Consider the following 72,089-nt stretch of genomic DNA (forward strand, 5'->3'; position numbering starts at 1 on the left):
TCAATGAGGATCAAGTCACCCTAATTAGGTGAGAATTTAGAGAGGGGGGTAGAAGAGATGAGATGAAAAGAAGAAATGTGGGCTCTAGATTGAATTAATTGATCCAATTGGATGGATCAAAGAATTCAATTAGAGAGGTTGGAAGAAATTTTTGATTTAAGTTTTGGTTGGTTTTGAGAATTTGCTAAATCAGAAATAAAAAGGGAAATCTTAATCTCTAAGAATTAAAACTAATTTTTTAGAGTTTTCTTTGGAATGCAATTGAATGCCAAGGTAAATCCCTCAATTTCTCCTCTCAATCCTAATCAGGGCTTGTACATGCCGCTCAAGCCAAGCGATTTAGAAGTTCAGATCAGAATAGAGATGAAGAAACAAACAACTTAACCTAATTGATTCAAAATGCATAAAAGTTCAAATACAATCAAGGAAAAGAAGTACCAGATAACTTGATCCAAGCTAGAGCTCCTCCCTGTCTTGCAGCTGTGATAGAGCACCATCCAGAATGAGCTCCCCCTCTCGAAATTTAGCTTTTATACTTAGGTTATAGGGTAAAAATCACCATTTTACCCCCGTTTAGTACTTAATATTTATCTATCAATGTAGGCTAGATCTGAATGATCTAACTGTACAGATAGAAAGAGGGGATCAAGACGAACAAATCCATAAAAAAATCATCTCAATCGGACTTCAGGATCAAAAGTTATTAATAAATCAATTTTAAACCAATTTAATCCATTGGATTTAAAATTGATTTATTTATTAGTTTCGTTTTTAAACACGCAATGACGTGTCGCTCTCTCATTGGCTGGCGCATTTTGAATCCTCCTTTTTGCAGAAAAGTCCTTAAAAAGCCTGGAATTGCTTTTGGACGCCGCCCAAAAGTAATTGCGCATATGCCCCTTGGCGCACTCTCTCTCCTCCGATTTCTCCTAAAACATTAAAAATATATATTAAAAATTGCAATAAAACCCTGAATGATTTTAAATAGGATCTATACGCCTGCCGTGGCGACCGAGAGCTGTTTTCAGGGTCTTTTTGCAACTAAACGCTGCAAAAGGCCCCAAAAAGTCTAGACATTGCATAAATACATTTTTTTCTCTTATAAATATGCCCTTTTTTCATAGAATAAATGCATTTCTTCTTGAAATAAATCCCAGAAAATTCCTAAAAATTCGTAAAAAATTCTAGAAAATTCTAGAAAATTCCCTGATTAATTCCCATGTTGATAAATGTCGAAATAAACTTTTGAATGTGCCATTTTCATCCAAAAATAATTATTTCGAGCTTCAATAAATCCTTAAAAATTCATATAATTAACAGAAAATTAGGGAAAAATCAGAAATTACTTGGAAGCATTATTTTTGTGTAAATATATGATAACAACCCAAATTTAAGCCTTTTAAATGCATAAATCATGCTAATAACATGTAATAAAGACCGAAATTAGGGTGTTATCAGGGTGCCACTTGGACAGGGCGTCGTGCATGGGTAGAGCACGAGTGCACTGGTTGGGGTGCAAGCGTAGGATACGGGACTAAGAAGGTAGCAGCGAGGGCTGCACAATGGTGGTGATGACGTGGAGGGTGACAACGGCGGGCAGCGACGGCAGCGGGATCGACCGCAATCCTTCGAGATATGGCCAGATGGGTCAAGTATTGAGATTCTTGGACGAAGTAACCAATCCAGAACACCCAAATCTTGAAAAGATGTCAAGGAAACTGAGCGTGGGGAAGACTAGTCGGTGGCAAAAATGATCCACGGGGTGATCTCGACGTGGGAGGCGTAGACCTCGATGAGGGTTCAAGATCTCCCCTCTCTATATATCTAACATATATCTACTCTCTCTAGAAGACAACAATAAGTAAAATTCAACTTTCAATTTTCAGTTTTCGAATCCTGCCTACACTTGGGCATGCCATCCCCTTATATAGAGAGGATGGGCGCCAAGTGAATGACCCTAGGAAAAGAAACCGTCGCGAGATGAAATTCTTCCCCTAGACAACCGTTACACCCAACAAAGGAAATAACATTGACGAGGACCAAACATAATGGCCTGGTCCGTTGTTTTAACAAAATTAAAATACAACAAAAATAACGTCCGAACTACACGAACCATTCAAACTGGATACTTGAAATTAGGGTTGCGAGAGTTGGCATGAGCGACTCGGTGCAGCTGGACACGTCTCGTGTCGGGGTTGTCGCAATGGTCCCCCATCATGTTCTTGGTACACTCATGGATTCTCTCTTGACATTATGTTATATCTTTTAGTGCCTCTAAACATTTTCACCAATGCCGGGAAAATATTAGTGATCGATAGGATTCACGTCACTAGGAATAGGTTTCTATTGTTACGATATTGGTTGGTGCATTGAACAGTGTACTCACGAGCTGCAGTAGTCATACTCGCACCGTCTGCCCTCAACCTCTCGTCCTAGTTATCAAGAGCCTAGTGGCATTCCCAGGTCACACGTATTGTAGCCTATTGGTCATTGGAGTATGTTGAGGCTGGATTTATACTTCTTATCGACACTAACGTCACGTTCTCATTAACAGTACATCCACATTGTTCGTCTCCACTACATGACATGACTGCCACACATTCCATGTGGTGTAACACGAGCTGTTCAATCCCGGCGTTTGGCACCCGTCGTATGATGGGCCACAACCTTGCATGCCCATGGGCTCTCAAAAGCCTTAGAAACAAAGAAGGTAAACATTACGAGGGGTAGCTCTCAACTAGTGGATCTAAAGAGGCAAAATGGCAAGAAAAGATAATAGGAAACTCCAACAGGGGTATTTATTAATTCTTAAAATGTATCAATAATTTTTTCTCCCTCATTTTCCCTCATTCCAAATGTGCTCTAGCAATGGTCTGGCCAGCAGGAAAAGGTATATTTCGGAATCCAGGTTGTTCAAACTGCTCTATATAAGTCTGTTTAAGTACTGATTTCATCTTGTCTCTTGTTTGATTTAAACAATGTCCGATCCTTGAAAAATATGAGGATCTAGACGTGTGAGGAAGAAATGAGAGCCCGCCAGACTTGCATTGAGGTTTTCAGAATCTGGATTTATATTTTCCCCATCATTGTATATCTATTTATCCTTTAATCAATCACGAGCTCACTCTAAACACTCATTCTCCTTGCTTTATCTCTATAGAATCATCTCTTTATCTCTCGGAACCTTCATCCATATCCCTAGTTCATTCCCTCCAATTTTCATAAAAAATATCCTTTGTTTACACCTTAAAATTCCACCTCAAACTTCCTCTACACAATTTATTTATTTACTCTATCTCCCCATTTTGACCTGTTTCTATCTCCCATTTGTTCCTATCTCTCCCTAGATCCTCAATTTTTGTTTATAGTTCCCAATAAAATTGTGTTTGAATTCCATCTTTTGGGACTAAAAATTCAAGATTGTTTTCTCATGTCGTAGTCGCCATGGGTGTTGACCTACGATCTCGTGCGGCATATGGGTGGCAGAAGCTCTAATATGCCCGTCTGTCAAGACACGGGCAGCATGCGCACCCTCCAGAAAAAATAGCACACAGCCTAGGACTTAGGCAAATCTGTTAGTCCTGATGTAGTTGGGCCACGCCCCATTGGAACGACCCATTAGCCCATTTAGCGGTCGTATCTGGAGGTGGAATAACAAAAGATATAAAATAAGAGTAGAAGAAGAGGGCAAGAAGACACAGATGTAGATCAAGATTGTTGTATTAGGCCGCAATAATTTACTATCACACTGGTTATATATTTATATAATTAGTATAGTTTAAAATATTTATTTCCGTTTATTTCTGTTGTAACAGTATACAACGGATATATAGATTTGAAGTATGGTTTTAATCTTGATTGTTATAATGTTTTGGGTGCACTGGTCAAAGCTGTTATTTGGTGCCATAGAGCCATCAGATATAACAGGTATATCCGGACTTAATCCTGACCATTATAACTACCTATTGTTTGATCCTGATCGTCTATATTTAATCGTATCTATATTTAATCCAATTCTATCTATATTTAATCCTGACCATCAATATCCACAGTGTGCACCGGTGTGCTCATGTGGATCGCACGGTCTGGGGGGACTCGCCTTGGCGAGTGCGGTCCGTGAGGGCTCCGTAGGTGACTGTGATGGGCTGCCTACGGGCGCCACGGGTCGGTGTTATGAGAGGACCATTGTGTGGCCTCTCTCGTTGAGCAACGGGTCAACTTGTTACGGGGAGGTAGAATCTCTGTGCTGAGCCATCCTGCTTGATCAGGTCTCGATGGCCAAGTGCCTAGGGTACCTAGATGGTTCTCGAAAAGACGATGCAATAAACAAATGAAGGCGATGTTGGAGACGTGCTGTGAGCATCCACAACCTGGCTCTAATACCAATTTAATGTCGAACATCGTCGAGGACGTCATCCGATAGGCACCGTGTATGATTGCTTGGTACCAAAAAGTGATGATGGTATCAAACGTGGACGGTGTTATCATCCGATGGATGCAACCCTAACGGGTTATATAACTACGACGTGATGGATAGGTGTCCTACATGTCATACGTACAGGCTCCAACACGAAGGAGTTGTCGAGCTCCGAGCTTGGATGGGGTCGCCAGTTGACGGCGACGGTGGCCTCACGAAACTCGTCGGAGTGACGTAGGCATCTACGGCCAAACAGAATTTTTCCATTGGGCTCGCACGTAATGGACGTACTCATCCATATTGGTTAGACACTCAAATGTCATAGTTTCGTTTCAAACCTCTCTGACCTACCTAGACAGAGCGCAATGGAGTCAGGACAAAAATAACTGCAAGGAGTAATATAACAAGCGGTGGAGAGAGGGCATTACCCTATCATTAGGCGGCTCGTCGTGCAGGTGATTCGTCAAAACAATGACTGTAGTGGTGCAGTGTAGAGGAGCTAGAGGATGTCAGCGGCTTGACTAGTGAACTGGCCCATGAGCACTAGAGGAAGCTGAGGGAAGGAGGGGGCGACAAGTAGAGGTCACGTTGTAGTGTCACAATCACCTGCGGTGTGGTGACTAGGCGGGTAGAGGATCAACCGGTTACTAGGCCATCCGCGGCCAAGGGCAGTCGGTGCTAAGTTTGAGGTTGCAGCAGCTCACAATGCGTGCGGATCACAAGTTGCCGATGGTGGGTTCATGGCACGCTCGCACAGCGTGTGTTCGCACGGTCAATTGGCGCCACAGTGGATCAGCTATTGATCTGAAGCAACAACTTCTCCTAATCTTAGATGGTGAGGGCAGGCCCGACCAAGAGTGACAGGAGGTTGATTCCCTCAACCGCCGACCTCTCTAGTCGAACGGCCACTTGCGTTGTCAGTCCCCTCCCGTAGAGTCGGGCTTCACCTGCCAGGACGTGGTCCAAGCGTCGGGAGATTGACCAAAAGGGGATCACACCCGTAGGCTCTAGCAGATTGCCTGCCGGTGGAGAGTCAATGGGAAATGGCCCGCTGGTGAAGCCGTCCAGGTAGGAGCAGAAATCTCCAATGTTAGTGGCCCAACGATTCCTGGTGAGGGAATTCGGGCACGGTGCAGAAGTCGCGAGATCTCGTGCAGGCTGAAGGTTTGGTGATGGCTGGGTGGAGAATTGACGAAGGTAGATCTGTCGGGTCCATGTTCGTTTGATCAGTGCAGACAACAAAGATGGAATGAAATGGGCAGGGGCACAGATACTCAGCTGTGGGGGAATCTTCCACCGGCCACTTAAGCGTTCTTCCTGTCTGAATTTCCGTCGGTATCCTCATCGATCGGCAGAGCAGAAGATTTGGGAATTCGTGCATTTGTGTGGTAGAGAAAATGCTTGGTGGAGAGGTGCTTCTGCATGCCACTCGAGCGTCACTCATGCCCAAACTTCGAGTCCAATTCTTCTTCAACACCTCAGATTCTCCAAACGTTGCGCTGCCTTCTGTCCCCCTCCTTGTCCGCCCCTTCGTCCTCTCTGAACAGGAGGTGAGACCAAGACAGAGTAAAAAAAACACGATTACTACCTCTTCCTGGGCTAAGCTATTGAGGTGTCCCCCCTCTTCCCTTTATAACATGGGGAAGAGGTCAAACGCCCCCATTGTGGTTGAGGCGTTCCCCCTCTGATCTTATAACGTGGGGAAGAGGTCAAACACCCCCATAGTGGGTCACCAAGAGGGGGAAAGAAGGGTCCATTAAGGGGGCCCTTATATAATGGGCCCCCTCATTACAAAATAATGAAGGGAAATCAAACTAAAAAGAAACTATAAGGAAACAATGGAGCACAAGGGGGGGGGGGTTACGAAATGGCTAAGGACCCCTTCCCAAAGATGACAAAACACGGATACAAGATCGTCACCGTGCGACAAAAACAGTATGAATGCAAAGAAAACACGAGCCACAACTAGGAAAATGACAAAAAAATGAAACGTGATAGTCGAGCATTTTTCACCCGACCTTTGATAACGGTGGCAGGTGGCATGGATGACGACGTCGACGATCCTTGATGGCGTGCACCATCACCATATAGAATAGAAAGCACTTGAAGCCATCTAGGGTTACGTATCTTTGTCAAGTTCTGTAAAGTAAGGAATGAGCCGTCCTTGTTGCGGAGTGTCACTATATGTATTCTATCCTATGAATGTGGGTATAATTGATGATCCAAATCTGAGATGTTTTATTTGTATCTAACACCTACAAGTTGTTAAGCCTAGGCATGAATCATCCCTGTCATTGGTATGAAAATGGCCTTCACGTGCACAATTGAAAATATCAATCCACATAGTCCCAGATCGGTATTGCATGGCTTCTGGACGACATGCCATCCTAACCCCTCTCGTCCTTAGCCTACTCTTTGTGATTGTGGTATGTCGTAGAGAGGGCCCGGATGATTCACTCTCCGAGCCCGACAGGAGAGGTGATGATGACTCTTTTGTGAGAAGTAAAGGATGAAAGAATAGTAGCGGAAGAGAGAGAGTAAGAAGATAAAGGAATAGGGATGGGAGAAGAAAATCCCATATCCCATAAATAGAGTAAAGAAATGTTTAGTTATTTATTGGCGCTTGGAGGCAGTCATGCACGTAATGAATGCATTAACCACTCTCGGTCGCCATGGTATCGGGCATGATGACTGATACTAGTAGCCATGTCGGGCTTTGGCCGTAGGTGGGCATTGCCTTAGGACAACATGACATTAGGCTTAGAGCCCTGTGTATGTGTTAGGTAGAGGCGCTCATTTGAGGACAATGGCGGCATCAATATTAGATTCCAGAAGCTTCACTGACACTTCGTTCCTCGATCAGTACGAAAGGCATACTCCTATAGACGATTCATCATTGTCGAGTGGCGGTGTATTGCCACATGACAGGTCTCTGATAGGCCCCCGTAAAACCAGGGTAGATCCCACATTGAGTTTTGAGCGGACCCATTGACAGCGTTTCTTGCTCAAGGGTTTTGTAAGTAGATCTGCTAGCTGGTCATTAGTGGAGATAAAGGAAATACAAATACCTCCTGTCGAAACTCGTTCGTAGACAATATGAAAAGCAATTTCAATATGTTTGGTGAGAGAGTGAAAGATTGGATTTTTTGTGTGATAAGTAGCACCAAGGCTATCACATCAACGTGTAGGAGGAGTACCTAGGTGAAGTCCTAGTTCGCTGAGGAGGGATTCAACCCAAATGATTTTGCCGCTGGCATTAACAATGGATTTATACTCAGCTTTAGCACTAGAAAGTTATATAGTGGATTGCTTTTTGGGAGACGCAACTAACTGACATTCAACACAAGGGTACCTTATTTTTCCTGGTTCCAATCTAATCATCTGGTCAATCTGAATTACTATATACATTAAGTTGCATATAGGATTTACGGTAGTATGTCGGCGAAAAATCTGCAGTGCCTTTTAGGTATCTTAGTAAGTATTTTAGGTATCTTAGTGTTCAGCATCATGATCATGCATATGTTGGCATGTCTTGTTTGCGGCATACCCAATGTCCGGCCGAGTAAGAGTTAAATATTGGAGACTCCCAACAATGTTGCGGTAGAATGTGGGGTCGGGCAGATCTGAGGTTTTAGTTGGCGTGTTCAAAGAGACGATGCATGACGTATTAGTATGTTTGGAGTCACCCATATTGGCAGTTTGAAGTATTTGTGCCAAATATTTAGGTTGAGAAAGGGCAATACCTTTGGAGGTTTGTACAATTTCAATTCCCATAAAATACTTGGCCGTGCCAAGGTTACGAACCAGGAATGTGCTTTGAAGCGAGGAAATGGTTCCTGAAACAGTAAAGGAATGAGATAAAATGATGAGTGTGTTGTCTACATAGAGAACGAGGAATAACTTGGAGTTTGATACATTTTCTAAATTATAGATGTATATGCTTTAGAGCTACAAAATCCTTAAAGAGTTATGAAGTCAGATAACCTTTTATGCAACATACGTGGGCCCTGTTTGAGGCCATACAGTGACTTTTTAAGTAAACACACATGGTTAGCACAAGTGGTATTAATAAATCTAGGTGGTTGTTTCATATAGATAGTTTCATAAAGATCACTATGTAAAACTGCATTAGAAATATCAAGTTGTCTAATTTCCCAGTTGTTACACAAGGCAACAGAGGGTAAGTGATGGGGGACCATCTCGCCATTGAGACAGAAAGACGCCAACAGACTCATCGAGCCGCACGAGCCGATGTCCTTGACCCATCATTCAATTATTCTGCATGAATTCAAGCCGCTTCAGTCCTTGTTTATTTTTCTTTTATTATTGTTGTAATTTCCCGTTGTATCGTGGATTGGGCCCGTCATGTTTTAACCTCGTCCATTTTGAATGAATTTTTTTTTGTCCTTTTGAGAGAACCATTTGTCCTGAGACAGTTCCCTCGAGTTACGCCCAATTGGGCATGCCGAGGGACACATATAAAGACGGTATGCCCAAGAGGACAGACAGACTGAATTTGAGAATCAAGTGTAATTGTTCTTCTTTTCTTTTCCTTTGTTTCCTTTAGCCATGGTTAGTTTCGGTATAGCTTTCTGATCGCCAGTTTAGATCGTGGAGACGTGGTTTTTTCCCACGTCCAGGTTCGTGGTTCCTCTTCTTGCATTATCGGTGTTAATTTGAAGATTACTGCGCCATCGAGGATCACCTGTTCTTGAAGTGTCATCGCCGCCAGGAATCATTCAAAAATCTCCTTGAAACTTTAGAGTCGTTGATCGGCCTCGCCCTTTATTGCGGTCGTGGGTTGCCGAACTCCATTGCTGTTGTCCACCCTTGCTGCCCATTTGCTACACTTGACACACTCCACTACTCACCCAAGAAAGCCTGTGCTCTGTTTCTTGGATTTTCTTGCACCTCAGCATTCAAGACTCTCTCCCTTGGTGACACTTGCCATAACGAAAGCCCAAGGAGTGGATTCTTGGAATCTCAGTTTGTGCTGTGGTGCCCCCCACATGAGCACCCACTGTTACTGTCACTCACACGCACGCTGTCCACGCGCACGGAAGTCCGTCAATGGGCGGCCCTGTCCATCAGCGGGCGTGCCCTCAACTGCCTTGTGCGCGTGTATGCTACTGCGCTCGGCGCGTCGACTGTCGCCACTATGCGCTCTCACTACTCCATCGCGCCATTTTGGCGCCTCCATGCGTGCTGGCACGACTTCTCCACGCCCAACCGAGCACAGTCCTCAGCACGCCTCAGCACACGGCCAACTCTTCTATCCCTCCCAATCTAGAGATTGTTGTGTATCTCAGGCCAATGAGGTGCTATCATCGTATTGAATGTCATCTTGGTCCTACAATGTCTACTATGGGTACCTACCCAAAGGTTCTGCTGTTTCCTCTCACCAACATAGTACTTTACTTTCCTTATAGTATTCGTTGATATATTATTCTGCGCCTCGAGAGATAGGTTCCTATTACGCCAATTGAACCAGTTTACCCTTAGCAAGCGTTAGTGATTTTCTCTTTGGTGGTACTACATGAATTGTTTACCTAAACTTGGTCGCCGACGGGTAATACGATTACCTCTCATCTTACGCGTCTAGTAGGTCTGAAGGGACGTTGAGGAGTCGATTATGTCCAATCAAACTTTGACAATTTAGCTAATCCTAGAACTCTGTCAGATAATTTATTCTTACTTCTTGTTAAATTTTCTAAAGTTTACATCATTGCGTCATGATACTTCGTTACATTAGTCATCATGTGTGGTGTAATATGTGTCGATTGATCCCGGCCGGTAGCGTGTTACATGATATTGGTATCAGAGCCGACCGTTTTAGCTATTGCTTAACACGGTTGGTTGGATAATCCCTTTAAATTCTTAGCAACGCGTTCATTTCATTATTTTGAAACTCATACATGATTTTGAAACATAGTATGGGAACCCTGACCATAGAATGATTCAAATGAGGGCTCATGCCCATAGTATAGTGGATGACGAGTACGTTGGGATGGATCCAATATATGATCTCCGACATCGTGGTCCTTCCATCTGAAGTCCCACATCCTGATCATTACTAGGACGTAAGTCCTGTGGGCGTGGAGGATGAATTACCTACACCGGTAGTTAATGATAGCGTACCACGGATCCCTACCCCTCCTAGTGGGTCACCTCAACCCATAGTATCGGCACGGTCTGAAGACCATGTTTCATCCGCCACGGCACCTATGACGGCTGCCAACTAGCAAGAATGCAGTTGTCTCGCCGACTGGGCAAAGCTCGAATGAGGAGCAGCCCCGCGCCACCGCCAACTAAGGGAGTTGCACCACATCAAGCTGTACGACCAAATGGACTACCAGCGCGTCATTATCACCAACAACGCCATCAGCATTGGGAGAGTCAAAACCGATGATCGCCACCACCAGACCGGTATCAACCCACTCAATACCACGGCGACCAGAGTTACCTCGTAAACGGAAATTCCTGCCGAGCGGAAATCTACTATCTAGAGCCATCTAGCAGTCCTGTATATCCAGATTATCCTAGGAGCGACGTTCCCTCGTACCCTATGGTGCTGCCCCACCACAAGGTATATGGGCCAACCCATATGCTGCGCCCGCAGTGCAAGGCTACTCAACAGGTCCAAACAGACCTATGTATTAGAACGGAACCTCCGTCATGCACAGACCATATGATCTGACGCCGAATATAGCCCAAAACCAAGGGCCTTGTGTCACCCCAGCACCACAACCATACGCTGCGCCACCGGTAAACCCACCACATGTTCCTCCACATGCACCCGTGCCCACTTATGCACCTCGTGTCGTGTATCACGCATCAAGACCCCATCTAATGCTGCATACGGCATATCCTGTGGAGTCCACTATGAGACCTCCACCTCAGGCTACCTACATGCCACCACCCACTTACGGGCCAAGTGCCCCGGTGGCCAACCAAGCGGTTCCCCACAATTACTTACAAACCGCACAACATGGATATGGTGATTACGTCCCATCGGCAACCCCTTATATGGCCCCTTTACATGACCATACTGACTACCAAGGGCCACAAGATGTGGGACGTCAGCCCCCCCATTGACTTCAACATGAAGACGACGAAAAAGACTGTCGTCGGGAAGCCCACAGGGCAATGATACATAAAAGTGTTAGAATGTAGGTTCCACTATACGACGGTTCAAGGAACCCTAAAGACTATACGAACTGGGAGTCTGATTTGGAAAGCTACTTCCAGTGGTATGACATGGACGATGACCTATGTGTGTCATACGCGGAAGCAAGACTTGACGAACAAGCCAAGATCTTTTAGGAAAACGAGAAGGAAGTGGCATGACACCGAGGAGAGCCTTCTCTGACTTGGGAACAAATGTCTAGGAAGCTGAAGGATAAATACGTTCCCAAGCTTCACATGACCTGCTTACTCCTAAAGTGGATGGACCTTGAACAGGGTAAGCGTAACGTTAGTGAGTATATAGAGGCGTTCGAAGAATTTTGAATGCGATGTAAATTTGTGGAAAGCCCGCAAGTCCAAATCGCATTCTTCATTCATGACTTGCGTAGCAACTTAGGAGTTAGAGTGCTAGAGCAAAATCCAGCTACAATCGACCAAGCCAATAGCTTGGTCGAGAGTAATGAGTACTAGATCGAGGACGTTACTCCTACACCCGTGGTTGCCACACGAGCGACAACCGCTAATAACAACAGCGCAGCCACAGTTGCTAAAATGACGAGTAACTATGGATGGACTAGAGGGACCCCACCACCTCTAGAGTTACTCCACCGCTGGCCACAACGGTGACTACAACACAGACTGCATCATCTGTTATATCCACGGCCCGAACCCCGGCCGCCGCCCGAGAGCCCATGCAGTGCTTCAAGTGCAAGGGCTTCAGACACTATAGGACCAAATGTCCATTCCTCCTACATATGGACATTCATGGAAATCCAGTAAAAAACACACCAGAGGATGAGTTAGAAATAGATGAATTTCCGAGAGAACTTCCCGAGGAAGAGGGATACAAAGAACCCCTAGGATATATTCAGATTACCTCTATCACATTCGCACCGGAACCCCTAGTAGTAAATTTGTGGATTCAGCGTAGCAGCACAAAGGCCAGCAACTTCAGCTCTTCCTGGCCCGCCCCTAGACTAGCCTCATTTCATAGCCCCACGGTGGCTTTGGTGACCCCTCAGACCAGGTCAATTCTGACAAGACTACTGACCAACCCTACTAGGGCAAAACAAGGTCAACCAACTCGTAACCCCGCGGTCATCTTGCCAGCCTTGATGAATCTGATTGGATCATCGCACGTTGACTCAGCTCATCGTACGTCTATCTTTTATTTGTACATCAAATTGGAGGACGTACATTTAAATTGATAGTTGACAGTGGTAGCTGCATCAATGCAGTTTCGGAGGAAACCGCAACTAAATTGAGATTAACTCTCATACCACATCCCAGTCCCTATAATGTCTCATGGATAGACGCATCGACCTTACCGGTCAGAAAATAGTGTTACGTCCCAGTAAAGATGAGCACTTACGACAAGAAAGTGCTGTGTGATGTACTACCAAGGAAAATTGGTAGCATTATCTTAGGACGCCCATGGCTATTCGACCATGACGTCCAAATCCCCGGGTGAGTGAATACTTGCACTTTCATCTTTGGTGGTCGACGACTAATATGGTATCTGTCGATCGAGCCGATGAACCAATCTGTGCAGCCCACTCCAGCTTCTATCCGGCCACTATGAAATACACTTATTATGAATGGATGCATATTTTGCCGTCACCTGGAGGAAGACAGCGCATACGCCTGTCTGTTTAGCACTTAAACTAGCCGTTCCCTCTAAGGAATCAAAACCGGATGTCACGACCATGGAGGTCGCTCAGCTTGCAGACGAGTTCAAGGAGGTATTCCCTGAGGAACTACCCGACGAATCCTCTATTGTGAGACATACAACACGCAATTGACTTAGTACTGGGAGCATCCCTCCCAAATTTGCTGCACTATCAAATGGATCTAGTGAAGTACTAAGAGCTTCACTGACAGGTCAAAGAGTTTCTCTCTAAAGGACTAATCCAAGAAAGTCTTAGCCCATGTGCCGTACCAGCACTTCTTGCGCCAAATAAAGATAGAACTTGGCGAATGTGCTGTGACTCGAGAGCAATCAATAGGATCACCGTGAAATACCGGTTCTCGATCCTTCAAGTTCAAGCCCTCTTTGACGAGATAGCAGGAACTACGATTTTCTCAAATATTAACCTGAAAAGTGGTTATCACCAAGTAAGGGTCCATCCTAGCGATGGATGGAAGACCGCTTTTAAGATAAAAGACGGTCTATTTTAGTGGAATGTCATGCCTTTCAGGCTATCTAACACCCCTAGCACCTTTCAGGGATTGATGAATGAGGTACTTCGCCCATTCCTTAGGAAACTCGTCGTTGTCTATTTTGACAACCTTTTAGTCTATAGTAATAGCAGGGATGAACACATGCAACATCTCTCATATGTTTGCTAAGCATTTTAACGTGAAAAGATTTACGCTCACCCAAAGAAATGCTCCTTTTTTACAATAGAAGTATCGTTCTTAGGTTATATTCTATTCCCACAAGGAGCATAAAAAGGGTAAGGATAACGTCGTGGCCGATGCCCTAAGTCAGCGGCCACTAGTACTGAACATGATGCAAACCCAAATAGTGGGTTTTGAGCAGATGAAGAGCGACTACGAGGAATGTCCAGATTTTGGACCAATTCTGAATGCTCTAGAGGATAAAACGAGCACTGAATTACATGATTATTACTTAGCTGATGGATACCTCTTCTTTAAAAGAAGGTTGTGCATTCCCAAGACATCATTGAGAGACTATCTCATTTGGGAGACTCACGTTGGAGGCCTTAGTGTTCATTTTAGCGTCCACGAGACCATACAGGCCGTAGAATACCAATTCTACTGGTCCGCTGTTAAAAGAGACCTGGGCAAAGTCGTAGCACGATGTCTTGCATGCTCACGCGCCAAAATGACAAAACCAAATTCTGGCCTGGACATGCCACTCCCAGTGCCTACAAGACCCTGCGATGATATTAGCATAGATTTCGTCTTAGGACTCCCTTAGACTGCATGATAACATGATTCAGTCATGGTCGTCGTAGATAGGTTTTCCAAAATGATGCTCTTCGTACCGTGCTCTAAATCCATGGATGCATCTCGCGTCGCGAGACTTTTCTTTGACAACATTGTCAAATTGCACGAAAGGCCTAAACCATAGTCTCGGATCGCGATTGTGATTCACGAGCTATTTCTGGAAAACACTTTGGGTCCTCATGGGAACCCAGTTAAAATTCTCCACAACCTACCATCCTCAGACGGATGGTCAGACTGAAGTTGTCAATCACAGCCTTCAGAACTTATTACTGTCAATAGTTGGGGATAACACTAGTTCATGGGATCTTGTGTTGCCTCGAGCGAAATTTTCTTACAATTCTTTGGTCAACTGTACCATTGTCAAGACTCCGTTTGAAATTATATATGGTCAATTACCCCGCCAGCCCTAACACATCATGCCACAAGATGATCATCCTAGAATTTCAGGGGAAGGTCTAGACTTTGCATTGCATATTAAGAACATGCATCATATCATACATTCTCACATTGATTGCATCGTAAAATGACAGGTATAAGGGATTACCTGATAAAGGACAGCGGTTAGTTAAGTTTGCGGAGGGATAGCAGGTCATGATTTGATTATGGTCTGAGATATTATCCTCGGGTCGCTATGAAGTTACACCCTTGTAGCGCCGCCCTTTCTTGATTGCCTTGGTGATCAACGAAAATGCCTCTGAGGTGAGCATTCCTCTCGAGTGGGGAATCTGTCCAACCTTCAACGTAAGCGACTTAGTGCGCTACCAGCGTTCATCACCAACCATGAGCCTCAGAACCCTCCAAGCCTAATTAAGTAAGGAAATGACACACTTGTCCCCTTCCTGCCATTTAAACCCCATGAGGCCAGATAATATTGAGACAATACTGCAAGAAATAATTGACACTGTGGGGGAGCGGCTAGACCTTAAGTTCCTAGTTCGTTGGCAGGGTTGACCCACATTAGACGACACTTGGATCACGGAAGCTGAGTTGTAGAAGATTTGGCCGGAGATAGTTCCACCAATTGACAGCCTTATCAACATCAACTCATCAGAGTAGAGGTCCTACCACCCCGGGAGGAAGATGGGAGACCATCTCGCCATTAAGACGGAACGGCGGTAGTTGCCTCATCGAGCTGCATGAGCTGATGCCCACGAAGCATCATTCAAATATTCTGCATAAATTGAATCCGCTTCAGTTCAGTCCTCGTTTATTTTCCTTTTATTAGTGTTGTAATTTCCTGTTGTATTGTGGACTAGGCCTGTCGTGTTTTGGCCTCATCCATTTTGAATGATTTTATTTTTCTTGTCGTTTTGAGAGAACCACTCATCCCAAAACAGTTCCCTCCAGTTATACCCGACTGGGCATGCCAACGGCCTTATATAAGGAGGGCATGCCCAAGAGGACAGAGTGACTAAATTTGAGAATCAAGTGGAATTCTTCTTCTTTTGGTTTCTTTTGTTTCATTTAGCCCTAGCTAGTTTCGGTATAGTTTTCTGATTGCCAGTTTAGATCGTGGAGACGTGGTTCTTTCCCACGTCCAGGTTCGTGGTTCCTCTCCTTGCGTTGTCGGCGTTAATTGGAAGATTACTGTGCCATCAGGGATCACCCGTTCTTGAAGCGTCATTGCTGCCAGGAATTGTTCAAGAATCTCCTTGAAGCTTCAGCCGTTGATCGGCCTTGACCCTCATTGCCATTGTGGGTTGCTGAACTTCATTATTGTTGTCTACCCCTAGCGCCAATTTGCTACACTTGAAGGACTCCATTACTCGTCCAAGAAAAGCCTGTGCACTATTTCTTGGATTTTCTTGCACATCAGCGTTCAAGACTCTCTCCCTTGGTGACACTTGCCATCAAAAAAGCCCAAGAAGTGGATTCTTGGAATCTCAGCTTGTGCTGTGGTGCCCCCCATCAGCGCCGCTTACGCACACAAAAGTCAGTCAATGGCCGGCCTTGTCCATCAGCGGCCACGCCCTCAGCTGCCTTGTGCGTGCGTAGGCCAGGCGCACGTTGCCATCGTGCGTGCTCAGTACTCCTGTGCGCCATTTGGCACCTCCGTGCGCGCTGATACGACTGCTCCACGCCCAACCAAGCGCAGTCCTCGGCACGCCTCAATACACAACCAACTCTTCTGTCCCTGCCAATCCACAAATTGTTGTGTATCTCAGCCCAATGAGGTGCTATCATCGCATTGAACGTCATCTTGGTCCTACAACGACTACTACGGGTACCTACCCACAGGTTCTGCTGTTTCCTCTCACCAATGCAATTATTTACTTTCCTTACAGTATTCGTTGATATATTCTTCTGCGCCTCGAGAGATAGGTTCCTATTACGTCAATTGAACCCGTTTACCCTTAGCGAGCGTTAGTGATTTTCTCTTTGGTGGTACTACATTAATCGCTTACCTATACTTGGTCGCGAATGGGTAATATGATTACCTCTCATCTTACACGGCTAGTAGGTCTGAAGGGACGTTGGGGAGTCGATTGTGTCCAATCAAACTTTTACAATTTAGCTAAGCCGAGAGCTCTGTTGGATAATTTCTTCTTACTTCTTGTTAAATTTTCTAAAGTTTACATCATTGCGTCATGATACGTTGTTGCATTAGTCATCATCTGTGGTGTAATATGTGTCGATCGATCCTGGCTGATAGCGTGTTACATCAATAAGAGTCACATAGTTGTCATTTTTACTACCGGAATAAAAGTGTCCTGATAGTCAATTCCTGCTGTTTTACTTAACCCCTGTGCAATCAGTCATGCCTTACACGTATCTAAGAAACCATCCGCTTATAATCTACATTTAAATGTCCATTTTGAATCAAGAACATTTGCCCCTAGGGGAGGCTTCACAAGTACCCAAGTATAGTTCTGATGGAGAGTAGACATTTCTACTTCCATAGCAGCTCTCTAGACTGAAGAATTAAGTGCATGGGTGGTACTTGTGGGTTCAGTAACAATAGTTGAACAAGTAGAGGGCGGTACCTCAATTTGGAGTGTGTTTGAAGAATGGAGATATTGAGCTTGTTCATACGACGAGTGAGGAGGATTTAGTAGATTGTAGATCTGACGTGTTCGTAGAGGTGGAGTGGATGATGCAATGTCTATTGTAGTAGAAGGAAAAGGTAAGGGAGTACCAGAAATCTCATGAGCCGTGGTTGTTTGTCGATTTTTAGGACTGTCTTTATCCCGCCGTCGACCTGCACAACGTTCATGACATGGCATATTGTGCAATTGATGTTCTGTGTCATCTGCTGTCGAGACAAAGTGAAAACCAAAGTGGTCAGGCGGAGCTAATCCCAATAATCCACAAGACTTGTTTGATTGTTAAAAGGATGGTGTGAACGAAAAACTGTTTTATTAAAGATGGCATCTCGAGCGATGTAGAGACAAGAACAAGATAAAAGTAGACAGCGATATCCTTTATGAAGGGAAGAGTAACCAAGGAAAACATTTCGTTCGGATCGACATGAGAATTTGTCTTACTATAGGGTATTAAGTTTGGAAAGCAAAGACTATCAAAAAATTTAAGGAATTTATAGTCTGTTACTTTTAAATGTAAAAAGTTCAAAAGGAGATTTATTTTTTAAATCTGGGGAAATCATACGATTGATACGGTGTGCAGCCGTTACCACAGCCTCACCCAAGAATTTCATCATAAGTGAGGCTTGATGCGGTATAGTGAGAGCAGTTTCCACTATGTGGCGATGTTTGCGTTCTACAGTTCCATTCTGCTTCCGAGTGTGTGGGTATGAAATCTGATGCTTAATTGCAAAAGTTGGAAAGTATTTCTATAAACAGAGAAAGTCACCTCCCCAATCCAATTGGAATATCTGGATTTTTGTGGAGAATTAATTTTCAACCATTGGTTGAAACTGGATGAAGATCGAATGTAGTCGCTTTTAGCCTTGGGAGGTAGAGCCACGTATACCCGCTAAATTCATCAATAAAGAAGGCATAATACGAATATCCCAAGTAAGACTTGACAGGAGCTGACCACCACAAGTCTAAGTGCACAACTTGAAGGGGTCGCGTGGAGGTAACTGTGATAGAGGAAAACAGGGGCTTGTGCGACTTAGCCAGGCAACAAGCTAAGCATATAAAAGATGAAATAATTTGAGATAGAGGGAGACCAAAATGGGAGATTGTTTGTTTCAAAACACTGAAATCTGAAGGTCCAGCCCGTAGATGCCAGACATCTGGTTATTGTCTCTTGCCCAAAAGAGCCGTGGCTTGTAGGCTAGTGATGTAGTAGAGTCCATCACAAACCGTTACAGTGAGAAGCAGCTCCCACATCGTATGATACTTGATATAACAAGCATTGGGATGAAACTCAAAAAAATGTGATTATAAGTGGTTAATTTATGAATATACCTAATATTCTTGGAATTTTCATGCACATGAAGGCAATTTTTAAGTAGAAAAGGACGATAGACATAATATGGTGGTATAGAAGACGAGCCAAGTGAGTTAATTTACAAACTTGAGCCTTCACCCGCGTACAGTCGCTCTGACTCACCATACGAAATGGCCCAGTGGAGATTTTGCGCATCTAGCATGGTGCGGTGAGTTGCACCACTATTGAGACCAGGTTTTTGTTAGGGATGTGGGCACTGTAATGGAGCAACTGAACCAGCATACAAATAGGAGTATGCTTGTTGTGGTCCTCCAAATGCAGGTCCCAGCTGTTGCATCACCATGGTCGAAAGAGAGTGCACTCAAATGGTGTGACACTATGGCGCCCGGTAGCGCTGCTTCAAGCACAGCCGACCTCTTGAAATAAACCTTCCATTGCGCCCTCCTCGGTGACAATTATCACTGCCCAATGATCCATAGCGTGCATTTGGCTCTGTGTATAAGGTCGGCTGATGTGGATGATTGTTGTTGTACACCATCTGGTTGGAGAGATTCGTCAGGCCTTGATTGGCCATAAGAACGATTAGAACTTCTATCGCCTTTTCGTCGCTTTCGAAGTTATCCAAAGAAACCTCAGCGCGATGAGAAGCAAATGAATCATTGAATGAAAGGTTTTCTTTTCGAGTGGTAACCCCAATTCAAAATGACCAAAAATTAGAACTAAGGCCTCGAAGAAAACAAAATTGACTGTTTGATCAGCCACAAAGTCCCAGACATTGGCCAACTCTACTAAAGGTTGCCTATACTCCGAGATGTATTCATTAAGGGATTTGGTTCCTTTTTTGATGGAGTGGAAACACGTGGTTAACTCCAAAGCAGAGACTTAGAAGCAGAATAGAGCTTGGTGGCGAGCTTCTCCCAGGCTTCGCGTGATGTAAGACAGCCAGAGATGACGGGGAGAAGCTCAGATGAGATGGATGAGATAATTGTTGATAGTACCAGCTGTTCATTGCGTTTCGAAGTAGGATTTTCATCATCTGTATCTTGTTCTTGATGCAGTGGAGGATGAGTGAGATGCCTCCCCAGGCCTTGTGATTTTCAAAATCAAATAGTTGGTTTTCGTGAGCTTGAGGGGCATAGCCGGTGTAGGTCTGACAGTGACCGCTCGCGCTTGTGGATGATTGCCCGCTGTAGGTGCTTTGACTGGCAATGAAGGCATAGGCATGGCCAACGGCATAGGAAGACATTCTGTGGAGGAACTGGCAGCCTTGTGAAGCTCTGATATCATGTGAGAAGCAAATGATGATGAAGTAGTAGCGGAAGAGAGAGAGAGTGAGAAGATGAAGGAATGGGGATAGGAGAAGGAGATCCCATAAACAGAATGACAAAATGTTCAGTTGTTCATAGGCGCTTGGAGTCAGTCAAGCATGGATGCCTTAACTACTGTCTGTTGCCATGTTGTCGGGCATGATGACTGACAATTGTAGTCGTGTCGGGCTTTGGCGTAAAGTGAGCATCACCTCGGGACAACATGCAATTAGGCTTGGAGCGTCGTGTATGTGTGAGACACACGCGTTGGCTCAAGGACAGCAGCAGCGTCTGTACCAGATTCCAGAAGCTTCACTGACACGTCGTTCCTCAATCTGTACGAAGGGCGTACTTATGCAGTCGAGGCATCATTGTCGAGCGGCGATGTACTACCACGTGACAAGTCTCTGACATATAATGCCCCAAGTGGGTCTCCTCGCCTAGAATGCAACAATTGATCTTCACGTTCTGCATCATCTCCGCGTGCGAGACGTCTCAAAGGAGACAAAAATGGATGGGTTAGGGCTACTTATGACCCCTTGATGCAACTTGCCTTGCGCATTATCATCTGTCACAGACTTTGCTCATAGCCTACTACCAGTATTTCCCGTACTAGATTATGCGTGTGAGAGGGTGTCGCCCTGATCTGTTATGTTGTGTAGTCAGCGTTACATTTATGCCTTGGGAGATCATCTATCGTTATAAAATCTTGTTATATCCCTGTTCTGTAAGACGATGCGCTGTTTTATCATTTCATCTCCATCTACATCTGGTAGTATTATAAATAACTTGACCTTTGCCAAAATGCTTAATTGAGTTTAGCCTACATATCATTGAATGCAAAATGAAAGAGTCTACAGAATAAGCCAATTTTTTAATGATAGAGGAGATGCTTTGGAATTGAATATAGCTCAGGTATGCCATTAGTCGATGTTTCCTTCTAGATGAAAATTGTTGGTTCCCAAATATGCCTTTTGACAGGATGGAATAAAATATCATTTCAGGTTGTGCATTAGAGACAAATTCTTTATCAGCTGTAAATTTAAATGCACTAAGGAAATATCAGTTATATTCTGCATAAAACTAAGTTACTTTGGGTAATCTGTTAAGGTTGGGAGACGTTCTTGACCTATGTCCTTACTTGATTTAGCCTAAGCTTTTACTGATATCATGACGATAATATCAGATATTGGTTGCTACATTATTGGGATCGGATGTGGATATCATTTTTGATAGCTGCATCTGCCTTACCCTAGAGAATATATAAATGAGTGATAGCCTAATTTGCCTTTCAATGTGTTGTTCTGATTACTGAAAAAGGAAAGAGACTCTTTGGTCACCCCCAGTTGACAATGGCAACTTTCACAGAGATGAGATTTAAAAAGAGGCCTCACTAGACCGGGTTAAGTTGTATGGATCTCCTAATCAAACGACAGCAAGCCTCACCCTATGGAAAAGAAGGAACTGTTTGACCTTCTCCTAACACACATGACTAGAGACAACGAGCAGACAACAAACGTACAATTAGGACAAGAAGACGAGGGAAGGCCCACTAGGGAAATCAGACGCCTCTATAGCTAAGGGAATGAAGCCCAAGTTAAGTGTTCAGAATTTTGTAACTATAGGAAACTCATAATGTCTTGGCTGATCATATCTTGACTGTTAGTCCTATCATTAGCCTAACAAAAAATTACCGAGTGATAAATACTCAGTGGTCTTATAAAAAAGGAACTGGTGAAAGAATAATTTTTTACGTCGAGGATTGGAATGACCATTTATCTTTTTAATAATTTTTTCTCTTTGGTTCTCATCATCTGTTTTCTTTGCCGGCTTCATGAACCTTTTTCCTTTTATAGCTCTTGTACGTCTTTAAACCCTCTTGTGACAGAGGACCATCAACAAGTTACTATGCAAGCCCGCCAGCAACCTCAACATGTAACAAACATAGTTATTTTATGCATTTAATGGGCCACCTATTTAGGCCAAGTTTTATTTTATGTTGTAAGTTGTTTAAATTGACCCGTAATGGGTAAGGTCTCTCAACTGGACCATTCCCCTTATGATCCATTAAAGCACCCACCTATATATACTAGGGGGTATGCCATAATGGAGAACCAAGTTTGGTATTTTGAAAATTTTGAATCGATGTTAGCTGTTATTTTCCTTCTAGTGGTGGGTCCCACCCCATAGCTAATAGGAGGGAGCGCTCACCACTGAAGTCCCTGGCAAAGAAGAAGCTATCGCTAGATTCCAATCGGATTCTTCCCACAAGCCTGGTACTATTCTCAGAAAGTTTCCATCTCCAATGTAAGTTTTCATTGTCCTGTTCACATAGTCTAGTTTCACTGCCATGGGATAATCACACAGCACGTCAGCTTGCTTCAATCAGGTGCTCAAAATCGTCAGTGCATTTTGCCCGATCAAGGTTATCTTCTCTGCTCATCCTACCGAACGAGCACTGTTTGCCTTCATCGTATTAGATACATCAACGTCTGACTGGCTCTTCACGATCGAGAACGTTGTTACTGATGAAATATACATCGTTGCCTTCCCCGATCACCGATCATCACTGAGATGACAGTTGGAGTCCACCCGGTGCTTCGGCAAATGACTTTCTCAGTCGACGCCTTCTTCAAATTACATTTTTTAGGTAATCAGATTCCGAAGATACTACCTGTTTGATCTTCTTAAATCATTGGGCCAAGAGACAAAGGGAAGAGAATGCAGAATAGAGGAGTAAGAAAGAGATATATATGGAAGAAGAAAGATAAGAAAGTAGATCAAGATCATTATATTAACCTGCAATCGATATTGGAACATTGGTCATGTATTTATATGTATCCATATAGGTAGTTGTAAAAATATATTGGTTGTAACAGTTTACAACGGATATATACATTTAAAAGTTTGTTTTAATTTTGTTCGTTATAACGGACCAGGCGCATCGATCACTGTCGTTGATCGGTGCATTGTACCCGTCTACTATACCAGTTCTGTTATATAATCTTGACCGTTATAACTGAGGGGTTGCACTGATCACAACCGTTGATCACTGCTGCGGTCCCTTCGTGTATAACGCCTATCCTAGATTTAATCGTGACCGTTATAACTCCCTATGATTTAATCCCCACCGGCTAAAGTTTCATCCTATCTATATTTAATCCTAATCTATGTTTGAACTTATAATAAATCCTATTTTTCTAATCTCTAATGAGTATATAGTATTTCATTTTACTAACTAATCTTTTTAAAGTTCCTATCAGCTGGGAAGACAACTGTCGATTCTTCCAGCTCCGTAGCTTCGACTCGGTAGTTCATCAGCGGATTCGTCTAGCTCCATGACTTTGTCTTAGCAGGTCTTTAGCGGAGGCGAGTAAAACTCCTTAATACCCCCCCGCAAGTTCATCAGTGATGCAAACGACGTTGATCTTGTTCCTGAGACAAGAAAATCTCAATTTTGAAAGAGGTTTAGTTAAACAATCCACTAATTGGTCGTCACTATCAATGAATTGAATTTTAAGAGCTCCTGCTGCAACATTTTCACGAACAAAATGGTAGTCGATTTCAATGTGCTTCGTCCCTGTGTGAAAAATTGAATTTACAGCAAGATAAGATGCACCTTGATTATCACACCATAATTTTGGAATAGTATCAGTATTGATTTTTAATTCATTAAGCAAAGATTTAATCCATAAAACTTCTGCTGTGGCATTTGGTAAAGCCTTATGTTCAACTTCTGTGCTTGATCTTGCTACTATTGCTTGTTTCTTTGAACTTCATGAAACTAAATTTTTACCAATAAAAATCAAATATGCTCCAGTAGATCTACCGTCTTCTTTGTCATCTGCCGAATCAGAGTCACTAAATGCACTGATGTTAGTATTGGAGTTTTAATAAAAAATAATCCATGTAATAATCTGTGTTTGACGTATCAAAGTTGATATTTAAGTGCATTCCAATCTTCTGAATTTGGTGAGTGCATTTTCTGGCATGCTTTATTTACTGAAAAAGCTATATCAGGATGTGTTATTGTCATATATTGAAGTGCCCCAACTATCTGTCTATATAGTGTGTGAAAAGAAGGATCAACTTTATCTTCATTTTTAATTGTCAAAGAAAGAGCAATAGGTGTTGATAACAGTTTGGAGTGTTCCATTTCTGATTTTTTAAGAATTGAGAACAGATATCTGGACTGAGTTAACAAGGAACCATTTAATGAGAGATCAATTTTATGCCCAAAAAATGTTTGGCAGTTCCGAAGTCACGGATAACAAATTCTTCATGTAATTTTGAGAGAATATTGAATTTCTTTGATTTCAGGCGAAACAATGAGAATATCATCAACATATATAAGTATAAAAACTGGAACACCTTTAGTGCTCAAGAATAAAGAAGTATCTGTTTTAGAGCCAATAAAACCAAGTGTATGTAAAGCAGTTGACAGTTTTTGAAACCATGCTCTATGAGATTGTTTTAAACCATAAATTGATTTTTTAAGTAGACAAATAAAATCAGGATGAGATAGATCTTTGAAACCTGAAGGTTGTTCCATGTAGACAGTTTCTGCAAGCTCTTCATGTAGAAATGCATTTGATACATCTAATTGATGTATTTTCCAACATTTGCTAATTGTAATTTAGAGTAATAATCGAATAGTAGTATGCTTAATTACAGGGCTAAAAGTTTCATTTAAATCAAAACCTTCTTATTGTTTAAGACCTTTAGCTAGTAATCTGGCTTTATATTCTGCCAATCAAACCATCTGGCTTATATTTTAGTTTATATACCCACTTACAACCTATAACATACAAATTTTGATTCCTGGGTACTAAAATAAAAGTTTTGTTTTGTAAAAGAGCTTCATACTCACTCTTCATTGCTAGCATCCAATTGTTGTCTTTGGATGCTTCATTATAAGTATTCAGTTGTGTAATGCTAATGCTTACTGATAAACATTCAGGAATAGGATGCTTAATGGCTGAGAAAGAGAGATGAGTAATTTTATGGTCATCTCTAGAATATACATCCTTGAGAGTTTTTATTTTGATCGGAATTCCTGATTTAGGCGTTTGATCAAATGTGCAGGATATATCTAATACAGACTTATCTACTATTGATGTCGTACTTGTTGGATTAGTACTATTTAAATCAGATCTATCAGATTCTGATGTAAATTTTTCTTGTGTATTTGTTGTCTCTGAAATACTATCATTTTATTTTTCAATTTAGGACGAGTTATTATTACCAATATCCATATTAGATGTTGGTAATAATATATTTTGTTTATGAATGTTGGAATAGTGGATACTCCTCTTGGGTGAGATCTAAGTATCCCTAAGTCATTTCTTATTGGAATGCTGGAATCAAATGGAAATACATTTTCATAAAAAATAACATGCCTCGAAATAAAGATTTTACCTGATTGTATTGAGAGACATCTGTACCTAATGTGCATTGAGTTGTACCCCATGAAGACGCATCTTTCTGACCTCAGCATACTGTTTATGCTGTGCATATACTCTTAAATAGGGGTAATAGAGACATCCAAAAGTTCTTAAGAAAGAGTAATCCGATTTACTGTTGTATAAAATTTTGAAAGAAGATTTATTTTCTAAAACAGGAGTGGGCATTCTATTTGCAAGATATGTAGCTGTTGCTACTGTTTCATCCCAGAATTTTTTAAGCATAGATGCATGGTTTAATAAAGTCAAAGCAGTTTTAAGAATATGTCTAGGTTTTCGTTCTGCTGTTCCATTTTCTTCAGGGGTATAAGGACATGATACAAGATGAACAATTCCATGTGTTTCCAAAATTGGGTAGAGAGATTGATATTCTCCTCCCCAATCTGACTAAAAATACTTAATTTTAGTGGAAATTTGGTTTTATACTCTTTTCTGAAATTCCAAAAAAATTATTGTACTTCTTTTTTATGTTTTAATAGATATAGCCATGCATATTTTCTCCAATCATCCACAAAAATTACATAATAAGAAAAACCAAATTAGACACAACACGTGAGGGACCCCATAAGTCTCAATGTATCACTTCAAGAGGTTTATTCGATCTATGATGAGTTTCACAAAATGAAAGTTCATGGGATTTTGAAATTCTACAGGAATCACAAACATATTGTTTAGAAAATTCTGAAAACGGAAGTCCAAATTTTTTAATGACTAGACTTAAAACTTGAAAATGGGGATGTCCAAGTCGAGAATGCCAAATTTCTGAAGATGCTTCTTCTCGAATGAATGCGGCAAGTTTTCCAGAAGTTCGCTCTAAACAGTAAAGCCCATCCTTAATTGTTCCCTTGAGTAGTATTTTGTTGGTTTTATTGTCCTTCACAAGACAATAAAATGGGTGAAATTCAACAAAAACATCATTATCTAAAGTTAGTTTGTGAACAGATAACAGATTCTTTCTAATTTCAGGTACATGCAGTATATCTTTTAAAAATAAAATTTTATCAGAAGTGGAAATTTTAGAAGAACCAATGGATAGAATTTTCAAACCTGTACAGTTACCCACAAGTAGATGTTCATTTCCTTGAAAATTTGAAGGAGTTGAGATCATGTTGGGTTTTGCTGTAACATGATGCGTTGCCCCACTATCAGGAAACCATGTACCTTCTTTTGGAATGTTAACCACATATGCCTGACTTCTTGTGAATTATTGACATTCTCGAGCTCTGTGGCCAAATTGAGTGCATAATCGACACCTCGGCTGAAATCTGTTGGTCCTCCATCTTCCTCGACCTCCATTGTAGCCTCTGACTTGCTCGCCTCTGACTTTATAATTTTGTCTTTTTGTAGAATTATGCACTTGGTTAGCCATGGGTGGAAATGCACTAGAACTTGCCCTTTGTTGATATTCTAGATAAATTTCTCGGGACTTGAGGTTAGTCACTATTTCCTCAAGTTTCATGCGTCCAAGATTAGCATTTATACTCATGATAAATCGGCTATATTCTGTATCTAAACCTCTTAGAAATCTGTATTTAATTGTATCTTCATCCACTTTAGCTCCAATAGCTTCTAATGGTTCAGATATGAAATGGAAGTACCTAACATATTCATCAACTGTCATAGTACATTTTGCCATAGTGTGAAATTTTCGATGAAGCTCCATCACTCTGGCTTTGTTTCTGCTGTAGAAAGCAGCTTTAAGCAAATTCCATGCTTGTTTGGTTGTTTTGGCCTGGCTAACGCATGGAATCACAGATTCTGAAAGAGTTGAATGAAAGAATCTCGTAACTTTTTAATCATTTAGCCACCATTGCGATACCCAGGATTCTCCATTATGTTGCCCTGTTAATCTTGAACAGAAGAGGGAGGTGGGTCATTTTGAACAAATGGAAACATTTCATACCCTTGAAGAATAGGAAGAACAGAGGTCTTCCAAGTCCGGTAGTTGTCATCATTGGTCTTGGTGTATACGATCTTCGCGTTTGCGATCTTGGCGTTCACAATCTCAACACTCACGATATGCACTCGCTATCTTGTTTCAAATCTTGACACTCACAATTGGGTTTGCAATTTTGGTATTCTCTCTCTAATTGGTGATCTTAACTCTCTCCTTCTTGCCTGTGATTTCAGCGGACTCAATCTTACTTTTGCATTTTTAATGGTATCTTGTGCATGTGATTGTAGCCGTTTCTATATCATTCTTGTGTTTTATGTTGAATTTTATGCTCTTGCGATTTCTGCTGTATCTCTCTTGCTCCTGCATTTTCAATTGTATTACTCTTTTTCACTGACATTTCTGATCTAGAAAAAGAGATCTGGATTTCATTTTTATTTTCTGTTGCACGGCTTGAACTCTCAAGAAATAGTGATTAACTGCTGACACTGTTGATCAAGATAGAGAGAGATCTGGATTTCGTTTTTCTTATCTGCTACAGAGTTTGAAATCTCAGGAAATAGTGATAACCTGCTGACATATCTGATTGAGAAAATAAACTTGATACCTATCTGACACATCAACTAACAGATACAAGATTTATTTGTTGTGGTTCTTTATTAGACAAAGTCATCTGCAAATCTGTGTGTGAAAGGCATTGAGCATTGATTAAGATTTCCATAATAAGGATTGATAAATATTAATTTTGCAGTGAACATATTATACTATAATTGAAGTACTTTTTCTCTTTATGCTTATGTTCTAGGAAAATTGAAGCATACAACAAATACAATTTTATAAGTACTTTCACAAGTTCTTTCAACTTTGAGGTTATGCTAACATCTTAAATTTACAGTCTCAAAACTTATTGTCTTACATTTGCTGGAGAAATTATATTTTGAATCATTTGAAATACTGAATATTATATTTTGAGTTTGGCTTTTGTGAAGAGTTAGGTACGATTTGAGTTAAGGCAAATTGGGCCAGCTGCGAGGGATCAAAGAGATCCATTGGAAGGATAAGAGAAAGTGTTCATTACCTTCAAAGGCTAAGGGGGCTCAAGGTCATTTGTGTTTTCAATTCCTCGACAGGAGATATCCGTGTATTCCTATTACCTGGCTGTTATAGCTTGGCGGGGCGGGGCTATAAAGACTTGGCTAGGGACTGACTAAAAATCTAGACAGATATCCCATGACAGGAGTAATGCACTAGCCCTAACTAGTAAAACAATATTTAGTGTCCTCTTCCTCCTTCACACTCCTTAATAAGAAAAAAATATGGATAACATCAGACGAATCATAGTATGTTTAATGACTGGATTATATCCTTTGGCTACTAATCTAGATTTGTACCTATATATATATCCAATCAGTCTATATTTTAGTCATAGACCCGCATGCATCCAATTATGTCAAAATTAGGATTTTGTGGAACTAAAGTTCACGTATTATCAATCATAATAACATTGGGTCCATGTGTTGTTTTGCATTTAGTGCACATGATTATTGTTTTTAGATGCAGCAATAAAGGAGATAGGAACTAAATACTTAGTTTAACAATGAAATATTTTTTAGAGATAACAGAATCTTGCTGTCAATTAGCCAATATATCTGCATTCCCATGTTTGTAGGTATCTTGAAAACTTTTTAGTTTAAAAGTTAACAACTTAGTCACCCAAGTCAAACCATAGTAGACATAACATCAGAAAATTCCTCAATGGGGATGTGGGGATAATATTTCTTAGTTGCCTCAATAGAAATTGAATTGTTTTCTAAATTCTCAGAAGAAAATGCACACGAATCATTATTTAATAAATTATATATACTATCATTTAGTTCAAGTGTGCGGTTAGATATTGGAGATAATACAGATTAGGGAAACATTACTAGTATAAGGTAGATGAAAAATATGTATACTGTGACTGTAATATGTGACGAGTCATTAATCATGCTTGCAAATTGACATTTCTTAATGGTTACTGAAGTCATATAATGAAATGAACATGCATTTTCATGTTAAATTCTATTTTTGTGCAATTATTCAGTCATGATGTAAAATGTCGTATTTTTAATGAGTTTTTGTAGTAATAAATGCAGTATGAAAAATTTTAATTAAATAAATAACAAAAATACATAATAATTGCAGGCGACTTCTTATCCTAAAACGCCAATGTGGACAAATTGAATGCGTCCAACTGGGCTCTCGTGGCTGACGTGGTGCCATTGACGGAGCAGGGTCCACCGTAGACAAAGAGGGTCCACATCTACAATTCAATCATAGCAGTTGATCCCTCACAAAGAGCATTGGACAGTCGAGAAGAATCTGGATGGAACACCTCTTCCTGCCGCCATCCCCGGTCGCTTGCGACATCTATCCGACAATGACAAGGCAGATTTTTGCCGATTAATCACTGGAGACGTCACCGGGGTTGTGCCATACAGGTCAGGAAGGCCTTCAAACCATCCCTGACCTTTAAAGTGGCTTTAAGTCACCGTAAAACTCTCTTTCGCCACTGAACTCAAACGATTCTTTTGAAATAAAATAACGGGGGAAGGTCCTCCTTTTTCATTTTCTTCTAAACCTCTCGGTCGATGACAGTGACAATGCCGCGACCTTAAGAAAATATATCTTGAGGGAGAACGTATAGAGAGTGATAGAAGAAGAGAGAATCAGGAAAATTTATCTTGAGGGAATACTTCGAACGGGAATGGAGTGTAAAGCCAATGGCGACTCCAAAATCACGAGGAATTCCCGATCCTTCATCTTCTTCTCGGCTCTCTATAGTCTCTCAGTCAATCACGACGACAGAGTCGTGGCCTAAAGGGAGATTACCCAGAGAGAATAGAGGAAGAGGGAGAAATTCAAGAATGGCTTATGTGAAGGAAGACGGGGGTGGTGAAGGGTCTAGAGCCGTCGGCCACTTTGATCTGCTACATAAATCTGGTAAGTACTTCAAATTCACATTCATTTCAATTACAAAGTCATTTACTTTAGAGAAAGAATAGAGGAATTATCCTCAATTTGTTATCATAATCGAGGTAATTTGACCTTAACAAAAAGAAATGAAAACACTTCTCGGAAGCATTTCGTAAAACACTTGCTGTGCGCATCTTTTAAATGGCTTTTCAACAACCAATTTAAATACTTCTAAAAGAATGAAAATTGTACAAAATATGTAAAAATATAGGAATATATTTTTCTAATCCAACATAGTTTCTTGATAAAACTAACTAAAAATCATTCTTCTCCCTTCAAAAAAATCCATAAAAAATTGCATATGTTCTTCTAAGCGTTTCATCAAACATTTAAACTTCAATATTTGCCCCTGCAGTTTCTCCAACAATTCGACTTCTAAAAATTCTCCAACAAATACCTAAAACTACTAATATATTTCTACTACCTATGTATGAAATCTGAGGTGCAAATAAAATATTTTGGGAGGACTTCCTTTATAAATGTCTATTAAATTCTTCCTTATCTTCTCTTGGAGATTACAACAAATACCTAGTGGTGTTTGTTGATCATCCTACTGATTAGCTGAATTCTACGTCCAAGTGCCAATCCCTGTGGAGATGACCTTAATCACAACTACACATTCCTAAGTAAGCTTACAAAAAAAAAAAATCATTTGTTTGAAGCAAAAATAACAACGAGGACAAAATTACACCCATTTTTGCCTTCATCAAATTGGCGTTGTTGCCAGGGATTGTCATCCATTGGAGTAGATATATATTTTTGAGTAGAATTGCTTTCTTATATTTTTTTTTCATTGTAGAAAAAATTATAAATTCTTACTTAAAAATAAAAATAAAATTATTAAACTTGTATTCAATTACTTGCTTGAATTCACTTACCTTATGGAGTTGAATTACTTTTTTGATTACTATTTTGAGCAAGTGATTGTGAAATTATGTTTGTTGTTGCTAGAAAGGAGTTGGCAAGTACGAAGGAAAATTTTATTTGACTTTCAGATGCCTATTTCTTTTAGTTTTTTATGATGAATATATGTTGCTTGAGAATTAATGTTCAGTTTTCATTGATTTACTTCTTTGGTGATATTATGATGATTAATTGATTGAAGTTTACTTTCCTTCTACATTCAGTTTATAGATTTTCTTTTATGTCAAATACTTAAATAGATAGGTGAATTAGCAAAAATAAGATAGTGATTATCTCATTATAGATAATTATCTTATCTTACTTAACTCACTATGTTGCGTAAGTCGAAATACATCATGGCTATGGAGGCATCTTCGACAGTGCAGTCATTAACAGAGTTTGTATAGAAGTTTACCTTATGGCCTGGAATTACCAAATTCTGGGTAGATTTTGCCCGGAAGAGTATCCTGGGTCCATGCCTTATAGGCATGACACTAGCACTCGTTCATCCTTAAAAAGAAGCACAAACTTCAGGTAGAATGTTTCATGATTGATCTCTTACCATTTTTTTCATGGATATCCTATAAAGCAGTTGCAAACGCAATTGCTAGTTTCTGAAAGATCCCCATGTAAAAAGGCATTAGACACATTTAATTGATGAATATTCCATTGACTGCTAATAGCAATAGATAATAGTAAGCGAATAGTAGTGTGTTTAACAACTGGACTGAAGGTTTCAAAGTAATCAAAACCTTCTTCCTGATTATATCCTTTAGCTACTAAACGTGCTTTATAACGATCAATTTCTCCATTAGAGTTATATTTGAGTTTATAGACCCATTTACAACCAATCACATGAACATTTGGATTTCGTAGAACTAATAACCATGTATTATTATCCAGAAGTGCTTTATATTCAGATTCCATAGCATGCATCCAGTGCATATTTTTAGATGCTATTGAAAACGAGGTAGGCTCTAAGGGAGAATTTACTGATGTATTAAAGCATATAGGAAGAGGACGTTTAATGGTAATATTTTTTGATGGTAAGGAAGTGAACGGATGAAAAATAGCAGATGCTGCAGAGCAATATTTTTTCGTCAGAGAGATAGACATCAGATAATGGTTTGACTTTAAGTTTAACACCAGGTTCAGGTGTGCTATCTAAAGTAGTAGATAGATCAATCAATGATTGACTGGAATCATGATTAGTACTAGAGGTCAATGATCCAAAAAGGGACTGATTGTTTTTAGGAAAAGAAAATGAAGATGGAGAATAGTTTAATATTGGTGAATGAGAGTCTGAAGCTGGGTGTTCACTTGTAGTAGGAGGATCTGTAGTTGATTTTGGTATCGACGTTAAAGATGGATTTGAAAATTGGATAGGAAAATGATAGAAATTGTCAGGTGGTCGAGTTCGGAGAAGACCAGGCATAGATGATTTAAAATTTGGGTGTGAAAAAGGAAAAATTTCTTCATAAAAAATAACATGATGAGATATAAAGAACTTACCTGTATGGAGAGATAGACATCGGTATCCAGCATGATGAGTATTATATCACATGAAGACGCATCTCTCTGATCTGTCATCTAATTCGTGTTTTGAATATGATCTTAAATATGGAAAACAAAGACATCCAAAAGTTCTTAGCCAAGAATAGTTAGGATAAACATGAAAAGAACTTCAAAAGGAGATTTATTTTTTAAAACAGGTGTAGCCATTCTGTTGATGAGAAAAGTGGCTGCAGAAACAGCTTCATCCCAACACTTTCGTGGCATACTAGCTTGATGAAGTAATGCCAAAGCTGTTTTAACAAGATGTCTATGTTTTCGTTCAACAGTACCATTTTGTTCTAGTGTATGTGGACAGGAAATCCTACGAATAATACCAGTTTGTTTTAAAAAATAATGAAGAGCTTGAAATTCGCCACCTCCATCAGACTGAAAAATACTTAATTTTAAGAGAAAATTGATTTTCAACTCGTTTTCGAAATTCCAGAAATGTTGAAAAAACATCAGATTTTATTTTAAGTGGGTATAACCAGGTGTATTTACTGAAATCATCAATAAACACAACATAGTAAAGATATCCGGAGTGAGACTGCATAGGAGATGGTCCCCATAAGTCAGAAGGTATGATTTCCAATGGCATTGTTGAGAGATGATGAGTTGGAGTAAAAGGAAGTTTGTGTGATTTACTAACACCGCAAGAATCACATATATAATGTTTTCGAAGGTAAAAGTTAGAAGACCAATTTTTTTTATTATAAACTGTAAAATGCAAAAATGTGGATGTCCAAGTCGTGCATGCCAGGTATTTGTGGAAGCTCTTTCTCCCAGAAAAGCTTGAGACATGTTTGAACTTGAAGAGTCGAGGCAGTATAGTCCGTCCTTAATGGTTCCTCGACTAAGAACTATAATTGTTTTCTTGTCCTTCACAAGACAATATGAAGAATGAAACTCAAACATACGTCATTATCCATGGTTAGTTTTCGAATTGACAGTAAATTTTTAGTTATTTCAGGAACATGCAACACATCTTTTAAATATACACTTTTATCATGTGTAACAATTTTAGAAGAGGCAATGGATAAGATATGCAAACCTGAGCCATTACCGATGTGAAGTTGATCATTTCCAAGATAACTACCAGATTGATGAAGCATGTTTTTGTCAAAAGTAACATGATGTGTAGCTCCACTATCGGGTACCAGGCCTCACCTGAAGGTAAATTTTCTGCACTTGTAAGGAAAGATCTTGGTTTTTGTGCTGGTTGATCTGTCTTTTTCCATGTTAATTCACTTTTGTTGCAAAATTCACTGCATTCCCTTGTTCTGTGTACAAATTGGAAACAGATTTGACATCGTGGCTGAAGTCTATTGTTTCTGCCTCGGCCTCTTCTACGATTCTGATTGTAGTTCCTGTTGTAGTTCCCATCTCTTCTGTGCTGGTGATAAGCTTGTACATTTTGCATTTGAGAATAGTTGGCAGATAGACTAAACAAATCACTTGTATTTTCTTGGTGATATGCTAGATATGAATCATGTGCCTTCAAATTCATGAAGATATCATCAAGTTTCATGTTATTGATGTTAGCATTTATGCTAACAACAAATTGAGAGTATTCAGTGCCCAATCCTTTTAAAAAAGTAAAAATCATGGTTGGCTCACTAATTATTTGATTTGCCATTTCCAGTGAGTCAACTATTGATCTGAAGTAGGCTATATATTCATCAGTTGTCATGGTACCTTTCTTCATGGTATGGAATTGTCGGTGTAGTTCCATAATTTTTGCTTGACTGCGGTTTGAGAAAATATGCTCAAGTTTCTCACAGCTTCTTTGGAAGATCTCATTTTACTAATGCTTGGGATGATGGTTTCTGACACTGTGGAGTGTAGAAACCCCAGAACTTGTTAATCAAGCTTCCACCATACTTTGAACATTAGATTTTCTATCATCCTTCCTTCGGAATCTACAACAGAAATGGGTGGAGATATGCCTTCAATATATTGAACTAGATCATACCCATTTAAGATTGGCAATATGGAGCTTTTCCACGCTTGGTAATTGTCTTCATTCAGCTTGATAGAGACGGTTGCACCACTTGGAACAAAGGCCGCAACTTGTCCTGTGACTTTCAAAGCTCCACACGCTGAACTGCTCATGGTGAAGATTGACTACTCAAGCAGCCTTTGCAGATCTCCAGCAGACTTCCTTCCCGGAGGAGACAATGAGAACGGAGACGTCGCAGCTGTCGAGGAAGCAGTTGTGGGAGAAGAGGCAGAGAGTTCCGGCCGTAGTGGTAGGGCTGGCCGTCGGCGCAGTTGAAGGTGAACTCTCATGCTCTTCCGCAGCCCTTCTCCGACACTAAGCCAAAATTTTCCAGGATTTCAGTCAAAGCCTTCACCTTCGCCGTCGCAGGGCAACTTCTCGGCCTATTTCTCCTCCGGCCAAGGTGAGGCGTTTTTGAGTCTAAAGCATTCGAGGTACGCCAGGGCCGTGCAGGAGTTGGTTGAGGAGTTCTGTAGCGTTGTGCGAGTGCGAGATGGGGAAGGGGAGAAGGGGGAATCGCGGTTGAAATTGGTCCTCCCTACTCCGTGAGTCAGCAGAGAGTGACCGATTGATGGGAGAATGCCGTAACTGCTTTTTTTCTTTCAGCGGTGGCTTGTGCTACCCGAAGAGGCTGGCTCTGATACCATGTGAAATCGCCCAGAGAAGGTAGAAGAAGATGTAGAAGAAGAAGGAGAATAGAGATAGATGAGAAGAAGAGACAAGAACAAGACGAAGTTTGCTGATCCTTCTTATTCAAACCGTTACAAATGGGTTGGTATTTATAGATATTTCTGTAAGAGTAGTTATAGACAGTTATAGATCCAGATCTGTAACTGCCTATTTTAGTTAAAGCATAACCGTTAGTTTGTGTAACGGTTTGTTTCTCCTACCTAGATATAATCCTAACGACTGAATTTAATCCTATCTATATTTAATCCTAACAACTAGATTTAATCCTATCAATCTATTTCTCATTAATGAGTATAAATATTTTCATTTTACTAGCTAGTTATTAAACCCTATTAGTCGAGGTTGACGCTGCCGTGATATTGTCCTCGTCTTCAGCTGGAAGATCAAAGAGTTAATCATGCATTATTGCCACAGTTAAGCCCATCCGTAGAATACCACCTACGCTGTGCATGCTTTTACCTCTCTCTCTCTCTCTCTCTCTCTCTCTCTCTCTCTCTCTCTCTCTCTCTCTCTCTCTCTCTCTCTCTCTCTCTCTCTCTCTCTCTCTCTCTCTCTCTCTCTCTCTCTCTCTCTCTCTCTCTCTCTCTCTCTCTCTCTCTCTCTCTCTCTCTCTCTCTCTCTCTCTCTCTCTCTCTCTCTCTCTCTCTCTCTCTCTCTCTCCCTCTCTCTCCCTCTCTCTCTCTCTCGCTGTCTCTCATACTCTCTCTCTCTCCCTCTCTCTCCCTCTCTCTCCTTTTCTATCTGTCTCTTTCTTTCTTTCTCTCTATCCCCCTCTACCTATCGCTCTCGATGTCTCTCGCTTTATCTTAATCTATCTGCCTGTCTAGTTCTATCTGTGTCTCTCTCCCACTCTCCCTATAGCTCTCGCTGTCTGTCGCTCTTTATCAATCTGTCTGTCTATCTCTCTCTTTCTGTGTCTCTCCCCCTCTCATTCTATATTTTTCTCACTATCTTTTTCTCCGTCTTTCTTTCGCCCCATCTGTGTCTTTTATCTTGTCTCTTTCACTTTGTCTCTGTTTTTTTTTATGCACTCTCTTTCTATCTTCCTAAGTCTCTCTCTTTTTGTCTTTAGATTTCTCTCTTTCTTTCTCCCTTTCACTCTTTCTCTCTCTCTCTCCCTCTCTCTCCATTTCTCTCCTTTTCTATCTAGCTCTCTCTTTCTTTATCTCTGTCACTCTCTTTATTTCTCCTTTTTTATGTTTGTTTTCCCCTTTACTTTTGTAATGGGGGCCCATTATATAAGGGTACCCTTAATGGACTTTATTCCTCCCCCCTTTAAGGACCCATTATGGACCTATTAATTCCCCTACTTAAGCAAAGAGTGGGCGCCCTAATGAAATGAGCCCAAGAAGAATCGGTGTGAATTGTTGGTCTCACCCCTTTGGAGAGAAAGGAAGGGGGAGGGAAGGAGAGGGTGAAGAAGGTACCAATGCATTTCATCAACGGAATAGACAAGGCGGATCTCTTCTCTGATCCGTCGCCCAGCAACACAGCCATTCTATCTTCTCTGTCGACAACTTGGTATGCCAGCAAGTTGTGTGCCAACCTCCCACTGATTGACATGTGCCTACGTTTCCATGCATGGCATGCTCTCGGTGAGTGATACACTCGTGCATTTGTGCCAGTTGATAAGTCCAAATTTAGGGATTTTATGTCATTGCTTTGATTTAGATTTAACTATTATTTTTTATGAATCTTTTCCACTTAAATACTCTACAATTAATATAGGAAAAGAAATGGGTTGATCCATAGAGAGGCAGAAATTTAATTTCACAATTTTTCTCTAGCTTGGAATGAAGGAAGTAAGTTTGAAAGTGAGATAATATATATAACTTCTATGCTTTTATTAATATTTCGTCAATTTATATGAATTCCTATGATCTAAACTAAGTCAGAATTACAAAGAAAAACACTAAAAATATTTTAGACTAATTGTTACATTTTAATTAGCACTAGAAATAGGAAATAGATAATGTTTTCAAAATTTTTAAATTTCATTAACACCAAAAATACTAGATATATTAAAAACGATAGTTCAATATTTTCAGAATTTTCGTAGATGTTACAAATATTAAAAAATTGATTATATTGATTTTAGGGAATTTTCTGAATTTTTTGAATTTTTAAATATGTAAAATACGAAAAAAAATCTTTTCCGGCTATCGCGGGCGGCGGCTAAATGGTTGCAGAGCAGCGGCGGCAGCAGACCAGATGAGCCGGTGGTTCTTGTGTGACTCTTATAAGGCTGGCTTTGCGGGTCAGTCCACTAAGGTTCAGCCCAATTCGGCTAAGTCAAGACTTGGCCAAATGGGCTAAGCTCTAGTCGGCTTGACCCAATATGGTTACAACTTAGTCAATTTGACTAAGTCCTCCACTCTCCACTTTTTTTTCCCTAATGATGGAATTCAAGCACATTTGTCTTTAAATTTGAAAGGAAGAGTGAAGGATGATCTAGAGAGACACTAATGGATTTTACAGAGGGAAAGAAACAATTTTAGAGAGAAAAAATGACTAAAATGAAGAGATAGAGATAGAGAATGAATAGACAGTGTAGAAGAAGTTTGAGATAGATTTTGAAGGTGAAAATGAAATATACTTTTGATGAAATTTCGAGAGGATGAACTAGGGATATGTATCAAGATATATAGAGAGAATGAAACAATTCTAGAGATAGAAAGTATGGAAAATTGAATGTTTAGAGTGGGAAAATGATGGGTTTTAAGGGTAAATGGAATGATTATGATGTAAAAATGGAAACCTAAGTTCGTATAACCTCAATACAAGCCTGGTGAGCCCTAATGCTTCCTCTATAGTCTGGATCCTAATATTTTGCCAGAACCAGGCATTTTTTATGTGAAAAAAAGATATGAGATTAAATGAAAACTTCAACAAACTTACATTAAGCATGTTCATGAACCTGGATCCTAAAATATGCCTTGTCCTCCTAGCCAGCCAATTGCTATTGTACATCCAGAATGAGGGGAAATGAGGGAGAAAATATTATTTTTAGATTAGAAGAATTACTAAAATATCCCTGTGGGTATTTTCTGTTTTATTTTCTTGCCATTTTTGCCTTGTTTTCTCCATGGGGTGAGAGTTTCCCCTTATAATCTTTTACTTCTTTATTTGGAAAACTTTTGAGAGCCCAATGGACAGGTCAGGTAGTGGCCTGTCTTCCTCTGATTTCTCATTTGAGGGCCCCAAACACCCTTTTCTCCTTTCAAACCCCTTTTGAGAATTACTAAACTCTAAAAAATTCTCCAACTCTCGATGAATTGTAGCTTCTTATTCCTGTGACTTTATACACATGTGAAACTGTAGAATACTCTTTAATAATAAAACTGCTTGACTTCAAAGAAGTCAAGGAGTTTAGTAAAAAATAACCATAATGTAAAAAATTAGAATTTGTAGCTTATGCATAAATATTTAGTTGATTCACATAATAACATGATAAATTCTGAATTAATAATACCATAATCATTTAAAATTTATCTTAATATCAATTAACTTATCATGTTATCACCTATCGACCCGCAAGACGCCGTGACATGCGACAGAGTTACCACAAACTCTCCCTGTACAACGAACACGAATTGTGCCCGGCACTCGGGCATCGAATAGAGACCTCGAGTCTACTCTAGGGAGGACCGGTGTTTCCCAATTGTCTCTATAGTCAAACCACGCAACAGGTTTCAATGGGTGAATCAGGCATCAGGTTTTATGTCCGTCTGCAAACTCCCTCAGTGGATTTCCAACCAACAAACCTCCTGACCAGGTCTCGACTCTAGCGAGCACCAGTCCTTCCCAATCATCTTTATGGTCAAAGTGACACTACGGGTTTTGACGGGCGCTTAAGGAATCAGGTCTTACAACAGTCAGTGAATGCCCTCACGGGTTTTCTAACCAACAAACCTCCTGGTCAAAGCGAGAGGTACCTAAGTCCCCTCGAACCACCTTAAGCGCAGTCAGGCCCGCGATGTGGCTACGTGGCCGACGTTAAGTGATGACAAGTAGTGGAAATTGGTTTCCACCCCGCCCGTTTCGTAGATTGTTGAGGTCACTATGTGTCTCCTGTCCCTAGATGTCGCAAGGTCGCCCGTAGCCGATAGCTCCTACGCACCCACCAAGTGCTCAAAAGGTTTCCCGGAGCTCAGCTGATGGCGCATCACCACCGGACGTCATCGAGCCAGCAGCAGAGGAGCAGCAGGACTTCCCCGACCCAACACCCGAGGAGCCGGCACTACCCAGCTCGCCACCGAGACGAGTCCAGCCACCACGGCGAGCCGCCGCAGCAACACGGGATTCCGCATTCCGTTACTCGGCATGACGCGGACGCCGACCACCGGAGCACACCGACACCTTCGGTTACCTTATTCTATAGCTTTTCGGTTTTATCGTGTTGTCGTGTAGCGGGGAAGGCTCCACATGAGGAACTCTTTCACCCCCCCCTCGTTATGTTGGGCCTGACAAGCCCGTTTTCATTATTTCCTTTCCTTACCTTGTTTGTTTTGCTGTTTTTGGACTTAAGGAAGGGCCTATCTTCACCCATATATAAGGGGAAGAGGTGGGCGCTTCCCCTTACTTTGACCTAAATTTTGAAGATTGGTATTTTGAGAAGAAGGGTCAGGTCGTGGAGAAGAATAGAAGAAAGAAGAAGAAGAGGAGAAGGAAGAGGAAGAGGGGAGGAAGAGGAGAAGGGGGAGAGGAAGGAGGAAGGGCAGCCGCCGCCCCAGCCGCCGCCCGCCGCCGCCGCGCGCGCTGCGCGCCGCGCCGCGCTGCCGCCAAGGCCGCCGCCGCTGGGCCGACGCGCGCGTCGCCGTGCCGCTCGCTGGCCGCGCTGCGCGCCGCGCTTATCGCCGCCGCCGCGCCGCCGCTGCGCGCCGCTGCGCTTATCGCCAAGGCGCCGCGCTGCGCGCCACCGCCGCCGCCGCCGCCAGCGCGCCGCCGCCAGCGCCACCGCCGCGCTTATCGCGACGCTGCCTCGCGCGCCGCTGCCGCTTGCCGCCGCGACACGCCGCCGCTGCCGCTTCGCTGCCGCGCTGACCGCCGCTGCGCGCCGCGCGCCACCACCGTCGACCACATCTCCCGCGACGCTTCCCGCTGACTGCGCACGACCGCCTCCGCACTAATCAACCTCCGCGCACCCGACAACTCCTCCGGAACCAGTTGGTGCGAACATCCGCCGCCAGCGACGGCGTACTCTGCTTTCCCTAGCCTCTTTACGTCATTTATTTCCGTCAGTATCCTTTCGTATTGCCTCCACCGCGCTCGGGTTAGATAGGTGAGTGGGACAGATTGAGAGAACGGCGAAACAAAGACGAGCGTCTTACCTGTCCGGTACGAGTCGGGACGCCCCGACGCGTGTGAGCATTCCAGTGGGAGTTACCCCATTCGACGGCGTGCGCGCCCTCGACTCACCTCGGACGACTTGGAGGGCTGGACCGACCCAGCTTGGCGACCCCGTCCCCGCTCCGGGTTGGCTCTCGTAGCTTGTCGGCGCATTGCACGTACCGTTGTAGAATCATCGTCCTCGTCATCGTCATACATACATTTCTGTTCCCCGCATATCCATCGGTTGACGTCGTGGACGTAATCCGATCAGTTAGCGATACGACACCGAGTTCCTTCCTTCGGTGACGGTCGGACGCCGTTGAGACGACGTCCGGCATCATCAGCCATCAAGCGCTCTCTTGGCGCCATTGTTGGGTTCTAGAGGCCTTGACATGCCTAAACAAAACAAAACAATTCGCAGCGGAAGACTCAAACAAATTGTTTGGCATCAATGAAATCATTGAAACAATGTACCTTTCCATGGATCGCATTTGTGATTTCTTAGATCCCAGAGTAAGACAAGTCAAGCTGATCACATGTGTAGGCTCTCCACGTAACCACGTGATCCTCGGCACATTAAAACTCCTCCTTGCCCTTGACAAGCCCCGTTCTACCTCCATTGTCGTTGTTACTACGTTCCGATTGCATTGGGCATGGAGAAGGGTGTGGGAAGAGTGGAGAAAAAGCAGAAGGCCACCTGAACAATTATGGGCTTGGAGAATTTCGTTCAGGGCCTTTCCCTATTTCTACAAAGTGAGTATTTTTCATAAAAACCCCAAAATCTTACATATATATTCCGACGTCAAAAACACCATTTGCGCGTGGCCCTCTAGGCCCATGTGTCAGTATAGTTAACAACTCCATTGGCCCAATAAACTTTTTTGGCCTTCCAAATTAATTACCTATATCATCATATTGAGGCATTAGAAAATCATAGGAGAACTCTTCTTAGACATTTCATTGCCTTCGCAAAGGACTTCATAGCATCGTCTTCATTGAGCTGTCTTGACCACTCAATCGTAAGGTGAGACGATCCCATCTTGAACACTCAATCATCACCGGGAACTTCTTGATGTACCCAAACTAAGACCGTTTCGAATCCCATGATTAGAGACTCGTTGGCCAAAGTCAAAGTACAACCGTCCATCCACAAGATGTCTTTGGTGTCTCACGTCTAACGACTACTTACACAACCGTGACGTGAATCAACCTGATTGAAAGTTTGGTATAATAGCATTCAGGGATTTGTACAGATCAATTGAGTGAACCGTTTCCTCTAAATAGCACCAATTATCTCTCCTTAGTATCTCAACATGAATGGCTAGGGGACCTGCCATACCCATCATATGAGTCAGGCTAGATAGTGCTATTCTATCCGTATCTTCGAATAGGAATATTTTGAACACATATTTAAAGACTAGCGATCTCCGTATTAGGATCTCAGCATGATTTACTAAATTTGATGATGTATTCATGGACTTCATTATAAGCATCACACGTGCGCTATAATGAATGTGTTCTACTGATTAACATGGAACGAAATGTGGAATGTTTGATTGGCTTGCCGGCACATATATTTCCATCAGCCATACCACTGGAAGCCACAGGCTCGCCGTGCCGCTTGATCATGTTTGTGCTGATCCATGGACCGGTCGCGTTGCTGGTCTACTTGGCCCTAGAGTCGGAGTGCCAATAGGCCTCGTCCTCGTTTCTCTCCTCTAACCTCCGTATGTCTCGTGTGCTGTATGCCCGTCGAGCCACATAGTTCCCCTTCGTGGTCTCTCCACCCGCAACCAACATCGGACGACACATTTGACGAAGCTCCTGCACTACGAGTCGCACGCCAACAAGGTACGACGTCCTCTACTTGCTCGCTATTTTATCCCTTGTAGTATACTTTTTTCTTGACTCCACTGTGCTCGGGTTAACTACGAGTACAATTGAGCGTCTTACCGGTATAAACGAGCCCATCCCCTACGAATTGACTCTATTCGGCGCCATAGATGCCTTTGTCTCCTCTGACGAGGCTCGAGAGGCCACTGTTGTTGCCACACGACGACCCCGTTGAAGCTCGGATCTCGGTATTTCCCTCGAGTCATGGTCTGCAAAGTACGACCGTAAGACACATTCACATTGCACCATAGTTACATCACCCCCTATAGGGTTGTTTATCTATCGGAGGATGACACCGTCGACATCCGATGCCACTATCTAGGTACCGAGCCACCCTCTCGATACCCGTCCAGAGGACGACATCGCCGTGGTCCATCATCACCTTAAAGGTGGTTAAGTCTATATATCTACCTCTTTGTGTATCACTCCCTTTATATCACTCTCTCTCTATCTATCTATCTCTCTATATATAATCTTCCTCTTGTTATCTGATAAGCCTAGAAATTGATGCATAAATACGTTGATTGAATTTTTAGGCATGCAATAAAATTTATAAATACCCTAAATCACTAAACACTGTGTATAGTGCAAGCAAGTGGTCGAACCATAGGGAGGCAACAAGCAATAATTTGTATCCACTTTTAAATAAATTAATTCAAGAATGAATTAAGTTTGCAATTAATAAGCCTTAATTATAATTAATTATATTTTTAATTAATAAAAATTAAGTATAAACATAATTTTGATTTTAAATATTTTTGGTCAAAACACTCGAGATAGGATAATTTTAAATTATAAGATTAGATTAATTCAGATTACTAATTTCCCAATTATTATAAAATATTAACACAGTTTTTATGAATTAAAATTGGGAATTAATAATCAAGAAGGGGGTTTTGAAATTGGACTTCAAGGTAGACAAATTTTTGGATGAAATTTTATACTTAGGTTTTTATACATTGAATTAAATTTCCAAACAATCAATTTTTAAATCTAAAGAGAGAAAATAGTCGAATTAACCTAGACAGAGAAAGTGAAGAATTTGGGGGAAAAGTGAAATCCGACCAAAATTAAAAAATCAAAAAATGCAGAATTGTTCCAAATTTATTTAAAACTCAAGATTAAAAATCATATCTCGAATGAAAATCAAATTGCAATGATAATTTCATTCAAAACAACTTCTAGGATATGTACATTTTGCCCAGGCCAAGGCGTTTTAAAATCTATCAAGAAGAAGTTCAAAATACGAATCAGAAACTTACAATTTGGAATGAAGAATCAAGATCTGTCGACTTCAAAAACAACTCCTGTGTCCTTCTATGCCAAATCCTTAGGGAGAGCTCCAAAAGTAAATTTCACCTTTTTTCAGACCTCTATTTAAAGATCCAACCCTATGGATCGTAGAGAATACAAGACAAACTTGCCCTCAAAATTTGAGCTCAATCGGACATCTAGATCTCCAGATATCATCGTTTTACTAAGGTTTAATCTAGGCCGTCGTATCATTTGATTATTTTTTAAAAACGGATTTTTTTGATTGGCTGACGCCTTTTTTCCTTGTTTTTGCAACCCTCGGATCGCGTCCTGACATGTGTTTGTGCGCTTCCACAGTGCGCATTCATCACTACAAGATCGAGACGAAACTGCACTTTTTGTATGGTTAAAATCATGCCCTGTCGCACTCGTCAGCCTTTTTTTAAATAAAGAAAATAATAAAATAATAAAAAGGTAAGCTTACCTTATATTTACACACACGCAGTCTCGATTGCCGCGTGCAATAACTACACCGGCAAATCGACTACACGTACGAGGTATCTCTCTTTTTCTACTCTTCTTGTAATGCATGCAGAGTCGGTTTCCGCGTGCATTTAATGCACGTGGCGAATCGACTACGCGTGTATTCAAGACTAATCAGAATTTTTTTATTTATAGAAATGCACATAGTGTCGATTAGCCCGTGCATTAAATGCACGCGGCTAACCAATTCACGTGCATTGGTTCTCATGGTCTCATCATTACACAAATCGAATCAACAAAAAATGCCGAAAGTTACCTTTTTTCTCGTCGACCGCGCCACATAATTTCTTTCTAACAAATGATTGCTCATTATGGCATCGCGCATTGAGATGTGATAATGAGCTTATAATGCTCTATTTTCTTTATATCTTATTATTAAAAAAATGCATCCACTTATTCGCCCAAATTTCAGGCGAAGGACGTGGATGCCACGTGATATATATATATATATATATATCATATATATATATATAATATAAAATGCCTTCTAAAGTGCCAAATAAATAAAATATGTATTATTTAAATATGAAAAAATCATTTCTTGGCTATAGAATGATCAGACAATTAAATAAAAATATGGAAAAATTCCAGAAAATTAGTAAAATGAAATGGGGAGAAGGAGAGGGAAAGAGAGGAAGAGGGAGCGATGAAACGAGAGGTGGGCGGAGAGAGAGAGAGGAGGAGCGATTGAGAGAGGGAGAGGGAGAGAGGGGGAGAGGGAGAGAGAGAGAGGAGAGGTAGCGATTCATTGATTAAGAGAGATAGATAGATAGAGAGAGAGAGAGAGAGAAGGAGAGGTAGCGATTCATTGATTAAGAGAGATAGATAGATAGATAGAGAGAGAGAGAGAGAGAGAGAGAGGTAGAGGGAGGAGAAGAGGGAGCGATTGAGAGAGGGAGGGAGAGGGATAGGGAGGGATCAATAGAGCGATTGGGAGAGGAAGTGATTGAGAGAGAGAAATTTTTTGTAAAACGCACCAGTCCGTTTTTGTCATTAGTTTCGCCATTTCCTTCATCAATCATCCGTTACTGATGACGGATGACTAATGCTACTTAGTTCAGTCATCCGTCTTCGCTCCACTCGATGACAAATGTCAGTGTTTGCACGGACGGATAAAGATCTGTCATCCATTCTGCAGCTCTATTTTTCTCTGAACTTTGTTGATCACTCTTTCTTTTATCTGGATCATTCTCTCGCTCCCTTGATATCTCTTTCTCGATCTGTCCTTCACCGTTCTCTCTCTCTCCACTGATACATCTCTCTTTCCCTTGTTCCGATCGCTCTCTCGCTCCCTCGATTGATCTCTCTCTTTCTCTCGGCCTGATCGCTCTCTCGCTCCGTTCTTTGATCTCTCTCTCTCCCTCGTCCGGAGCTATCTCTCTCCCTCTCTCGATCTCTCTGTTCCCCTCTTCTTGATCGCTCTACCTCGCTCCCTCTCTGGATCTCTCTCTTTCTCTTGTCCTGATCGCTCTTTCTTGCCCTCTCTTGATCTATCTTTTTTTCCCTCAACCTGACGGCTCTCTTTTGCCTTATCTCGATCTCTCTCTCTTTCTCTTAGCCTGACCGCTCTCTTTCGCTGCCTCTCGATCTCTTGCTAGATCTATCTGTATCTCTCTCTAACAATCTGTTTACCTATCTCTGAGTCCGTTCATCTTTCTGAAAATCTCTCTTTCTCTCTCTTGTTCTCTCTCTCTCTGTCTCTCATCTGAAGCAGAGACTGGAACAAACAATCCATTGAGAAAGTAATGGATAAGTTAATCTGTTCCAAGAACTGCTCTGAGACGTATCGCTGTGGCCTACATTCGACCTGAGACATCCATCAGACGGCGGCGGGTAGCCACAGTCACCATCAACATGGGCCGCCCACGCTAGTCTCTGATCGTCTGCAAGATTTATAACATGTCTTAATATAGAAGGTCGCATCCTTTTCAGATTAAGGGGGCCCCCGATTAGTGGATATGATCTCAGTAGATGCGACGACACGATGAGTCGTGTAGTGCATCGCATGAGTCGTCCCTGCCAAGGCCAAATTCAGAAGTCAGCATCGTCATTGTAGGGTCGCCAAATCATAAATGTAAACCAAACCATATACAGTTAAAGAATTAAAAGCACTTGAAGCCATCTAGCATTATGTAGCTCCTTCAAGTTCTGAAAAGTAAGGAATGAGTCGTCGTTGTGGCGGAGAGCCACTGTATGTATTCTATCCTTTGAATGTGGACATGATTGATGATCCAAACCTACCAATCAAATCTGACATTTTTTATTTGTACATAACGCGTGCAAGTTGTTAAGCAGAGGCACGAATCATCCCTGTAAATGATCTATAAATGGCTTTCATGCGCACAATGGAGAATAACAATCCACATAGTCCCAGAAACGGTATCCCATGGCTTCCGGACGACATGCCATCCTAGCCTTTCTCGTCCTTAGCCTACTCTTTGTGAATGTGGTATGCCGTAGAGGGGGCCGGGATGATTCACCCTCCGGGAGTGACCGGAGAGGTGATGATGACTCTTTGTCTCCCCGTCCATCCAATGCCCCAAGCGGGTCTCCTCGCCCTGAACGCAAAGACCGATCTCCGCGTTCTGCGCCATCTCCTCGTTCGAGACGTCCCGAGAGAGACTAAAAAAGATGGGTTAGCGCACGTTCCGAGGCTCTGATGCATCTTGCCTTGCACATTATCATCGGTCACAGACTTTGCTCATCGTCTTCTACCAGTATTTTCCCGTACTGAATTCTGCATGTGAGAGAGTGTCCCCCGAACTGTTCTGTGTTGTGGTCAGCTTCGCCTTTATGCTTTGGGAGATCGTCTATTGTTGTGTAATTTCTCGTTATTACTATTGTGCAAGACATTGCACCGTTTCACTGTTTAATCCTTTTATCTCCGTCTACAGGTTTTGGTATGTGAAATAATTGGAACTTCCTAGTAATTCTTTATTGGCTTTAGTATGCGTGGCGCCTATGGATCCTACGGAAGGCTATCGTATGGCACCGGAGAGAGGTCGCCCTAGAAACATTTTAGGGTTGTTAAGCTCCTAATCAAACGACATCAAGCCTCACCATAAGAAGAAGAAATTTATTGACCATCTCTTCAGCCAGAAGAGTGGAGACCAAGAACTGAGAACAAAGTAGATTTAAAAGATTTGAGGCTTTAAGAGAAAGTAGACTTAAGAGAGTAAGGAAACGTGAGAATCTCTACAACTGAATAAAAAATGTTTGCAACTACATGAAATCCATACAGTCTTTGCTGATCGTTCTCCGGCTGTCAGTCCGTACACTAGCATACTATGCATATTCTGAATGATAAAGTATCTTCCTACATAAGTATTGAAAGAATGACTCCTGTCTTTGATTATTTAAACAGCTTTTTTTCCTTTTTAATATTTTTGGATCCGTTCTTCCTATCACCACGTCACCTTGTAGGCCTCATCAATATAGTGCAGGGACGCGGACGAACAAATTTTTCATCGCCTGGGACGAAATTCGTCCCCTCCCTAAGCGCTGAACGATTTTACGGACGGAAAATCGTCCGGCGGTCCTACGAACGGGACGAATTTTGTCCTATGGGACGGAAAATTCGTTCGTCCGAAAGGTGTGGACGTGTGACGGACGAATTGGGACGAAAAATGAAATTTTTTTTTTGAATCCCGTACGAAATTTAATGCTTAAGATTAGAATTGCGTTCAATTCCATTGTCCTAAATCAAATTAATTTGTGATTTTTAGTAAATTAACATTAATTAGAGATCTGCCGAAATATATGTGGATTGGTTAAATTTTGAAGGTTTGTTGTACATATGTTAAAATTAATTGTAGGATTTTAGGTAAATCTAAGAAATTGCACTATTACATATTATTCTTGACCTATTAAAAAATTACGTTAATGGGATCAATTTTTATTACTTTAGTCAAACAGTATAGATAAGCAATACCTATAACGGCAGTTCCCTAATTTTTTTTATTCTCCTCCTTCCGTTTAAGCCCTCGGGCTGAGTACGTAAATAAATATAAAAATGGCAAACCTTTACTTTCTCCAAAACAGAAAAGTGGGAGACAGTAACTAAAGTGTTCAAAAGGTATTTCTTGTATTTTCAGTACGAGGGAAGTCGATAAATAATACGACGCCACAGACAGGTAAGCACCGAAGCCGCGTTGTAGCCGCGCCGAGGTCGCACTGGACTCATACCATAGCTGCTTCCCCCGACCAAATGGCCGGCCACTTCCTGAAAGTACATGGACTGATAATTGTGAGCTATAAATGAATGTTCAGTGAGAGATGAAGTATATGACACAATAACTTTGATGCACATTATATCTAAACGGTTTGGAGTTTGTTCATCAGAGTGACGCACATTGGTGGGTGCGACGGTGAGCATCGTAGCATTGAAAAGTGTGAAATTCCTGTGGCGATAAATTAATGCTAGAATATCTCTACAAAAATGCACATGTAATGGAGTCACGCTGAAGAATGTCAACTTTGAGCAGTAAGACGAATCGACAAATCTCAATTAATTGTCAAGGAAAAATTAAACACCACGTTCCACAGTTGTACATCGCAGGTGTTCAGGAATAAGCATAACACGCGTACGTCAAAATTCGCAGAGTAGATCTAAGGAGAATTTAACTCAGTAGTTGTTTTTAATCAACATTGAAATTGTAATTGGTAGAGAGTGAGGGATTGAATTAGTATCCAGCTAGGCAGACTGTACTTACAATGATGATATGTGTCGTGCGTGAATGGCACACCGCGATCATATTGTCTCTCCCGTTACTCTGTAACATGAAACGTAGAGAGTTAATAAAAGAGAAACATGTTTATGAAAACAAGGAAAGCGATAGAGCATAGCCCACCATCAATCGAGCTGTCATCATCGTCGGAGTCATCATCGGAGTCATCGGAGTCACGCTCTTCACAACAGAACCATGCGCGAAGCATCATCAACATTTCAATGCACTCTGCATCAAGCCGTGATCTTCGGTACGTTGTGATGCCTCGGCCGACTGAAAAAATTCGATCGACCGGTGCGCTGGTGGCACTGACGGCAAGGAATTGGCGTGCAATTACCGTCAGATTTGGCAAGTACCGCATCCCAACATCCTTCCACCAACCTAGGGGGTTGTCTTCCTCCTCACTGCATGGGATGTTAATATACGTATCCAGCTCTTGCCTCGGCGTTCACCGTGGGCGTTGACGACTACACATACGTGTATATTGCCGCTTGGATAAATATTGCCTTGGATGCCAACTTAGTGTCAACATCACCCGTTCTGTATCGCTTTCATCTCCTCTTGTCATAGCTGTAGAGTCCAATAGACTGCCAAGATAGGAAAGCACACTCTGTCTACTCGAAGGATGAACCACATCTAATTTTGAGAACGGATCTAGTGTTGCCGCTGTTGCGACAGTATTATTGGCCTAAAGCACCATTGCATACTGCATCAATTTGCTATGCATAGCACCACACGCTGACCGTAGTGCATTCCGACGATCGGCATCCAATGTTGCTCATGCACTGTCCGTGGCATGGTCAAGATGCGTCGTGAGCTCCGCCACTTATGACGTTACTTCAGTTATTGGCAATTTCTTCGTCGTGCAGACAAAGTCAGTTCCCTGGCATAGTGGCCCAAGGACGCCTAGGTATTCGTCTATCATCTCCCAGTCCTCCTTACACAATCCGTACTCTCTAGTGGGCGTCGAAAGGAACCGCATAGCCATGTGGTCCAGGACTTCTTTCTTACCAAAAGCACGGTCTAACATCGTGAAGGTTGAGTTCCAGCTCGTTGGGCAGTCGATCTTTATGTTGTTCGAATCCGGCAAATCAAGCATCTTGCACATGTCAACGTATTTTTCCATACGCTGTGCGGATCCTTGAATTGCATTCACAATGGCTCTCACGCGTGAAACGGCTTCCCCCAAAGGTGCTACTACTGCCGTAATATCTTCCTCAACATTTGAATCACTCGGGTCTGCCATGTCCAACGGTGTTACTGGGCGAACATCTTGGACAAGTAGTAAATTAGCGGTAGGTGGTTCTGGATTGTGAATGGCTTTGAGGCCTGCCTGGACGATGAGGTTCAGCACATGGGCAAAGTATGGTACATGTCGGTCCATGGTGAATTGGGGATTCACTGTCTTCAACTGATCCACAATGGAAGCAATCATTGTTCAGTTGTTGGAAGCATTGTCTGTGGTGATGGCACATATCTTCGACTCAATGCCGTAATGATATGCCACTTCCACGATGATCGTCGCTAAGTTCAAGCCGCTATGTGATCCCTTGATCTGTCGCAATGTTAGAAGAAGCTCACGTAGCTTCCACGTAGCTCACGTAGCTTCCAGGTAAGTGATACGCTAGAGACATCCACAAACATCTCCACCAACTTCCCTTGGACATCGGCGTATATCCTTTGGGTTGTCGCCTTGACCGCATCTAGGCTGGGAATGTTGCACATCACCTGTGTCCCATAGAACCACAACCTTTGAAATGACTTTTTCTTCACAAGGCGCCAAGGAAGGTCGTTGTCACAAATAAACCTAACGAACTCTTCTTTCGTCTTCTCCATGGTGATGCCGCGTAAGTATAACTTACGTGAGAGTAATTCGTATTGTATTATGGTTTTCTGCTTCACTTTGCATCCACTAATTTCATCGTGAACTCTGCGGTGCACCTTCTCTAGATGTCGCCAAAATACATTTGTGATGTTGTCTTTATTCCTTTTGATGACGACCTTACAGATGGGGTTCTCTGCTTGACAAAGCGTGCAGTGATACTCGTCTAGGCCAGTTTCATCAAAATAATCTAAAACTTTTGATCGGTTACGTCTGGCACTACGAGTTGATAGGTTATCATCAACCTCAATTGCAATGCAATCTGGGGACATCGACGGCGTAGCCTTAGCCATCGATTTTGGGGTGGTGGCAGACGTGGATTCCATTAATCTACCTGGACAATTAATAAGACACAATCATTTATAAATAAAGGGTGACTTACAGTAACCACTAAATTTTGATCGACTACGAGATTCAATAAAACATTGCAATCACATAATGCGAGGAACAGAAACAAAGAATAAATGCCGAATAGCGAGAGAATAGAGAACGCTACATAACGAGAGGTGCACGCAACACATCGGAAACAAAAATCAGTTAGACAACATCTGTGTTCTTCCCTATCATATGGCATAGCTACAGAAACAGTTGAATTAAAAGTTTAAAACAACTAAGCTTGGTTTTGAACATGGCATGCTCGTTACTCGACTAGCCACCCATTGCCGCCGCTATCCGCCGAGGGGACTGTTGCTGTATGTGCACTGGGGGTGATGTGGTCATCGCGAAAAGGCTGGGCTACTATAACGCGTACAAAGTAAATCATCTCCTGCGAAAAGTTATGTGCTTCCCAAAAAGTTGTATCCGTGAAACAATTATTTGGTACCTTTTGGGGGGGATCCGGAACCCCAAAAAGGAAGGGACACAGACGGGATAGAAGGCGGTTTGAACTTTCAATGATGAGGGCATGCTGTTGGGGCATGCCATGTGGAAGCAGGACTGTTGGGGACAGAAGACAAAGTTCAGCTGGTTGTGGATTTGAGGAAGGCTTTTGGGAGTCGGAGTCCGAATCCGATGAACTGTCGATGACGTCTTCATTAGGGTGATGATAGGCCAGGTGTTGGAGGACCAGCCGAACACTATGGCGCAGAACGCAACGACTACGATGCAGGGTACCCTCGCATGGCTCGGCGTGGTGTTGACTTGTCAACGATGATCGAGGCGTAGCTGTCGGTCTAGCCCGCGACTCCCGTGTACCTGGAAAATACTCGTCCCACGAATGTGGAGCAAGTGTTAAAACGTCGGCCGTAAACCTAGTGACAGGACTGGATGCCGTCTCCTAACGATTCCATCGAATGAATCATTGGACTCAAACTGACCACGATGGTGAATCCTATGTGCATGAGAGTTTTCTAGTGGATGACTTTTTGGAGTAAAACCGAGTACCTTTGGTGATTCCGGCGAGCAGTAGAGCCTTCCGTATGGAGGAAGTGTTCAAGCGATTAAGAATTTCCGGGGAGCTTCCCACGGATGAAGCCCAAGCCAGAATGGGACAAGCTGGGGAAAAGAGATGGAGATGTAGAAATAGGTGAGAGAAGGGGGGGATGCGATGGAGGAGGGGACACAAGGAAGACTATGAAGACGGAGAAAACCATCACAACTACTATGTAGCTGTGTGGAAACCATCAAGATTTTGTCGGGATCAGAAAAAGATCTCCGTATGATATACCAGACCTGGGAATAACTGAGAATATGGAAATTTCTTCTCACAAGGATTTAACTACTCGTCTACCCCTGCGTTCGATCTACGCATAGCACATATCTCTTGATGGGACCAATATTGCAAAAGATTTTTTAAACAAAGTACATAAAACTTATTCAGAGGAGTAAGTTCCGAACACAAATGCGCTTAATGGCGCAAAGAATGGACATCAACCAAGCTATGAAAAATGGGATGCAACACGTTGGCAATATAAAAAATCCATTGAAGGACGAAGCAATGAGAACATACCTTTACGTCAACAAAAGCGGCGGAAGATCTCCCCACGCCGGTCGCGGGAGAGTGGAGACTAGAGAGTACCGCCTGTAGAGTGGAGAGTGGAGAGTGGAGAGGGGAGAGGGAAGCTGGGAGAGGGAGAGGGAAGCCGGGAGAGGGAGATGGAAGCCAGTGGAGGGAGATGGAAGCCAGTGGAGGGAGATGGAAGCCGGGAGAGGGAGATGGAAGCCAGTAGAGGGAGATGGAAGCCGGGAGAGGGAAGCCGGCAGGTGGGAGAGGGACGGTGAGAGAGGGAAGCCAGAAGAGGGAGAGGGAAGCCAGGAGAGGGAGAGGGAAGCCGGGAGAGGGGAGAGGGAAGCTGGGAGAGGGAGAGGGAAGCCGAGAGATGGAGAGGGAAGCCGGGAGAGGGAGTTGGAAGCCGGGAGAGGGAGAGGGAAGCCGGAAAACGAGAGGGAACCCGGGAAAACAAGTTTTAGGGCTGAAAATTGCAGGCTTCCAATCATGTTTTTTCGTCCGGGATGTAGGACGGGACGATTTTTCGTCGGGACGGGACGAAAATCCGTCCAGGTATTCCTAGACGGGACGGTTTTTCCTGCGCCAGAAGAAAAATCGTCCCGTCCTTCGTCCCACAACAAACACAGGACGATGATCGGGACGAAAGTCGTCCCGAACCGCCCTCGTCCCATCCCGTCCTCGTCCCGGAACTATACTCATCAACCGTTTTTCCGTTTTACAGACTTCCATGTCATTTTTGCTAAATTTTGTTCGAGGTTGTTTTTTATCATATTTTTGTCTCCTTTTATGCTCTGTCATCAGCGCTCTTCCATTTTTCTATGCAACATATCTCGGCCCCCGTGGTCAATTTTTTTTTTCTATCTCTTCGCTAGAAGATCAAAGGGTTAATCATGCGTTATTACCACAGATAAGCCCATTCATAGAATACCACCTACTGTGCATGCTCCTACCTCTGTCTCTCTCTCTCTCTCTCTCTCTTTCCCTCTCTCTCTCTCTCTCTTTCTCTCTCATTCTTGTAGGAGGTGGAGACTTGGAACTCGTTGAAGAAGAACTTTCACTACACAAGAAAAATTACAAAAGATGAAGTACAAAGCTCTCCATGACTCCCTTGAGACCTTCACTCACTTCTTGCACTTGTTTATTATCATGCACACACTGGCTTATGCTCTCACTTATCTTAAATGAGGGGCTTCTATGGTGCTCATGTAGACACCAATGGATGCTTCTATAAAAACATTGAGATCTAGAAAGATCCTACAAGAGAGAGAGAGAGAGAGAGAGAGAGAGAGAAAGAGAGAGTTCCAGATACTTCCACGTGGCCTCTGGAATGTCTGTACTTTTTGGATACTTCCAGATTTTTCCAGAAGTATCTAGCGTCAATGCTTGATAAACTCAGTTCTCTCTCCCTCTCTCTATCTCTCTCGTTTTCTCTCTCTATCTCTCTCTCTCCCTCTCTCTCTCATTCTCTCTCTCCCTCTATCTCTCTTGTTCTTTCTCTCTCTCTCTTCCCTCCCTCTACCTCTCACTCTCCCTCTCGCTGCCTCTCACTCTTGCTCTCTATCTCTTAGTCTCTCTCTCTCGCTGTCTCTTACTCTTGCTCTCAGTCTCTCTCTCTCTCTCTCTCCCCTCCCTCTACCTCTCACACTCCCTCTCGCTGTCTCTCACTCTTGCTCTCTGTCTCTTAGTCTCTCTCTCTCTCTCTCTCTCTCTCTCTCTCTCTCTCTCTCTCTCTCTCTCTCTCTCTCTCTCTCTCTCTCTCTCTCTCTCTCTCTCTCTCTCTCTCGGCTTCGCTCACTCTCTCTCGGTCTGGCTGTCTCTGTTTGTCACTTTCTCTCTCTCTCTCTCTATTTCTCTCTGTATCTTTTTCTCCATCTCTCTTTCTTCGGTCTTTATCTTTCTCCTTATCTCTTTCTATTCGCCTTTGTCGTTCTCCTGCACTCTCTTTTTGTCTTTCTAAAGCTCTCTCTTTCTGACTTTAGGTCTCTCTCTCTCTCTCGCTCTTTCTCGCTCATTCTCTCTCTTTCTCTCTGCATCTTTTTATGCGTCTCTCTTTCTCCCATTTTTTTTTCTTTCTCCTTATCTCTTTCACTTCGTCTATGTTTTTCTCGTGGACTCTATTTGTGGCTTTCTAACACACCCTCTCTCTACCTATCTCTCTCTACTTCTTTGTCTCTCTTCCTAACATATTGCATACGTTCTCCGCCAGATGGAGTAAATTTCCACGCGGGGCCTTACTGATAGGTAAGACCCATGCTTATTTATGGTCTAAAACTGTTGCGACGTCTGTATTTTCTTTTAAATAGCCACTGAAACGAGCATGAACTGATGAACAATTGGTGGAATGCTTCTATTTTCTTCTTCTATCAACCCTCGCTTCTAACCTAGCGATTTCTGCCTCTCTCTCCGCCCCCCCCCCTTCTTTTCTGGACTTGGCGGTGCCTCATAAGCTCAGTTTTCTCCTGCGGAAGCTATCAACTCTGGGCTCAGGTATGATCCTCCTCTTCCCAGCGTGAATCACTAGTGCTATCTTTAGTTGGATTCTGTGAGGTCTCTAGTCGGTCATCGTCGACAACCAGAAGGTCAGCGTGACTTCACGGTCTTCCCGCCATCGACTACCCACGGCCTTATTGTTGTCTTGTTCAAGGGATCGATCCCTGCAAAGGAGTCATCCTATCCTCATAAGTTCTACGTACGATTATATCACTTTCTCTCTCTCTCTCTCTCTGTCTTTCTCTCCTCCACTCTCTCTTCGTACAGAGATGCACACTGATGCGTCTGATTGTTTAAGAAATCGTTTATCCTGTTTAATACTTTTCTCTCCCTTCTACCCATCATATATTCTCTTTGTAGGCTTTATGAACCTTCTTCCCTTTACCATTTTTTATCAAATTTATTTTTAAGTACTCAACTGTGTCCATTATTATCCTAATTTCTCTCTCCAATTATGTCCCCCCTCGTCTCACTTCCCCGTTTTTCTTTTCCACCATTTCTCTTTTCCATTGCTCTTCCTTCTCCTCTATCTCTTATTTATCTTCTAACTCTTACTCTCTTTCTTCCATTATACTGTCCTCTTCTCAATTTGTGTCCCTCCTCTTTCTGATAAGGAATCACGTATGCGATGAAAAAAAGAGAAATGGTTGTTATATAAATGGTCTGTCGCTAGTATTTTAGAGAACAAATAAATTTAAGCCATGATATAAATATTTTTGTGGATATAAGTATAAATGTAGACCGTAGGGGCTAAATATTTGGGTTGATTAGGATAGATAAGTCATAGAAAGACATATTGATAGGTGGATGTTGATAGCATAATCTATTTTACAATAAATATGTGAGCCTAAATGCTGAGCTAGGAAAGAGACATTTTAGATACCTTTTTGTGAACCAGAAACTCAGTTAAATGTAATTTTTGCAATTGATCCAAAAATATTTATAATTTTCTTAGTATGTATTGGGTATGTTGAGGCGAATTATAGAATGAGCAGATACTGAGAGACTAAATTTTAGGTAAATATATTCCAGAATATTGTTTCGGTTATATTTATATTCTTTTGATGGAGAGCTAGTTTTTAGGATGAAATGAAAGACAACTGGAGAATCATACTCTAAAAAGAGGAAATGATTATTTTTCTTTAGACTCAACTAAAATTCATTGGTTTTGAGAATATGTTTAAAATTGATTTAGCCAAGTATTTGAATGCTACTTTTGGTGAATCTTGTAGATATTTAAAAAAATTTTAAATACAAACAGATTATTAAATAAATGAAAATGACTTTTCTTCGAGGTTAAGGTGTGTCTTGGTCAAATTGGTAAGGCTTACTTTACTTGGTAGTTGACCAAGTTTACTTAGTCAGATCAATGAGTGGCAGATGGTGGTTGCTGGTGGTGGTGAGCCACAATAATCCGAGGTACCTTAAAAGTGATGTGGCTCGGAAAACATATCTCTTTCTGTTATTATATGTAGCATTCAAATACTTGGCTTATAAAATATGCTTGATAATATTACTTTGGATAAAATTGGAGCAAACTTCAAATAAAAAAAGGAGGTAGCACAAACTTAAGCCATGTTTCTTGGGACTTCCCTAATAATTTAAGTCATGTTTCCAATAAATAAGTTCCAAACAAAATAAAAGCTAGCTTGATCAATTTCATGGAGTCTGTTATCGTTGTTCGACTCTGGAAACTTTTTCTAAATCATAGAACAATGATTAAATTATATTCCCATGGGGTCAGCTGCATAGAGAGAAACTTATAATTAAATATATTTCAAACTATTTTTCACATTGGGGATAAATTGAACCAATGAAATTCAATTAAATCAAAAACGGTTAGTGAATAACACTTTAAACAAAGGAAAATATTTTTTATTATTTAGTGTGAGCTAATCCAAAGTTCTTTTTAGTAATATTTTTTAAAAAACTTTTTGAATCTTCCAAAAAAATTAAATTTTATAGTGAAGAAATATTTTAAACTAAATAAAAATCATTTTGGTTTGAATTATGCTTTGTCTCAGTCAAACTGGTTAGATAGTTGATTTGGTAATCAAGCAAGTTGATGGAGTCGAATCAAAGATCCCACAGATGTCGACTGTTTGGAGTGGCCATACAACAGGTCCGCCACTACTTGTGGATGCAGTGGGCCTATTGAGCAGCGGATAGTGGTGGCTGGTAGTGGCAAACCAATGTGGTAGGTAATATTTGAAGTAGTTTGGGGCACATATTGAATTTGTTTACAATTTTTGTACCATTGAAATACTAAATATATAAAGTATGCTGGATAGTATTTTTATGGAGAGAGTTAAGAGAAACTTCAAATAAAAAGAAAGGAGGTCGCACAAACTTTGTAGTGACTACTCCTAAGGGCTGAATATTGCTTTTCTTCCACAACTTAAACTGTGCTTCCCGCAATTGAGTTCCAAACACCAATTAAAAGCTGTCTTGATTTATTTCATGAAAATTTATATCTTTATCTATATCGAGGAATTATCACTCGCACTCGTAAACCAATGATGAAATTATAGTTTCAACAAAAAAGCATTCTTATTAACTGATTATGAGCTCTATAATCAATTATAAAAAGAATAATTTAAAATGTAACTATAAGTATAAACTGCCTTATGCTTAAGACTGCTGCATTGTATTGCAAAATCTTATTTCAAACTCAATTAATAAGAATGCTTCCGCTCTGATGGCTTGTAAAATGCGTAATTAGAATTTATTTAACTTTTTAATAGAGTAACGATTGAGTCATATTCATCAACTTCTTTGAACATTCACTTTTGGTATTTGGTGGCAGGTATTCTCGCAGACTCATTTATATATTTAATAAGGTATAACAAATTACACAATAATTAGACTTCCCTTAAATATCTTTTTTATTTCTTTTAAAGGATACACGTTGTAGGAGCATTATCAGTGTGGACTTCATGCGCAGAAGGTGAGTTCATTAGATGAATTCACATTGTGTTTCCAATTATATAATGGTTAAATTTAACATCTGAAATAAAAAGTATTATGTTGTAGGAGATACCTGTTTATCTAGAAAACAATATACCGAATTAAGAGATAGATTGAGATGGAAAGGCACATGGATAGAGAGACTTAGTGATGGAGAGAGACAATAACAGTGAAAGAGACATATAGCCGGTGCATGGGTGGGCACAATGCCATCTTGATGGTCGTGGATCGCTTTTCTAAGTATGCGACGTTCATCCCCAGCACATTGGAGGTGCACGCACATGGCGTGGCTCACCTGTTCATGTCCTATGTGACTATGTATTGGGGTCTTCCACTGGACATCATTAGTGACCGGGATACAAGATTCATGGGTCGTTTCTAGGAGTCATTTAAGTACATGGGCCCCACGCTCAAATTTTCAATGAGCTTCCACCCCCAAATAGATGGTTAGACTGAACGTGTAAACTCCAAGCTTGAAGAGTATTTACAACATTACCTTTTGGTCAATCAAGAAAATTTGGTGGATCTGCTGGATGTAGCGCAATTTGCACACAACATCAACCGGAGCTCGGCTATAGGGCATTCGGTGTTTGAGATTGCTACGAGAAGGCAGCCTCTAACTCCTCCAAAAGTGATAAAGGGAAAAGGGAATTTTGATTTCACTACAGCCTTTTGCTTTGCGCGCGATTGTCATTCCGCATTAAGGAAGCCCCCAAGGCACTAGAACGTGTTGCTCAAAGAAAAAAGAAGTATGCCGATCAACATAAAAGGGACGTGGAGTTCCAAGTCGACGACCTGGTTTTGTTGAAGACCAACGCATAAATGCTGAAGACAAAGCAAGCAAAACAACGACACAAGGGTCTGGTACCTCGCTACAATGGACCTTTCAAGGTGGAAGCTAAGATCCGACGAGTTGCCTATCAGCTTAACATATCTCATTGACTGGCTGTCCATCGAATCTTTCATGTGTCAGTTCTGAAGAAATATATACCAGATCCTGAAGATACGGTGATGAACCAGCCCTAGCATGTCCCTCGAAATGTGCGGGTGCATTTTGAACAGGAGGCAGAAGCAGTCCTAGCGAAGAGGGAAATTGATTAGGGAGGACGTCACGTGCTATCACAAGATTGAGTACCTAATCAAGTGGAAGAATAGACCAGTCAAATCAGCAACATGGGAGTGGGACTCAGATTTATGGCAATTTGAGGACTTGGTGCTAGCATATGAAGCGGAGCAGCTGGGGTCGACAAGGGTGTCAACAAGTTCAAGTGGTGGGGGCGTGTTAGGCCCCTAACTAGGCGGCATTCCCTGCCAACAGGCCTGCGTGCTAATCGGGAGGGCCTGTTGGTAGGAGACTGACGACCTTTAATGACTAAGTCATATTTAGTGCTACAATGCACTAAGGGTAGCGATGCCCAACCTGATCTTTCAGGCCATTGCCCTCGTGAGTGGTGACACACCACAGACAGTGCATGTGCCTGTTCGCGCTTTGGCAGAATGGATCAGGTGAAGTCCACACATATTAGGCGTGCGAGGCAATAGGCGTGAGCACTTGCGCACCAAATGTGCGTGCTAGCGCCAAGTGCCATGCGTGGGCGCCAACGCTCACGCAATTGCCAAGCGCCACGGAGTGCGAAGTGCTGCACGCAGGCGAGGACACATAGGCTGGGCAGCATGCTGTTGGTGCAGCGCGTGGAGTTGTGTGGGGTATCACGCAGCACCCACGAGGGCAGAGTGCACATTTCGTGTGCGGGGTGCGGGGCTGGGAAACATCCCGCCAGGAGACTAAGGCAAGTCGCAGACAGAGAGCGACTAGGCGACATGGGGCGGCGCAGCGTATATAGCGAATCATGATCATGATCATGCAAAAATAGAGCGAATTATGATCATGCAAATATAAAAGAAACTTTGATTTTGGATAATATGGGAGTCAATTTCCAAATGGCTACGGTATCTTGTGGGTGTGTAGGGGATAGGAAAATCAAAGGATTGAAGCACTATGACTCAAAAAGGTAGAGAGTTTAGTGAATTGAGGACCCCCTCCGCGCCACCATTCACTGAGCCGATCCTACTTGAATGTTTTTTTTCTTTCATTGAGTCAATCTTACTTTAGGGTGGAAGGTAGGCATTTCTCCAAGTCTTTAAGCACATAATTTTCTTTCCTTGATCTCCATCCACCTTACCATCTCCATTTGCCATTCCATTTGTTATACCATATGCCATATATCTATCCACTTCATTGAACCTTTCTCTAACCTACATCCTTTCATGGATGGCAGCCATCTCCCAAGTCATTCTATCTTCCTTTCCATGGGATCACCTTTATCCCATCTCTATCACCATTTCTGTCTAATTTCGCTCTTCAATTTCTTATTACATCTTATTCTCTTCAATGATTTTACATAATGCCCTCATTAGAGTCAACGATAATTCTATTCTCTTTTCTCTTTCGCAATGTTGTATTATGTTCTTTACCCCTTACAAAAAAAAAAGAAAGTCCTCAAGTTCAAGCAAAATCTGAGGAATTAAAAAAAAAGTGGGAATTTTGTGGTTGGCATTGTTAGTACATTAATTTTTTTTCAAGTTATTGAATCTAGTGAGGGCGTCACACATAATTTCTTTCTTTCTATTTCTTTCTCATTCATCAAAGTCTTGGGAGAAAGCAACCTGAAATGATATACCCTTGATGAAACCCTTCATTCCAAATCCATCTCTTCCCCTTTGAGCATTCTATCTTTTGTTTGTTCTGATTCTCTTACCCATGTGATAACTTGCAAATTAACATGATTAATTAATGAATTTTATATTATATTTATGTGTTTTAATGATTATATTTCCATGTTATCATATTAAAATAAAGATAGATCATTTAACCTTTCATTTTATTATTAATTTTGATTTTTTATCATTTTTTATGGAATTTAACTTCATTTCAGTGAAGAAATATTTTTTACAGGGTTTTAAATACTTGGCTAAAGGTTGGTAAGTGTTTCCATGATTTTTCTGGAATTTTCCATATTTTTATATAATTTTTTGACCATTATATAGCCAAGAAATGATTTTTACATATTTAAATAACACATATATTATTTATTTGGCATTTATAATATATTTAAATATTTACTAAGGAGTATCCACGTCATTCGCCCGGGCGAATAAATGGATATATTTATTTAAATAAGAATAAAGAGAGAGAGAGAATGAGTGGTTATTATTATATAATAAATAGAGAGAAGAGAGAGAGAAGAATAGTCAACATAAGCGGCTATGATTTAAAATATATAAAAGAGAGAAGAGAGAGAGAAGAATAGTCAACATAAGTGGCTATGATTTAAAATATTTAAAGAGAGAAGAGAGAGAAGAATAGCGGCTTATGATTTAAAATAAAAGAGAGAAGAATGGTCAAAGATTACGGCTAAGAGAATAAAAAATTATATATATTTTTTTAAAAAAAGACCTTTTGTCCTTTTCTTTTGTTTTTATTATTTCAGGGTGACGTGGAGAATTCCTAGCCGTTCAAATGACGAAATCACTTGCCAATGATTGCGGGCGGACAACGCGCACAACACCGTGTCAGGGCGTGATCCGAGAAAGCGGAAAAAGAGAAATAATCATGCTAGCCAATCAAAACGCGCCATTTCCAAGCTTATTGGAGGAGAGATAAATAAATCCAACGGCTCAGATTTTTTCTCACTAAAACCTTGATATCTTGAGATCTACATGTCCGATTGGGCTGAAATTTTGAGGGTAGGTTCGTCTTTTCCCCCTCTACAATCCAGACGGTTGGATCTTTAAATGGAGGTCTAGAAAAGGGCGAAAATCACTTTTTGGAGGCTCTCCCCAAGCAATTGGCCAGGAAGGACACAGGAGGCATTCTGGAAGTCGTCAGATCTGGATCTCTTTATCAAATTTGTAAGTTTCTGAAATGTATTTGATCATCTTCTAGAACGATTCGAAAACGCCTTGGCATGGGCGAAATGTACATGCCCTAGATTCATGTTTTGAATGCATCAGCACTTCTTTTTGATTTGGATTCGAGATCTGACTTTTGATAATTAATTCTTAATCATTTTAGGACATTTCTGCTTCATTACATTTTTAATTTAGGGTCGAATTGGGGCTTTCCCAATTTCTTCACTTCTCTCTCTAGGTTAATTTGATTTGTTTCTCTCTCTAGATTTCGGTTTTTATTGTTTAGGAATTTAATTTAATATATAAAAAACCCAAAAATAAAATTTGAACCGAAAATTCATCCATTTTGAACTCCAATTCAAAAATCACTTTCTTGATTATTAAATTCCCAATTTTAATTCCGAAAATTATTATAAATTTTATTAAATTGGGAAATTAATAATTTATATTTTTATGAGCTTAAAATAATAATAATATTCTTATCTGGAATTATCTGACCGAAATCAAAATTAAGTTTTACTTAATTTTGATTATTTTAAGAATATTATTTAATATTAATTGAATTAAATATTGCAAAATTCAAAATTACTTGACTTGATTCATAAAAATTGTTTGAAAATTCTGAATTGTTGCCTCCTTGCACATCGACCCCTTGCTTGCTCTATATTCTTATTTAGTAATTAAGGGAATTATAAATTTATTGCATAAGTCTAAAAAGCGCAACGACCACGTAATTTTACGTGAATTTTCGGCTTATCAATTGGCGCCGCTGCCGGGGACGCACGGTTTGAATTTTTAAATTATTCTGTGTGGATTCATTACTCTTTATTTTTTATATTAAGTCTTGGATTGAGCTGAATTTTGCAATTATTTTGTGAATTTTGATGAAATAGTGAAATTGAAAAAAAAAAATTCATCATTGCATAATTAATTTTTCTTGTTCATCAAAACTGATTATTTTTTATATTGATGTGTTTAACATTGCATGTTCGGTAGGAGATCTTTAAAACCTCATCTCGTGAATCTTGAAACAGTTAGTAGAACTCCAAGTTTTGATTGTTTTTTTGAAAGCTCCGAAGGTGAAAATCAGCATTTTTGTGACTTAATGGAGAATAATCAAAATTTTGGGGTTGAACAGGGTGTTAGAAGAATGAGGTTGAGAGAATTTTCTGACCCTATAGAGAGTGAAACCTACACTAAAATATCTGCTCCTTTACCAGAAAATGTTAATTTTAGAATTGACCCGAATATGATTAATCAATTGCCTACATTTTATGGAAGATTTAATGAGGAGCCTTATGAGTTTTTGGAAGAGTATAACCAGATTTGTTCTGCTTATAGTTATGCAGGTGTTCCTCAGGAAATTCTCAAGCTAAGGTTATTTCAGTTTGCTTTGAAAGATAGGGCAAAAGATTGGTTTAAAGGGGTAGGTCAAGAATTTCAATCTTGGAGTGAAATGCAAGCTTGCTTTTTAAAGAGATTCTTTTCTTATGGAAAGACATCTTCAATTAAGAAACATATAAGAGATTTTTGTCAAGGAACTGACACTCTAGGAGAAGCATGGGAGAGATTCATGTCACTCACTAGGAAGTGCCCACATCATGGCATACCATCTCATGAATTGGTTGAAATTTTTTATGGTGGATTGAATGATCAGGAAAGGCATCTAGTGGATATATCTAGTGGAGGAATGTTCCTTGATACCCATGCAGATGAATCCATGAAATTGATGGAAAAATTAGTAGAAGATTGGACATACCGTCAAAGATTTTCGTACACTAACCGAAGTACAGGTCCCAAGCGTGGAGGAATCATTGACGTCAAGGCAGTTGAACCGGAGATCTGGATTGATAAGCTAGAAAGAGAAATGAGCAATATTGGTAAAACAGTTAAAGATATGAGCAATGATATTAAATCTTTTTTGCAGGAGTCTAAAGGAAAGGCGAATGCAAACGAGGGCAACAATTCCACTAACAACCCTTGTTGTTTTTGTTCTAGTGAAGAACATTCTGATGAGGCTTGTCCTATGGTTGAACAGGTTAATGTATTTGGGAGACAAGATGCAGGTCAAAACCAATGGAATGCACGACCTAATCACAATTGGAGCAAAGGAGGAAACAACAATTTCGCCTCAAAGCAATTCGCCCCGCAACCATATCAGCAAAATTTTCAAAATTTTTCTAAGCCCTTTTACTCTCGTCCTAATAACAATGATGACAACACTAACTCTACTTTAATGGATTTTATCAGGGAAATGCAGGAAGAGAGAAAAAGCATGCATGAGGAAAGGAAGATGTTGATGCAAACTTTAGAAGAGCACAAGAAGGAAATTGAGATGCTCAAGCGAGGACAAGGGATTCAAGCACAACAACCTGCTCTCAGGATGAAAGGTAAATCAGAAGAAATCCTTCTAAGAGAAGGACATCCAGGTCAACTCCCTACCCAACCTAATATAAATCCTAGAAATATCATGTTGTGTGTAGATAGAAATTTAGAATCATCATGTTGTGTGTCTTCCGAAATTTTAAATGAATCTTGCATTGGTGAAAATAATAATGTTGCATCATGTCATGATTTTACAAATAATATTTTACATGGCTTTGAAGAAGATATGATTAATGATGAACATGTGAGTGTGATTTCAAAATTACAAAGTGGGAAGGTTTTGTTAGATACTCATAAAAAAAATGTAGGATTGTCGGAGCATCAAGATAAAGAAAATGGAGAGATGGAAAATGATCAACAAGATAAGGGTGGCCAGGATGAGGAAAGGCATCCACGAATGGCAGACCCTAATCCAATTGATTATAGACCACCCATTCCATTTCCTAGTGCTTTAAATATATCCAAGCAAAAACCTGAAAATTCTCATTTGCTTGAAATATTTAAAAATGCAACCATCACTATTCCACTGACTGAGGCAATACAAAATATTCCTTCTTATGCAAAATATGTGAAGGAACTATGTACACCTTCTAGAAAGCAGAAAAGGGTACAACTTTCTGAAAATATCAGTTCAATTTTATTGAATGATATTCCGAGGAAAAGAAGAGATCCGGGTGCTCCTCTCATTAAATGTGAAATAGGAGGCATGGTTTTTAGTAAATCACTTCTTGATTCAGGAGCTAGTGTAAACATAATGCCTAAAGCTTTGTATGATAAATTTAAATTTGGTGAGCTTGAACCTATTTTTCTTGAATTACAATTAGCCGATGGTTCAATTAGGCAACCTTATGGAAAATTAGAAGATGTCATAGTAAAAGTGGAGAATTGTAAATTTCCTGTTGATTTCATAGTTGCAGATATGAAAATAACAGGAAATTTGAGCCATGCCCCTATCATTTTAGGTCGACCATTCCTAGCTACGGCGAAAGCCACAACGGATTGGGATAAGGGTACAGTGGAACTTAAAGTAGGAGATGAAAAAATTGAACTATCTATCTCCAAATTAATGAAATACCCTAAAGACACAAGTGAAGATGTTTGCTTTCTAGGGTTGGTAGAAGAAGATGATTTTGATTTTGATCCATGCTCTTATGATTTATTTTCTTGTGAATCTAATGAATGTTTGAATGAAAAATCTTCCATACCAACAAATATTTCTTTGCATTCTGAAATTGAACTTAAGCCTTTACCATCATCTCTGAAATATGCTTATTTAGGACCATGCAAGTCTTTTCCTGTAATCATATCATCATTGTTATCATCTGAACAAGAATTAGAGCTTTTGAATGTCTTATGTACTTATAAATCTTCTATAGGATGGACAATTGATGACATTAAAGGCATCAGTCCAAATATTTGTGAGCACAGAAATTTTCTAGAAGAAAATTCTAGGGCAACAAGGCAACCCCAAAGCGACTTAACCGCACATGTTGGAGGTTGTTAAAACGGAAATCATGAAATGGATAAAAGCTGCTTTTATTTATGCCATTTCAGATAGCCCATGGGTAAGTCCTATTCATGTAGTACCTAAGAAAACAGGAATAACAGTGACTAAAGATGAAAATGGTAATGAGGTACAAACTCGAGTAGCTTCTAGTTGGAGAGTATGCATTGATTATAGGAAGCTTAATTCTGTGACTAAGAAAGATCATTATCCATTACCATTTATTGATCAGATTCTTGAAAGACTTTCAGGTCAAAATTTTTATTGTTTTTTAGATGGATATTCAGGTTATAATCAAATTGAAATTAACAAAAGTGATCAAGAGAAAACAACATTTACATGTCCAGTAGGTACTTTTACATTTAAAAGAATGCCTTTTGGGTTATGTAATGCTCCAGCTACTTTTCAAAGGTGTATGACTGCCATGTTTTCTGAATTAGTAGGGGATTGCTTGGAAATTTTTATGGATGATTTTTCAGTGTTTGGTTCCTCATTCGATATTTGTCTATCTAATTTAACTAAGGTTTTGCAGATATGTGTACAGAACAATCTGGTTCTAAGTTGGGAGAAATCCCACTTTATGGTGGAGGAGGGAATTGTCCTACGCCACCATATCAGCAAGGATGGGCTAAGGGTGGACAAGGCCAAAGTCGAGGTTATCAAGAACCTCCCCCTGCCCACAACTCTAAAACAACTTAGGGGATTTCTAGGGCATGCTGGCTTCTACAGAAGATTTATAAAAGATTTTGCTAAAATTTCTAAACCCTTAACTAATTTACTTTCTAAAGATACACTATTTGTTTTTGATGAAAATGCTAAAGCATCCTTTTTGCAGATTAAAGAAGCTCTAATTCAAGCACCTATTTTGCAAGCTCCAGATTGGGGTAAGCCTTTTGAAATTATGTGTGATGCTTGTGACAATGCAGTGGGAGCAATTTTAGGACAAAGAGTGGATAAGAAGCCAGTTGCCATCTACTATGCAAGCAAGACTCTAGGAGGAGCACAAGTAAATTACTCAACTACTGAAAAAGAATTGCTTGCTATTATTTTTGCCCTAGAAAAATTTCGTTCTTAATCTTTTAGGTAGTAAAATAATTGTGTTTTCAGATCATGCAGCTTTAAAGTTTTTACTGAATAAAAAAGAAACCAAACCTAGATTAATTCGGTGGATTTTACTTTTGCAAGAATTTGATTTGGAAATAAAAGATAAACGAGGGATAGATAATACTGTTGCAGATCATCTTTCTAGATTATCTACAGAATTATCTATTCCTATTCATGATGGTTTTCCCGACGAATATATTTTAAAAATTCAAAGTAAAAGGCTTCCATGGTACGCTCATATTGTGAATTTTCTTGTCACAGGATTAATACCTAATGATTGGGATATGAATGATAGAAAGAAATTTTATAAAGATATTAATTACTATTATTATGATGAACCTGAGCTTTTTAAATTAGGTGTTGATCATGTGTTTAGAAGGTGTGTACCGGAGGGAGAACAATGGAGCATTTTAGATGCTTGCCATTCTTCTTTATGTGCTGGACATTATGGTCCTAAATTGACTGCATTTAAAGTTTTAAACTGTGGATTTTTCTGGCCAACTCTATTTTCTGATGCTTTTAAGTTTTGCTCTAGTTGTTTAAAATGTCAAGCAGTGCTGAATATCAAAAAGAATGATAGAATGCCACTACAACCTATCATTGAAGTAGAAATATTTGACCTATGGGAGATTGATTTTATGGGACCATTTCCTAATTCAGATGGGCATGAGTACATCTTAATGGGAGTGGATTATCTTTACAGATGGGTTGAGGCAATCCCCACTAGGTCAAATGACCATAAAGTAGTGCTTAAATTCATTCAACAACATATATTTTGCAGGTTTGGTTGTCCTAGAGCAATCATAAGTGATGGAGGAAGCCATTTTAATAATTCTCAATTCAGGACCATGCTTAAAAAATATGGGGTTCAACATAGAATCACTACCCCATATCATTCACAAGCAAATGGTCAAATTGAGAATTCAAATAGGGAGATTAAAAAGATTATAAAGAAGATCATTAGGCCTGATGGAAAAGATTGGTCTAGCAGATTATATGATGCTCTATGGGCTTATAGAACTGCTTACAAAACACCTTTAGGGATGTCTCCTTACAGGGTTGTTTTTGGGTAAAGCATGTCATCTTCCGGTTGAAATAGAACATAGAGCTTATTGGGCTATTAAGAAACTTAATCTCTCTTTAGATGCAGCGGGAAAACAGCGTTTATTGCAGATGCATGAACTCCAGGAGCTAAGGAACGAAGCTTACAAAAATTCAAGAATCTGTAAAGCCAGGATGAAGCACTTCCACGACAAGAATATTAACTGTAAGCATTTTCAGAAACAACAAAAGGTTTGGCTTTATAATTCAAGGTTGAAAATTTTTCCAGGAAAATTAAAATCAAGATGGGATGGGCCATTTAAAATTTCTGACATATATGATAATGGAGCTGTTTTGATTTTTGATCCTAAGAAAGGGAAGGAGTTCACAGTTAATGGTAGGCGACTTAAGCCATATGTGGAAGCAGAAGATATATCGCAACCTACGGCAACAATAACGCTAAATCCGATCGAAACCACCATACAGGAAGCATAAATCTAGGATTTTGATTTCACTACTTTTCTCTTTTTATTATTGAATTTTGATTTTGCAAATAAAGGGGAATTAACCTAATTCCCTAGCTCGTAATTTTTCTTTGATTTTGTTTTCAGTTTATAGCTTTTCCAGAATAAAGAAGATGATCAAGTGCAATTCAGAAACAACACGAGATGTCGACTCATCATTAGTAAGTCCCTCAAAGATCACGCCAAGCAGGTTTGCAATTCTGAACTTCTGAATTTCAATTTTGATCTTTTTCCCATGCATTGACGACATTGCATAATTTAGTGGGGGGGAGAGAACATTTCATGTGTTTACATTGCATAATGCAAACCTTTACTTTTCTTTATGTCATATAAATTCCATGTATAAATGAAACCCACCTTTAGGAGATATTCTTCATCCATGAATTCGAATTACATGTGTAGGGAAGTTTGGCTTTATATAGCGGATCATGATCATGCAAAGATGGGACAAACTTTGATTTTGGATGATATGAGAGTTGATTTCCAAATGGCTAGGTTATCTAGTGGGTGTGTAGGGGATAGGAAAATCAAAGGATTGAAGCACTATGGTTCAAAATGCTAGAGATTTGAGTGAATTGAGGACCCCCATCGCGCCACCAATAAATGAGCCGATCCTACTTGATTGTTTTCATTCTTCCATTGAGTCAATCTTACTGTAGGCTGGAAGATAGGCATTTCTCCAAGTCCTTAAGCACAGAACTCCCTTTTCTTGATCTACCTTATGCCATTTGCCATACCATTCTACTTATCATGCTATCCACATTATCATCTATTTATTCAACCATGAGCCAATTTTTCCTATCCACTTGTTGAATTTATTTTTTTTCTAACCTAACAACCTTTCATGGATGGTAGCCATCTCCCAAGCCACTCTATCTCTCTTTCCATGGGATCACTTTTATCCCACCTCTATCTCCAATTCTATCTAAATTTCACTCTTCATATTCTTATTAACTCTTCTTCTCTCAAATGATTTTTTCAAACAAAAAAAAAAAATCATGCCCTTATTAGAGTCAATGATAAATATGTTTGTATTTGCTTCTTCAAAATATTTAGTAGTTTTTTTTACCCCTTTCAAAAAAAAAAAAAAAAAAAAAGTGGAAGTCCTCAAGCTCAAGAAAAAATATGAGGAAAATTAAAAAAAAAAATTCATTCAAAGAAAACAAATGGGGTTTTTTGTGATAGGGATTATTGGTAGATTGATTTTTGCTTTGAATTATTGATTCTAGTAAGGGCATTTTTCACTATATCTTCTTTCTATTTCTTTCTCACTTCGTCTAAGTCTTGGGAGAAGGCAACTTGAAATGAGACATCTTTGATATACCCTCCATTCGCGACCCATCTCTTCACCTTTGAGCCTACGTTTTTCATTCATTCTTATGCTCTTACCCATGCCATCACACCACTTGATATTCTGTGCTAACTGGGAGGCGGAGAATGTTTAAATTTCATCTTATAGTGGGAGGAAACGTAGTGGAGAATTTGAACACAAGTAGCCGCTACCCGTGAGAGAGTGATCTTGTTATGAGAGGGAAAGGCCCACCACTTGATGAGTGCAGTGAGGAGCATTATGGATCATAGTGTAATATCTAGAGAGAAGTACATCTTTCTACTCATTTCATTAGCTCTATCCAAACCATGAGGACGGCACTCATATTCCTCACAAGGTGGAATCTGAATTGTCGAAGGGAGTTTCGTTTAAGCATGTTATTGATAATTCTAACACTTCATACAGATGAATGAGTATTGATAGATGAAGAAGTCATCTAAAGAAATAATGGTACATTGCTAAGGGACTAGCAATAATTTAAGTGGGGGGGTATGATAACTTGCAAATTAACATGATTAATTAATGAATTTTATATTATATTTATGTGTTTTAATGACTATATTTCCATGTTATCATATTTAAATAAAGATAGATCATTTAACCTTTCATTTTATTATTAATTCTGATTTTTTATCATTTTTTATGAAATTTAACTTCATTTCAGTGAAGAAATATTTTTTTACAGGGTTTTAAATACTTGGCTAAAGGTTGGTAAGTGTTTCCATGATTTTTCTGGAATTTTCCATATTTTTATATAATTTTTTGACCATTATATAGCCAAGAAATGATTTTTACATATTTAAATAACACATATATTATTTATTTGGCATTTATAATATATTTAAATATTTACTAAGGAGTATCCACGTCATTCGCCCGGGCGAATAAATGGATATATTTATTTAAATAAGAATAAAGAGAGAGAGAGAATGAGTGGTTATTATTATATAATAAATAGAGAGAAGAGAGAGAGAAGAATAGTCAACATAAGTGGCTATGATTTAAAATATATAAAAGAGAGAAGAGAGAGAAGAATAGTCAACATAAGTGGCTATGATTTAAAATATTTAAAGAGAGAAGAGAGAGAAGAATAGCGGCTTATGATTTAAAATAAAAGAGAGAAGAATGGTCAAAGATTACGGCTAAGAGAATAAAAAAAATATATATATATTTTTTTAAAAGACCTTTTGTCCTTTTCTTTTGTTTTTATTATTTCAGGGTGACGTGGAGAATTCCTAGCCGTTCAAATGACGAAATCACTTGCCAATGATTGCGGGCGGACAACGCGCACAACACCGTGTCAGGGCGTGATCCGAGAAAGCGGAAAACGAGAAATAATCATGCTAGCCAATCAAAACGCGCCATTTCCAAGCTTATTGGAGGAGAGATAAATAAATCCAACGGCTCAGATTTTTTCTCACTAAAACCTTGATATCTTGAGATCTACATGTCCGATTGGGCTGAAATTTTGAGGGTAGGTTCGTCTTTTCCCCCTCTAC

General features: G+C 40.6%; 1 long non-coding RNA gene and 1 pseudogene across 1 annotated transcript; both read right to left on the reverse strand.

Moving 5' to 3' along the window:
• Positions 1-48,857: 48,857 nt before the first annotated feature.
• On the reverse strand, positions 48,858-53,751 carry LOC144711282 (uncharacterized). The gene is made up of 3 exons (XR_013583511.1): positions 53,334-53,751; positions 49,489-49,548; positions 48,858-48,998 (listed from the first exon to the last, which is right to left on the reverse strand). It is a non-coding gene; the product is annotated as an uncharacterized LOC144711282 (long non-coding RNA).
• A 10,462-nt stretch (positions 53,752-64,213) lies between these two features.
• LOC144711568 (small nucleolar RNA R71) lies at positions 64,214-64,310 on the reverse strand (annotated as a pseudogene).
• Positions 64,311-72,089: the final 7,779 nt, after the last annotated feature.

The sequence above is a fragment of the Wolffia australiana genome, chromosome 13 (genome assembly GCF_029677425.1).
Source record: "Wolffia australiana isolate 7733 chromosome 13, ASM2967742v1".
In the NCBI taxonomy this organism is placed as follows: Eukaryota; Viridiplantae; Streptophyta; class Magnoliopsida; order Alismatales; family Araceae; genus Wolffia; species Wolffia australiana.